General features: G+C 36.8%; 1 protein-coding gene across 1 annotated transcript; it reads left to right on the top strand.

Moving 5' to 3' along the window:
* Positions 1-14,395: 14,395 nt before the first annotated feature.
* On the top strand, positions 14,396-66,227 carry UFL1 (UFM1 specific ligase 1). The gene is made up of 19 exons (XM_082856035.1): positions 14,396-14,507; positions 15,653-15,798; positions 17,044-17,072; positions 28,984-29,081; positions 29,608-29,722; positions 31,816-31,946; positions 45,683-45,741; positions 47,820-47,966; positions 49,254-49,429; positions 50,070-50,249; positions 51,993-52,113; positions 54,104-54,220; positions 57,239-57,356; positions 58,498-58,661; positions 58,745-58,875; positions 60,896-60,976; positions 61,296-61,381; positions 61,908-62,088; positions 64,151-66,227. The coding sequence occupies exons 1-19, from the start codon at positions 14,431-14,433 to the stop codon at positions 64,367-64,369; spliced, it is 2,376 nt and encodes a 791-aa protein (XP_082712161.1). The 5' UTR covers positions 14,396-14,430; the 3' UTR covers positions 64,370-66,227.
* The last annotated feature ends 5,862 nt before the right edge of the window (positions 66,228-72,089 follow it).

Here is a 72,089-nt window from a genome sequence, read left to right as displayed (position 1 = left end):
CGACACCAGGGAGGCCCGAAAGTTCTTAATTTTAATGTATTTTGATTTGTCTTTTTTTGCTTTGTGGTTAAGATCTTGGGGGGTAATGTATAAAGAATTTGCCTATTTCAAAGACGTGTAACCATTATTTGATGTTTTCTCTTACAAACCAACATGTTTAAAGGATTTCTCTGGCTGCTATGTAGTCTTAGATAAATGTAACGATTAGGAGATTGCTAGTATAAACTCCATTACTCAAAGATATCGGTGCCAAAGTCTCAGTAATTCTCCCAAATTTACTTTGTGGACTCAGTGGCTGCTGAAATTCTCGCTACCACGTCCACATTACAGGCATTAAAATGCAGGAAGAGGCAAGAGAAACGTGTTCTTCCCAGATTTATCAGCTTCACAGAGCTTCTTCCAAAGCTTCCCCCAGGACAGCTCTGGCATCTCCTCACCCCCTTCATTTGCAATAAATGTGAGGAATAGAAATTTTTTAATCTAGATACTTTGTCACTCTAATATAGTTAGGATATAATCTTTAACAAAAGAGGAGAGAACGGATCTTTGGGAAATAATTAGCAATATTTACTGAGAGGGGAAGAGTAGAAGCAGGAAAGAAAATGTTAAACCTTGGACTAATTTGGAGAAATAAAAATAGTGGAATAGAGTTTAAAAATCATATAGGTGGAAAAATTAGAGTTTTCTAAAGTCATATTATTCAAGAGGAGAGCAGATAAAGGTTGTTAGAGCAAAAATAAGGGAGAAACTTACTTTGCCAGGGATGAAAAAGAAGGGAAGGTGTATTTCAGAAAGGTAAACTGTCATGTGCAAATATGCAGAGCCTTGCAGGAATCCTGCAGGTTTTGAGAAAGCTAACAATGTGGCACTTGCCTGGATCCCAGCCTTCCCGAAGGGTGCTGAGGAAGATTAGGCTGCAGCTGGGGCAAGCACTTGGGCATAGATTGTCTAGGGTTATTTCAGGAGATTTTTACGAGTCTATACTTCATTTCTTTGACCAATGAAGAGCTATTAAATGTTTTAAAAAAGCACAAGTGGCATGACAAGCTATGCTTTTAATACAATTATGTTTTAAATATAAATATGTTGTGGAAATGTAAACTGAAATCAACAAAACAGTTCAGCAACTATTGTAAAAATCAAGCATAAGGTGACAATTTAATATTTCACCTTAAGGCACCGTGCTATGTATATCTGTTTAGTACAAAAATAAATGACTATGTCCCTAGACTCAGGTAATTTACAAGACAGGTTGCTGGTGGTTGTAGAGAGAATTGAAAGGAAGTGAAGGATATCAGAGATCAGAGGCAAAGAACTTTCCGGGTTCATGAAGTACCAGAAAATGCTTCTAGTGGTTGGTTTTTCTGCACCTCCATTCCCCCTCCCCAATACCCACGCACAGACAGTGTCCCTTTCCATTGTTTGGCTTGTGTGTTGTTGAATAAATGTCACCAGGAAGAGAAAACACTTTTGGGTTTAGAATATTATTTCATTCTGTATGTTTAAATTAGAGCATTTCTTATTTGTTCAAGATGGCAGCATATTGAATTTCTGAAAGCCCACAAATAATTAATAATACGTTACAGACTTGTAAACATGTTTCTTTTTCATATTGCTTTTCTCTGCCAAATTACCCAGAAGAAAGCTATCATAGACAGAATTAAAATGTGTGAAGCCTCCATATGGTATTGTGGCTTTTCATGGTATAGCTATAGTGTTGAATCTCAGTTCTGCCTCTAGTGTTAGAATCAGTTTCAAGTAGAACTACTGAATCTTTTTCTCTCCCGTATCCCTATCTATTCTAGTGTGTATCGTTTGCTTGAAAGATGAATGTCTCATATTGCAAGGAGCACAGATGTGCCTCTCTTTCTCAGCTATAATGATGAAAAACTCCAATAAGCAATTATTTCATGAATGGGTTTCACAGAATGCCAACTCATGCTGCAGAACTAATTCATCCTTCTGTTAACAACAAACATTCACCCAAATGTTCCCCCACCTGCCACAATAAATATGCTAACAAATACAAGATTTTAGAAAAACAATGTATCTACCAAGTTCTAAAGCAGTGTTCAATCGTAATATTATGGATTTTTATGGGGAAAAATCATTAGATTTTAACATATTGCAGTATATCACAGTCTAGAACATTGTACTTAACAGTATTTCAAAGAAGCGATCTTGTTAACGAAAAGTTCTTTCAACCTCAGGAAAAGCAGTTGGAAATTTCTAGCGTAACTTATAAAACATACACACCTTGAGGAGTTGGGTATTTCATTACTGACCCTTTGTTTACTCTCTGGTGTTTTATTTATAACTGAAGACTTGAAGAAGTGAATTAAGAAGCTTTACTGTTGGTATTAAAAGGTTTTTTTCGAAAGGAAACCTCAATGCTTTCCATAATATTTGGGGTTCAGTCTAAACTCTGGGTTTTCTACCTAATAAGCAAATCAGAAAAGTTCTTGAGGCTCATTATTTACCAAATGGACAGTCTCTAATTACTTCAACTACCGCATCACCACCACCTCCAAGATAATCAGTGTGTAACCATCCTTACGTTTGTATCTCAGGTCTAAAGGGAAGAAATGGCCCCTCTGATCTCCAGCTTAGCCCCTCTTTGGTTTCCTGTGGCTGTTGTAACAAATCGCCACAAACTTGAACAACAGAAGTCTATTCTCTCCTTGACTCTTCCAGCTTCTGGGAGCTCCAGGTGTCCCCAGGCTGCAGGCTGCATCACTTTACCTGCTGCTCTTCTGTGTGTCTGTCTTGAAATTCTCTCTGCCCGTCTCTCACAAGGATACATGTGATTATGTTTAGGGCCTACCCAGGGAATCCAAGATAAACGTCTCCTCTCAAGAGCCTTAACTTTATCACACCTTTCGTCATATAATGTTCACAGATTCCAGGGAACTGACACGGATATCTTTTTCAACCGACCACACCATCTATCTGTGGTTTTATCCCATACTTTCCTGCTTCTGCTGAGATATTCTCCCTCTGATTCCCACCCTTCCCCTTGCCTCCTCTTCCCTCCCCCTCATATCTTTGATTCCTTGCCTTCAATGGTTTCTTCCCTTCATCATATAATCTCAACGTATTAGTCTTTTAGGGATGCCATAACAAGTACCACAGATTGGGTGACTTAAATAACAGAAATTTATTTTCTCACAATTCTGGAAGCTAAAAGTCTAAGATCAAGGTGTTGTTAGGATCGATTTTTTTGAGACCTCTCTCCTTGGCTTATAGAAGCCCATCTTCTCTCTCTCCTCACATGGTCTTCACTCTGTATATTTGTCTCCTAATTTCCTCTCCTTATAAGGACACCAGTCATAATGGATTAAGGGCCACCCTAATGACTTCATTTTAATGTAATAACCTAAAGACCCTATCTCCAAATACAGTCGTATTCCGAGGTGCTGGGGGTTAGGACTTCAACCTATAAATTTGGGGAGAGCAAGATTCAGCCCATAACACAAACCATTCTTTCCCATTCTGGAAAACAGCAACAGTGGCAACAACAAAAACTTCCCTTCTAAAGAACTATTCCCTCAAAGTTCCATCTGTATCAGACATTTACTTCCCATCAAATATCCGGTGCTCCTTCACATTTACTGGCCCTCTTGCTGTAAGTCAGAGCCTTGGGACTAATTTTCAGTAGGCAGTATGCAGTTCTAATGGACCAGTAGGGGCTTGTACTATGAAAATGTGAATATAAAAAGGAAAAGTAATTTCCTTTTAGAGTCACGGTCTCATAAGACTGGCAACAAATGGATTATAATGTTCGTTTCACAAAAAGCGTTTTCTGTGATATTCTCAGTTGCATTTTGTTCTCATGCTGTCAGCATTCATCAATGGAGGCTATAAGAAATAGATTTATGAAGTCCATCATGACATTTCTGTAGGAAAACTATTTAGTACATCTCCAAAAACCTTTGCTTCCCCAGAGAAGCCCTTTTTACCTTTGTCAATGATAATCTTTTAATTGCCATATTTGTTTGTTTGGTTTTGGTTTTTGGTTTTGCTTAAAGTCATATTTGAGATACAAGTTATATAATTAGAATGTAAGCTCAATAAGGGTAACAACTTGGGCTGTCTTAGTCATTCACTCATCCCCTATGCCTAATACTGGTGCACAATAAGCATTTTTTAAATAAATGAACAAGCAGCTTTAAAGGGTTATATGGCCTGACTATCTGCATTGTCACTTTTTTCTCCAGATCTTGACTTTCTATGTTTACTTGTATTTCCCTACATCTGATTATATTTTATTTATCCTTATTGAAATAATTATTTCTGTATCAATAATTTTGGAGTATACTTTCTCTAAATTATGAATGAACATACTGCAAAAGTTATGAAAATATCTTCAGTAAACATTTAATTGAATGAATTATTTCAGTTGACCTATATTGTTTCCACAGGCTTGATACTTTTTGAATGGTAAAATGACAAGGACAGCCCTACCAAGAGACTTTCTGCACTCATTTTACATCAAGTCAGCAGTCATCACAGAATGGGTTAAGGCAGCAGATCTGAAAATATAAGTCAAGAGCCTCTGGTGTCCCCAGAATCTTTCGGGGGGGTGGTCTGTGAGGTCAAAACTATTTTTGAAAAAATACTAAGACATTATTTGTCTTTTTTGCACTTATTTTATCATGAGTGTATGGTGAAGTTTTCCAGAGACTACATAATGTGTGATAGCATAACAAATTGAATTAAGAAGCTAGCTACCTTCTATTAAGCCTGTTAAAAAGAAACCAAAACGGAGGGCACAGTTTGAATATACCTATAGGCCAAACACAGATAGTCATGTAACCAAAATTTAAAGACGTCTCAATTTCCCTATAACGCTGACTCTGACCTTAAACAAAACTTAAGCTTTCCTCATATCAGCATCACCTCAGTTTCCTAGCCAATCAAGTGAACATATACACAAACAAGTCAGATAATAAAATGCTATTACCCTAAAAAGAATGTAACTTTCTAGTTACTGATCACTATAAGAAACAATGTACTTCCTAATTCATGCTTTATAAATTTTATTTATAAACTTTTATTTACAAATTTTATAAAGTTTATTTAAACTTTATGAACTGAGCTATAACTGCTGAAAGCCAACCTTTTACTACTCTGAGTTCTGAAGTCTCCCTGTTCATGAATAATTTGTTTCTCGATCAATAAAATATATCAAGTAAAGTTCTCTGAATTTTCTTTTGGCAAGCCAAATGTTAAAGAGATTTACAAAAACATGAAACAATGCCACTCTTCTCACTATTTATTTTGTTCTAGAAGACCAGATAATTTTACCACAAATATGTATGTTAACAGGCATATACTGCAGTCATTTTCAATAATTATTTTATTTTTGTTTTAATTTTTAACATAGTAAATATTGTTATATAGGACCCACATACAAAAGCTCTTTGGGAGATCCTCAAAGTGGTTAAGACCACAAAATTTTCCTGAGACTAAAAAGTGAGAAACTCTAGGTTACTAGAAGGAGCTCCTTCCTCTATGTAGTAGGAGAACAAAACCAAAAACAAATGTTTTCTCTTTCATCCTCCTTTGGACAGCTAGTCCCAAGGAACACCTATGATGTCACAACTGGCACCATCTTAGAACACACAAACACACACACAAACGCTCAATAGAATGAGAAGAATCTGAGTGATGGCTACACAGATAGACATATACAGATCTAGAGATGTAGCCCCAAAGTTTGTTTTCTCTTTTCACTTCCATCTGACATTTACTCCAAGTCCAAGCCAGAATTACCTTCCCTCAGTTCCCAGCTCCTGAGAAATTAGGATCTCTATCTGATTTTCTTAGCACAATTCCCCAATCAGAGAGATTTCTGTAATCCTCAATCGGTATTTCTGATGGCACTGCCCACAGATCTTTTTACATGAGGCTATTTCTCAGAGGTATGGCCTTGCTCTGGAATGACATATATATTTCATAGCAAGTGCCAACTCTGATATATTGTCAGCGGTTGGCTGGAACATTGTTTGAGAAGAAATCTGAGGCATTTCCAGGCTTAGCAAGACAAATGCCATCATTGATTAGTGGTCTGCCCTGGGTGCTAGAAGGAAGTGTTAGCTTGTGTGCTGTGTATTTGCTGTCCCTATAAAATTGATTAGAATCACTGTTGTCAAACAAATGTAGAGCAAGACAATAAATGTTTAGTCCACGTAAAAATTACACAGAAATATAGTTACTATGGTAAGTAATAACAGATATCAGCAATATCTCCCTCATAAACAAACTCGATCTGCTTAAAATATAAGCATATATTTTAAGATTCAGAGAAACAAATTCAATTAAAAGAGCATAAGAATTGCCTTAAAGGTTTGCATTCACATAGCCAGTATATCTATATATCTGAAGACACTTTTACCTTTCACATGAGCTAGGATAGATGCCAATTACCCTTGATTTTGGCACTTTAGGAGCTTGGCCAGAACTTACTTTCAGAAACAATCTCCTCGGAATTGAATTTAGGAAGGTGAATTTTAGGGGTGCCAGCTGTGGCTCTTGACAACTTCCAGATGTTGTCACTGTTGCCGCTATAGTGTGGCATCTGCTGCAAGTCCAATTTCTTTACAACATGTCATCTTGTTGGTGTAATTAATAATTAACGCCTAGAGAAGGAAGAAGAGAAGGAAGAAATTGAGAGAGAAGAAGAAGCAAGAGAGAAAGAAGAAAGGAAACAGACAGAGAAAGACAAATACTGTATGGTATCACTTATATGTGGAACCTAAAAAAGAACAAAAAAAATTTTTTTAACTCATAGATACAGATTCCAAACAGATCAGTAGTTGCCAGAGGTGAAGTGTTGGGACTGGGTGAAATGGGTGAAAGTGGTCAAAAGGTACAAAAGAAGAAAAAAAAAGGAGAAGGAGAAGAAGGAAAGGAGGAGAAGAAAGACACAGTTGTTCCTGGAGTTTTGAGCCAGTCTAACTTTTCCCTTGCTTGGCAGGAAGCACAGATACTATGTATTTCTTTAAAATGTGTTCCTATGACTATTAACTCTGCCTACCACTGCCTTAGCACTGATACAAGCTGGCAATATATCCCTTTAAATCATATTTTGTTGGTGAAACAGAAGAATTTGCAGCTCCTTTGAGAGCAAAGCCCAAGCACTGACAAGAGCACTAATTTGTTCCTTTGAGAATTTGCCTTTTTGTCATTTTGCCTGGGAGTTACAGTTGGAAAGAAAGTGATGCCTGGAACTAATAAATCTGACTCTAAATACAGCATTGTGAAGGAATTGGGGGGGAAAAGCAAAACCAGAAAAGACTAATATAGTATTTGTTCCCTTGGAAACAAGAGAATACTTAGTGCTTTGGAATAAATATATATATTTGCAGCACAATTTTCAAAAAAGTGTGGCTCTAAAATGAAATTCTGCCAATATAATCACAAACAACACTAGTGAGGAATAAATAGGGGGCATAAATATACAGAGAATTTTATAGTTTACAAAATATTGACATGCATTTGACTCCGTAGGTCAGACTACAAAGATTATGTACCAAAGATAAAGTGATGGGAACCAGAATCGATGCTGGTTATTGCTTTACTGATGAAGGTAAACGGTCAGAATGAGCAGAAACTTGCTCCCTCACCTCCCAACAAAACCTACAAATAACAAAAGGGAGTTTTAAACCTCATTTTGGAATAAAAAGGAAAAGAAAAATATACGAAAGCATGACATATTCTAAGATAAATCATTAAATAAATGGCTTTGCAGGATTTAAATTTTAAAAAATGATGATCAGTAGAAAACAGTATGAGTTCCTTAAGAGTAAATCTGGAAAAATTTACTCCTCCTAAGATTAATAAATTTGAATTATGAAATTCCATAAACAAGGTGGCATTCCATGATCTTCCCCTTAAACAAAAGAAGTATGGCATTTAGGACAATCATACCCAAAGGCACATCTTAATCTCTTTTATAAAATAAATGAACCACACTGTTTGATGTTCCTAAAGTCCCCTCTGGCTCTAAAATTTTTAGAATCTAGGGTCCTATTGTATGAGTGTCACCAGTCATCACAGGTATATGTCCTTGATTCTCTCTTAATCAATTTTGTTATTAAGTTGAATAAAGACTTAATCATATTTATCAAATTTATAGATGACAAGTGATGGCAGAAATAACAATGTTGAATGACACAGATAATTTTTGGAATAGCCTTAACCATTTAGAACAGTTTGCTCTTCTTGGTATCCCCAGGGCATACCACAAAGCCTGGCATATAGTAGACCTCAAACACTATTTGTTGAAAGAATTAATGAATGAATGGGTCAAAAATAACAAGGTGAAAGTTATCAAATAAAATTAATTTGTTCAGGTGCAGAATAGACTAAACCTGGTTTGATAGCAAGTTAGATGAATACCAGTCAGATACAGTTCATTACCAGCTCAATTTAAGCCAAGAGTCCAATTAACAGAAGTATAATATCTAGGGAAATTAATCTCACTGTCATCACTCTAGTCAGACTATGTGTAAAATATTAAATTCCTTCTGGGCATCACTTTCTAAAGTTGACATTGGCAAACTAGAATTTAACAAGAGAGGGTAGCCAGGATATTCAGAAGTCTGGAAATCTTGTCATGAGGTATAATTGAATTATCTGAGATGTTTAACTTGGAAAAAGAAAACAGGAGGGACATGCTTTGAATATCTGGAGAGTTGTCATGGGAAAGATATATTAGAGCCATCCTGTGAATCACCCAAGGAAAGAATATGGAAGCTACAGAGAAATAGATCTTGCTTTAGTATAAGGAAGGAATTTCTCACAGATCTGTCCTAAACTGAATTACTCTACCCTGCAAAGAAGGGAACACTTCATCACTTCAAATGTTCAAGCAAAAAGTACATAATCTATCAGAGACTCACAAATTATTACTGTGGATGGATATTAGCATGGATGATCTGAAGAGCCTTTCCTGCCCTGATATCCTCTGATTCTGTGACCCCTGAGTGATTTGCTGCGTACCTCTTCAACGTCATCACAATCTCTCTTTTCATTGACTTATCTTCTTTTCATTTAATATCTGATAAGTTCTCTTTGTTCTTTCTCCCATCATTCTCATTTGCTCATGAAGTAGTCCTACAATCTGACTTCAATTGCAACCACTGAAGGGGAAAAAGTGGCCTCTGAAAAGTCACAACCTCTTTACCTTAAAAGCCAGTGGGGTTGCATTTATTTACATTCCCTTTGATCATGCAGAGGTATTGTTAACTGTTCGATCCCCTATACCTTCTCGCTTCCCTTATTTCTATCTCTTCAATTTCATCCTCTTGCTTACTGACCTTTTCTCTCTTCTTCCACCCATGAATCACAGTAGTTTCCTAAGGCATTGATGCTTTCTATGTACAAGATTATACTGCCATTTTTGATGATGAGGTTAAGGTAACTGTTATATCCCTAACTACAATAAGATAATGTCAGCTATGTAATTAACACTGTCTATGTCTTTGTAATTTCTCTACAACAACAAATGAATACTGACTTGCTTGAAAGTACCCGTTTTGCAGTTGTTTAGTTTTATTTCGCTGGTTAAGTTAGAGAAAGTTTATCTTGGAGGAATTTTACAGGATCACAGCTCATATCAAATCGGTGAAACCATCAATCCACATTACAGATATTAGAATATTTCATTAGCCTTTGAAATTAAGATGACTCTAAGGATGGTGTCACAATCATGTACCTAGTGTAGCCGAGAAGACCTTGAATCCTTCCCACATAATGTACACGTCAAAATCTGACTTAAGTTTGTAGACACAAATTGTTAGAAAATAGTCTAGAAAATTGAAGCTCTATGTTTCAAGTCTACACAAAGATTGTTCTTAAAAGGAATCTCTCATCTCTTATTCAGTAGTCACTAGTGCCTACCATTATTCTATCAGGTAATGTATCAGATGTTGGCTAACACTGAAATAATTCCCATTCAAATTTTTATACCCCATTCAAAATAACGGAAACTGTAGTTGGGATATATGGTTGCTAGGTGGAGGTGGTTGCTTTGAGTCTCATGAGCTTAGAGTCTGAACAAATCTGTGTCCTTATCAAAGGTCTAAACCAGAGCTGTCCAACAGAACTTTTGGTGAAGATAAAATTGGTTTTCTATACTGTCCCATAAGATAGCCATGAGCCACATGTGGCTATTGAGTGGCTTTTGTGACTAAAGTACTGACATTAAATGATACATATATTTTTAAAGACTTTATTTTTTAGAGCAGTTTTAGCTTCACAGCAAAACTGTGAGGAAAGTGCAGAAAGTTCCCATATACCCCGTTCCCCCACATACGTACAGCCTCTCCATTATCAACATCCCCCACCAGAGGGGTACATTTGTTACAACTGATACACTTACATTAACACGTCAGAAGCACCCAAAGTCCGTAGTTACATAATGGCTCACTCTTGGTGTTGTACATTCTACTGATGTGAACAAATGTGTAATGACAAGTATCCATCATTATAGTATCATACAGAGCATTCTCACCACCCTAAAAAGCCTCTGTGTTTTACCTGTTCATCCCTCTTCCCTTCCCAAACACTGGCAACCACTGATCTTTTTACTGCCTTCATAGTTTTGCTTTTTCCATAATGTCATGTAGTTGGAATCATACAGTATGTAGACTTTTCAGATTGACTTCTTTCACTTAGTAATATGTGTTTGTTTTCTCCATGTCTTTTCATGACTTGATAACTCATTTCATTTTGGTGCTGAATAATATTCCATTGTCTGGATTTACCACAGTTCATTTATCCATTCACCCTTTGAAAGAAATCTTAGTTGCTTCCAAGTTTGGGCAATTATGAATAAAGATGCTATAAACATCTGTGTGCAGGTTTTATGTGGACATAATTTTTCAGCTTCTTTAGGTAAATACCAAGGTGTGTGATTGCTAAATCATGTTAAGAGTATGTTTAGTTTTGTAAGAAAGTGCCAAACTGTCTCCAAGGCAGCTGTACCAATTTGCATTCCCATCAACGAATGAGGATTCCTGTTGCTCCACATCCTAGTCAGCATTCGGTGTTGTCAGCGTTCCAGATTTTGGCCATTCTGATAGGTGTGTAGCGGTATCTTGCTTTAAATTTACATTTCTTTGATGACATATGATATGAAGCAACTTTTCATATGCTGCTTTGTCATCTGTATATCTACTTTGGTGAGGTGTCTGTTAAAGCCTTTGGCCCATTTTTCCACCTGGTTGTTTATTTTCTTATTGTTGAATGTTAAGACCTCTTTCTATCTTTTGGAAAATAGTCTTTTATCATATGTGTCTTTTGTAAATATTTACTCTCATCCTGCGGCTTGCCTTCTGTTCTCTTGATATGGACTTTTGCAGAGCAGTTTTAAATTTAATGAAGTCCAGCTTATCAATTATTTCTTTTATGCATTGTGCCTTTGGTGTTGTATCTAAAAAGTTATTGACATACCAGAAGTCATCTAAATTTTCTCCTGTTATTTCCTAGGAGTTTTATAGTTGCATTCTACATTTAGGTCTGTGATCCATTTTCAGTTAATTTTTATGAAGAGTGTAAGGTCTATGTCTAGATTAATTTTTTTTGCATGTGAATGTCTAGTTGTTCCAGTACTATTTTTTGAAAAGACTGTATTTGCTCCATCATATTACATTTTGTTCCTTTGTGGAAGATTAGCTGACTATACTTATGTCGGTTTATTTCTGGGATCTCTGTTCTGTTTCATTGATCTGTTTGTCTATTCTTTCACCCATGCCACACTGTCTTGATTACTGTAGCTTTGTAATAAGTCTTAAATTCAGGTAGTGTCAGTCCTTCAAATTTGTTTTTCTCCTTCAATACCATGTTGACTATTCTGGGTCTTTTGACTCTCCATATAAACTTCAGAAACAGCTTGTTGATACCCACAAGGTTACTTGCTGGGATTTTGATTGGGATTGCATTGCATCTACAGATCTAGTTGGGAAGAATTGACATCTTGATGATACTGAGTGTTCCTATCCACGAATATGGACTATCTCTCCCTTTATTTAGTTCTTCTTTGATTTCATTCATTAGAGTTTGTAGTTTTCCTCACGTAGATCTTATACATATTTTGTTAGATTTATACCTAAGTATTTCATTTGGGGGCTTGCTAATGAAAATGATATTGTGTTTTCAATTTCAAGTTCCACTTGTTCATTGCTGGTATAATCTTAATTTTAATTAACTTAAATTTAAATAGCTTCATCTGTCTGGTGGCTATCCTTTTAGTCAGCACAAGCCATCTCTACAAAGTACAATCATGAATTCTTCCTTTTTTAGGAATTATTCCCTTTTTAGGAATAAATGTAAATGTTACTACTGTACCAAAATGTAGTGCTGCACCAAAACATTTACACTGACTTACTCATTTAACATTTATGGAATATACCAGGCACTATGTACCAGTTGTCATCCTAAATGCTAAAGAGCATCTAGGAGCTCACTGAAGAGCTCAGACTACTGAGAGATGTAGTGAGTAAAAATTACAATATATTTTTGCTTGCTGCTAGAGACATCTGAATAGAGAATTGTGGGGACACAGCATATGAAACAATTGCAGGAATTTAAAAAGTTTCATTGAAGAGTTTTGTTTAAGCTGGGACGTCATGGAAGAATAAGTTAAAAAATAAATGTGGGTAGAGGAGAGTGAAGAAGAGGACAGGCATTCCAGAAGAGACATGAAGTCCTGAAAAGGCTTGGTGTAGGGAGGACACAGTGTGCTACTCCACATGTGGTATGCAGCCGCAGAGGATGCTGCTGGAAAGTAGACTCCATGCTGATCGTGAGTCTTACATGATCAGTAAGAAGTCTGGATATCAAGTAGTCACATAGTTCATTATACTTCCCCTATTGTTATAAATTTCATACTTTATATTAAATGCCTTTTTAAAAATCTGCTTCCTTAGATTTTCAAGTTGTTTATGGCAAGATCACGTCTGCCTTATCCACCACTGTACTCCATGGCATCTGGTAATCAATAAGTATTTGTTACATGAATGAATGTTTCTGCTTGTTCTGAAACTTGATGCCCTTTGGGACCACATCACCTACTCTATTCCAAGTTACCTCTTTAATGTCCGGTGTTCCACCTCTCAGTTTGCAACCACATTGCCCAACAGTTTGCCTGTTTGGTGGCAGTACTTAGTGACAGGTTTTATTACTGTTTTCTGCATTTTAAATAAAGCTGGGTACTTTACTAGACAAGAACATTTGTGGCATTGGCTTTGAGTGACCCAGAATGAGATACTGAGATGGGAAAGTAACTGAAATAACTCCCCTCCACCAACGCTATAGGGCATATAGTTAAAAGGAATTATATATGTATAGTATATATATTTTTTTAAAAATGAAGAGTGAGGTATAAAAGTAAAACGGATCAACAAAGGTACTCCAGAGTAACTACTTTTTACCGATTTCAATGTAGGGGTAAGCAAAACAAACGTGCTCCTTGTTTCTTCCATTCCATCCATAGCCATATACATTTACTACCTTATGTTTATATTTCTTCATTATTTGATGGAGCTAATCCTCCGCGTAAGAGAAATCGGAAAGGCTCTAGACTACATGAAAGCAGTTCCCAACATTTATGGTACCCAAATTATTCATATTTGTGCAAAAAAACCCAAAAAAGTAACTATCCAACAGGTTCAAAGCTTTGAGTCCAAGTAAAAATAAGCATGATGGGGCTTCCCTGGTGGCGCGGTGGTTGGGAGTCCGCTTGCCGATGCAGGGGACACGGGTTCGTGCCCCGGTCCGGGAGTATCCCACATGCTGCGGAGCGGCTGGGCCGGCGAGCCATGGCCAATGAGCTTGCGCGTCCGGAGCCTGTGCTCCGCAACGGGAGAGGCCACAACAGTGAGAGGCCCGCGTACCGCCAAAAAAAATTTTAAAAAATAAATAAATAAGCATGATTCCCTATACAAATGGGATTGCCCTTCCTTAATAGCTAGAGAAGAGGGGATGCTAACTGCAGGTCCCGGCACATCTCTTCCTCACCCCCCCTCCCAAAAATAAAACAAAGGGGAGGCAGAAAAAAAAAGAAGAGTGGTTAATTTGATTATCACTGCGCCAAACACATTAGGGATAATGCAAACAAAGACCTAAAGTAACACTTTATTAACTTGGCTTTCCTGCAACCCATCCGCGGCCGGTCAGAGACCTCGCGGCCTAGCTCTCAGCAGTCCCCGCCAGGCTTCCATAGCCGAGGACAAACCTCCCGCGCGGGGTGGGCGGGACTGAGGCCTTTCGGGCCCCGCCCATGCCTGCGCCGGCCGCACGCGTTTCGTAGCTGCGTCGGGGAGGAGTCTCTTGTCCCTCTGCGCGGCCCGTTCCGCCCCGGCTCCCGTGGCTTTTCGGCTGACGTGTCTACTGTTGGCCGGCTGCTTGGCGAGTAGGGCCGAGATGGCGGACGCTTGGGAAGAGATTAGGCGGTTGGCGGCAGACTTCCAGCGGGCGCAGTTCACAGAGGCCACGCAGAGGTGCTTGACCCTCCCTCTCCATTGTGGAGTCCAAAATAGCCCCAGGGCGGCCACGCCAAGATCTGAGGCCGCAAACCCCAGGCCTTGGACCCCGGACCTTCCCAGCCGCTGTCTTCGTTCCCGCCCCCTCCCCCGCTCCCAAAGCCTAGATTGCGGCTGCCAGTATAATTCCCGGCGCGGGGAGACCGAGAACATCCCCCCACCCTTTAAGCCCCAGCCAGGTGCAGGCGCGGCCTCCCCCCACGACAGCTGGGGCTGGTGACTTGGAGCTGTCTTAAGAACGTCTCTCTAACCCTTAACCGTCAGCAAGTCATTGCCTGTTATACACTTCCTGACTTAGAGCTTGAAAGGAGAGGCTAACCCCAAAGTACAGTACTTTGAAAATACTCTGTTGACCCCTTAAACATTTTGCCTTTTTATTCACCAGAACAGATGTCCTAGGCCAGAGCCAGGGTCTTATCTGTCATTTTTAGGGACTCCGGACACTGATATTTCCTACAAACCCACTAACCTTTGCGGGGGAGTGTCCTGAAAAGCACCCTAACTCTGCTTTTTACCATTACCGAGCACGTAAAAAGCTAGTAGAACCCTTTTTTATCCGTTGACTATTCCATGTCTTGTTTCTTCTGGGGCTGGAGACTTTAATCCCTTGATGCTGTGTTTTGTATCAGTGCGAGCAAACTAGGACACTTAACGTGTTTTCCTATCTCCTACCTACAGATGAGTTGTATGAATGAGACAATAATGCATTCAATAAAAGAAAATTTTGTTTTTTTTTAACTGAAGCTAAAGTGAAAATTGAAATAAAAGTAGGGCAGTTTTTTCCCTTATGTAAATTACGTGTCCTAATTTTTCAGATTTGGAGATTAGAAGCAGGCCTAGAAGAGAGAGCAAACTTGAAATCTGTAATAGAAAGATTTGTAACAATGAACTACATGATTTAAGTTCGTGTAAACCTGTTTACTCCCTAGAACTTTTTTAATTTATTGAATTAGTATTATACTAATAAAAGATACAGATTTTGTAATATAGAACCTAATGACTACCCAAACCTTTTTAAAAGCCCATTTTCATACGTTTTCTTAATCATATTATGCACTGAATGTATCAAATGCATTTTTAAAAGTTAACTTTGTTTCCCTCAGGTTGTCAGAGCGGAATTGCATTGAGATCGTGAATAAATTGATTGCTCAGAAACAGCTAGAAGTAGTTCACACACTTGATGGGAAGGAATATATTACTCCAGCCCAAATTAGTAAAGAAATGAGAGATGAGTTACATGTTCGAGGTGGTAAGTAATTCCTTAGTTTTTTTCTTCTGGTTCTTTGAAAGGGGGGAAAACCCTTAAAACTATACATCATAAGTGATTTGGAGGTTATAGGACACCCTTTCAATTGTTAATATGGTAATCAGCCTTAATATTTTTAATAGGTTTAGGTAAACCTGATCGTATAATTTAAATGAAGTCAAATATTGTCACTTTAAAAATAGCATTTTTGGGCTTCCCTGGTGGCGCAGTGGGACACGGGTTTGTGCCCCGGTCTGGGAAGATCCCACATGCCGCGGAGCGGCTGGGCCCGTGAGCCATGGCCGCTGAGCCTGCACGTCCGGAGCCTGTGCTCCGCAATGGGAGAGGCCACAACAGTGAGAGGCCCGCGTACCGGAAAAAAAAAAAAAAAGCATTTTTTATTATTTTGAGTTATGTGTTCTGTATGTGACTTAATCAGCTGTTTCTTTTCACAGTTCATGAATTTATTGGGTGACTCAGGGGTGGATACTTAGCTGCCTCTTACCAGGTGATAATTATGAAGAGGAAATAGAGATTTTAAAGTATAGATTGTTGAAAATCAAGGTTGTACTACCATGCTCTTTTTTAAACTTTATTTGCAAATTAGGAATCAATGTAATAGCGTGCTACATCTGTTTGTAGGAAATGCTATTATAAGCATACAAAAAAGTTTTTGTTTCCTTTGTCTTTTTGAAATTTGAACAAATTACTGAGCAAATTTGAACACTTTGATTAGATTAGATGCATCTGTGAAAACAACTCATTAGATGTCGTTAGATATATCCTTGGTGTTTGTTTTTTATCTTCCTGCATAGTCCTAATAAAATATTAGCTATAATTTGGAATACTTAACAGATATTCTTTAGCTAATAAGTGGTAACCTACCAGTTTCAAATAATTGAAAAAAGTTTTCCTGAATTTAGTTGTATCTCTTTGGTCACAGTAGATAAAATTGCAAAGGGAGGTAAATAACCCCTGTATATCTGGCTAAACCGTGTATCAGCTGATTCTCTAATTGGCCTGATATGACAGATGGAACTTTGAAAATAAACTATTATCTGTACCTTAAGTCATGAAAATTTATTCAGCTACTGGTTTGCGTTTGAAGACATTAATTACCGCAGCCCTGTGTCCTTTGTAGAAGGAGGACGTTGATGGTCCAAAACATAAATCTGTTGGAATTTACAGTTTTTGGCTGGTATGTACTTAACACATAATGTAAAATAAATGAATGTCTTTTCTTTAAAGGTCGAGTAAACATTGTTGATCTGCAACAGGTAAATTTCAACTTTATAATAGTTTTTACTTTGATTCCTCAACATTAATTTTTTCAGTGCCCTAAGTATTCCTTGGTACTGGTATCATGTTTTGTGTTTGTGAAGACATAATTACATAACCCTCACTGACATATATTGAATCAGTTTAATAAGTTCTTCTTTCTCAGTTGACTTGCTTATTCTTTATTCTTTATGAAATAAACTCATAGTTGTCATTTTATGTAATTACAGAATTTATGTAATTTTGGGAGAAAAATCACCGGTTTCCTGTTTATTTGTTTTTAATATGTGGAAGTAAAAGAAATGTAGATATTTTTAGAAAATACAGGTATACATGTCATCAGTAAGGTACACTACAGTATATACAAGAAACTGGCAAATTTTGTGTGAAATGGTATATCTTTTAATTTTTATTTTATACTGGAGTATAGTTGATTTATAGTTTTTTTTTCAGATTATTTTCCTGTATAGGTTATTACAGAATATTGAGTACCATTCCCTGACAGTAGATCCTTGTTGATTATCTATTTTATGTATAGTAATGTGTATATGTTAATCCCAAACTCCTAATTTATTCCTCCTACTGACTTTTCCCCTTTGGTAACCATAAGTTTGTTTTCAAAGGCTCTGAGTCTGTTTCTGTTTTGTAAATAACTTCATTTGTATCATTTTTTTTTAGATTCCTCATATAAGTGATATCATATGATAATTGACTTTCTCTGTCTGACATACTCCACTTAATGTGATAATCTCTAGGTCTGTCCATGTTGCTGCAGATGGCATTATTTCATTCTTTTTTATGACTGAGTACTATTCCATTGTATATATGTAGCACATCTTTATCCATTTCTCTGTTGATGGACATTTAGGTGGTTTCCAACCTAATTGGAAGCAATTTACCTATTGTACATAGTGCTGCAATGAACATTGCTGTGCATGTATCTTTTTGAAGTATAGTATTCTCCGGATGTATGCCTAGGAGTGGGATTGCTGGATCATATGGCAACTCTATTTTTAGTTTTTTAAGGAACCTCCGTACGGTTCTGCATAGTAGTTGTACCAATATACATTCCCACCAACAGTGTAGGAGGGTTCCCTTTTCTCCATAGCCTCTCCAGCATATATTGTTTGTAGACTTTTTGATGATGGCCATTCTGACCAGTGTTAGGTGATACCTGATTGTAGTTTTGATTTGCATTCTCTAATAATTAGTGATGTTGAGCATATTTTCATGTTGTTTTGGCCACCTGTATGTTGATGGAGAAATGTCTGTTTAGATCTTCTGCCCATTTTTTGATTGGGTTGTTTTTTTGATATTGAGTTACATGAGCTGTTTGTATATTTTGGAGATTAATCCCTTGTCACCCACTTCGTTTGCAAATATTTTCTCCCATTCTGTCGATTGCCTTTTCATTTTGTTTATGGTTTCCTTTGCTGTGCAAAACTTTTAAGTTTAGTTAGGTGCCATATGTCTATTTTTGTTTTTATTTTCATTACTCTAGGAGGTAGATCCATAAAGATATTGCTGGGAGGGAGACGCAAGAGGGAGGGGATATATGTATATGTATAGCTGACTCACTTTGTTATATAGCAGAAACTAACACAACATTGTAAAGCAATTATACTCCAATAAAGACGTTAAAAGAAAATATTGCTGCGATTTACGTCAAAGAGTGTTCTGCCTATGTTTTCCTCTAAGAGTTTTATAGTATCCAGTCTTACATTGAGGTCTTTAATCCATTTTGTGTTTATTTTTGTGTATGATGTTAGAGAGTGTTCTAATTTCATTCTTTTACATGTAGCTGTCCAGTTTTCCCAGCATCACTTACTGAAGAGATAGTCTTTTCTCCATTGTATATTCTTGCCTCCTTTGTCGTAGGTGAATTGACCATAAGTGTGTGGGTTTATTTCTGGGCTTTCTGTACTATTCTGTTGATCTATATTTCTGTTTTTTGTGCCAGTGCCATACTGTTTTGATGACTGTAACCTGTAGTATAGTCTGAAGTCAAGGAGCCTGATTCCTCCAGCTCTCTTTTTCTTTCTCTGGATTGCTTTGGCTATTTGGAGTCTTTTGTATTTCCATACAAATTGTAAAACTTTTTGTTCTAGTTTTGTGAAAAATGCCATTGGTAATTTGATAGGAATTGCATTGAATTTGTAGATTGCCTTGGGTAGTATAGTCATTTTGACGATACTGATTCTTCCAATCCAAGAGCATGATATATCTTTCCATCTGTTTGTGTCATCTTTGATTTCTTTCATCAGTATCTTACAGTTTTCAGAGTACAGGTCTGTTGCCTCCTTAGGTAGGTTTATTCCTAGGTATTTTATTCTTTTTGATGCAATGGTAAATGGCATTGTACCCTTAATTTCTCCTTCTGATCTTTCGTTGTCAGTGTATAGAAAAGCAAGAGATTTCTGTATGTTAATTTTGTATCCTGTGACTTTACCAATTTCCTTGATGAGCTTTACTTATCTGGTAGCATCTTTAGGATTTTCTGTGTATAGTGTCATTTCATCCTCAAACAGTGACAGTTTTACTTCCTTTCCAATTTGGATTCCTTTTATTTCTCTTTTTTCTCTGATTGCCATGGCTAGGACTTCCAAAACGATGTTGAATAAAAGTGGCGAGAGTGGACATCCTTATCTTGTTTCTGATCTCAGAGGAAATGCTTTCAGCTTTTCCCCATTGAGTATGATGCTAGCTGTAGGTTTGTTGTATATGGCCTTTATTATGTTGAGGTGTGTTCCCTCTATGCCCAACTTTCTGGCGAGTTTTTATCATAGATGGGTGTTGAATTTTGTCAAAAGCTTTTTCTGCATCTATTGAGATTATCATACGGTTTTTATTCTTCAGTTTGATCAGTATGTGTCTTGGCTTGTTCCTCCTTGGGTTTATCCTGTAAGGGACTCTGTGCTTCCTGGTCTTGAGTGAGTGTTTCCTTTCTCATGTTAGGGGAGTTTTCGGCTGTTACCGCTTCAAATATTTTCTCATGCCCTTTCTCTCTCTCCTCCTTCTGGGACCCCTATAATGTGAATGTTGGCACATTTAATGTTGTCCCAGAGGTGTCTTAGGTTGTCCTCATTTCTTTTCATTCTTTTTTCTTTATTCTTTTCCACAGCAGTGATTTCCACCAATCTATCTTCCAGCTCACTTATGTGTTCTTCTGCCTCATTTATTCTGCTGTTGATTGCTTCTAGTGTATTTTTCATCACAGTTATTGTATTGTTCATCTCTGTTTGTTCTTTAAATCTTCTAGCTCTTGTTTAACATTTCTTGTATCTTCCCAGTCTGTGCCTTCATTCTTTTTCCAAGATCTTGGATCATCTTTGCTATCATTATTCTGAGTTCTTTTTCAGGCAGATTGCCCATTTCCACTTCACTTAGTTGTCCTTCTGGGGCTTCATCTTATTCCTTTATCTGGAACATATTTCTCTACCATGTCATTTTATTTAACTTTCTGTGTTTGAGGTTTCCATTCCACAGGCTTCAGGATTGTAGTTCTCCTTGCTTCTGGTGTTTGCCTCCTGGTGGGTGAGGTTGGTTCAGGGGCTTGTGCAGTCTTCCTGGTGGGAGGGACTGGTGCCTGCCCCCTGGTGGGTGGAGCTGGGTCCTGCCCTTCTGGGGGACAGGACCATGTCAAGGGGTGTGTCTAGAGGTGGTTGTGGGCTCAGGACGTTAGGTAGCCTTTCTGTTGATGAATGGGGCATGGTCCCACCCTGTTGGTTGTTTGGCCTGAGGTGTCCCAACACTGGAGCCTGCAGGCTGTTGGGTGGGGCCAGATCTTGGTGCCAAAATGGCGACCTCCAAAAGAGCTCATGCTGAGGAGTATTCCCTGGGGCCTCTGCCACCAGTGTCCTTGTCCCCGCAGTGGGCCACAGCAGACCCCTACCTTCCTAGGAGACCCTCCAGGACCCTCAGGTAGGTCTGGCCCAGGCTACTGTGGAGTCACTGCTTTGCTCTGGGTCCCAGTGAATATGAAACCTTGTGTGTGCCCTCCAAGTGTGGAGTCTCTATTTCCCCTAGTGCTGTGGAGCTCCTGCACTCAAGCCCACCGGCCTTCAAAGCCAAATGCTCTGGGGGCTCTTCCTCCTGATGCCAGACCCCTAGGCTGGGGAGCCTGACGTGGGGATCAGAACTCTCACTTCTGTGGGAGAAACTCTAACAGAGGATCCAGTTTGTGGATTATTCACCTGGCGGGTACGGGGTTTGATTATATTGAGAAAGCGCCCCTCCTGGCATCTCCTCCTGGCTCCTTCTTTGTCTTTGGATGTGGAATACCCTTTTTGATAGATTCCAGTGTTTTTTGTTGATAGTTGTTCAGCAGTTAGTTGTGATTTTGGTGTTTTCTTGAGAAGAGGTGAGCTCACGTCTTTCAACTCCACCACCTTGTTTCCCTACCTTCCAAAAATGAGCAGAACTGATGTCGTTAGGTTAGAGGACCTTGGTCCTTGTCTTTTTTGGAGAGAGAATTCCACTGTAAAGCAGGCACAGAGTTTATCGGAAGCACAGTATGTGCAAAGAGAACAAAGAAGCAATTTATTTAGAGCAAAGCAGAAATACACACCCAGAGAAGAGTGTGGACGTTCTCCCTGATGAGGAGCACACCAGAGAGGTGATTTAAATCACTTATATGGAGGCAGTTTTTCCGGGCCTTTGTTTTCCTTTGGCCAGTCATCTTGCTTCGTTTCCCACCTCTGACCAGACCCAGGGCCCTTCCTGATATGCGTGTGCATCTTTTTGCCAAGGTGGATTCCAGCACAGAGGCCTATGGAAGATTGACAGCACATTTTATGGGGCAGCGCCCCTTCCTTTTTGACCCCCAAGGAGTCTTTCTGCACATGTGCAGTCAGGGAGGTTTCCTTGACCTCAGGAGTGATAGATGCAGTCATCTTATCTAATTACTTCAGCAGAGCTCAGCTCCTGCCATTAACTTTGTCCTTGAAGTGTCTAGGGCATACAAACCTCCAATTACTCTGCCTGACAAACTCTAGCTCTTCAGCCTAGGGGCCTGTCTACCTTCTACCTCAAATCCCCCCGAGAGATGTGAACCCCAAGAAATCTTTATTGGGAGGATGAACAGCAACAGTCTTTCCTCTATAGATTCTTTAGGCTGGCATGGGGCTCATAGACCCTACCTACTTGGGGTCATGGAGCCCTCACCAGGTTTCATTAAGGGGCCCCAGGGTGACTTCTGTTATTATTCTGGCAAGATCCGTTTCAAGGAATGGCTGGAATCTCTGGATCACCATCATCTTGTCTGGGAAACTGTTGCAGAGAACAAACTGAAGAAGTAGATTAAAAGAAGGCAAGGGCCAAAGATCAGTAAAAGAATTATTGTAACCAGAGGCCCAAGCAGGAGTAAGAACCAGGTTACATTTGGTAACAGTTTTGGTACGGGTCCAGATAGAGTCAGTACTTGGCTTATCCTGTCCAAAGAATGGAACCATTTGGCCTGATCATATATTTTTGATGTCCTTTTCTGTTAACCCAGTGTGATTGTTGTAGGTGTTACAGTCCCAGTTAGAAGGAGTTGGAGGATTGACAACCTGAACATTAATAGACAAAACAGATCTCATTTTTTTTTCCAGGAGAATAAGCCTGAGACCCAATATGGACCTGGTGCTTCGGGGAGACTTGTAGCCACGTAGCCAGTTGTCTAGTTTTATCTAAGTAGGTTTTAACCTTTGATGTGTTATTAAAACATAAATAACAGGAGCTGTTGGTCACTACACATGTCCCTTCTTTCTGTTAATGTATGATCTAAAGCAATTTTATTATTTAAAAATGTAGTAGTTACAAAAGGAGACCTTGAAAACGTAAGGTTGTAGCTACCAGCTGTCAGCTGGTATTGTCCTGAGAACGGCTGGTGGCGTCAAGTTTGACACAGCTCATAAAACTTAAGTTCTCAGCAATACAAATTCTTTTCTGAAATCACACCCATAGTGTCACCTAGTATTACCTTGAATGGCTGAACTACAGCTCCTTCATTTTGACTTTTAACTGTAATTTTTCCCTTAATAGCCAAAGCAGATGTTACTGTTAATGATTTTAATGTTTTTCTAGGTATGAGAAGAGGCAAGAATTAGGGATCAAAAATATCCTTACCTGAAAATATCTAACTATCTGAAGGCCTGTTCTGTCACTTTTTCCCAGAGCACAGAGTGCCTCATTTCTGATTTCCATTCCGAACTCTTTTCATGGGATGTTGAAGGTCAGCAGCTGAAGCAGCTCATGATTTAATCCTTGTAGAGGTAGATGGCGAGTGCCAGTTTCCAGTTGGCAGGGCCCTTTATAATCATAAATTTGAACATGGTTTGGGTGGCATTTTATGACCATTTTGTACCATGGTGCTAGGAATGTTCATTCCCAGGTCTGGTGAAGATTTTGCTGACAGGCCACTCGCTGTGCTATTTATTACTGGACGAGGCCTTGTTATCAGTAGCCAAAAGTCTCTGGACCACCTGTCTTACTAGTCTCTTATGATCCAGGAAAATATTCCCTTTTGTTGCTTCCTCCCATATCTAGAGTTACACTAACAGTCACTGATTTCGTATGAGACTATATATATCATCATTTTATCAGAGATCAGTCATACATTTGGTAATGTAAGAAATAACAATTTTGTAAAACAGGCAATAAAAAATAATATAGCTAGCAGTATTAGTAAGGTCAGAAGTAAGGGTTTAAGTCAAGAACTTACATTAGGTGCAGCCTAGTACATCCCCAAGTTGTCTGTCTTAGTCTGTTTTGTACCACTTCGTATCTTTAAGGGAAATTATATACATTGGCATTGTCCATAAGACGTTCAGCCTAATTTCCTAATGTTACTAGGCTGGTTATCCTTAGTATAGTCTAATTGTTCCTTTAAACTTAAATGATCATAGCCTGGTGTTAATCTCCAGGTTGTAGATCATGGAGTATGTGACCTTTATCCAAAGGTTGATTATGAAGTTAGGCTTCAGAAAGAAACTTAGAATGTCCCTTTAATAATTTAATTAAATTTTGTAACAATATAATGTTAACAGCAAGGAACTATCTGGGAAGTGAGTCTTAGTAGACACAGGCCTTAATTAACAAAACTAGAATTTAATATTTAGTGAAACATAATCCTTTTTCTAAAATTGCCCTCATTTCCACCAAACACAGCCAAGATCAATTTGTTTTCAAAATAAGTTTGGTCCATTGACCGCATAGGCTCCTCCATACTGACTCTGGTGTAACTCCTCAGGAGTCTCAGACTAAATTCACAAAAGGCCTCTCAAGGCCAAGAAAGCCATGCCAAAGGCCTGCCATCAGATTTTGCTTAGGTGGATTTCTGTCTTCTAGAGGTCCCTAAAGTATTTTGAGACTCCTTTACATGTCAGGAGGCAGTCTTTTTTATTTACCTGATAAGGCTGTTCATAACCCAAGGATCTCCAATTTCTGGAGGGACCAGGCAAAGAGAAAAATGTTTTAATTTTATCCTCAGGTGTAAATTACCAAATTGTTGTAAGCCATAAGTAGCTTGAGGAGAAGGGCTTTTCTGTATCTGAAAAACAAAGATTAGAAGTTGGTAATATGTCAAAGTCATAAAAATTAATCATATTTACCAGTTCATTTAATCCCATGTAATTAATTTTTGTTCTGTTTGAGTCCACTTTTTCCATTAGTTTTGTTGACCTTGCCTGATGATTGAGGATGATAGTTACAGTGATAATTTCAAGAAGTTTGTGTTAAGGCTTATATGATTTGTCTAGTGAAGTGGGTGTCTCGATCACTGGAGGTTGAAGAAAGTATACCCCAAGTGGAAAACACATTTTTTAACCATTTCCTTTTCATTGTGAGGGCATCAGCCCTGTAGCCAGGGAAGGCTTTAACCCATCAAGTAAAAATGGAGTTTGCCAGGGAGCTGGGAAAAGCCAGGTGGCCATCTTGGATTTCCCATAACCCTGTTTAATTTACAGCTATTGTTTACCCATTTTAAGTTCCCTGATTTAGGAGTAGACCATTGCCATGTTACAAGGACATCAGGATGGCAGAGTCTGACAGTCAGGGGTTAATCTTTGTAGAAGCAGAGTGAACATTATCTACATGTGTCATGATCTTTACAGATTCTGTCGTTGTTACCTTTTATTTGACAATGTTCCTCCTGTAATTTAATCTGTCAAATAATCCCAGTTAGTGTAATATTTTTCTGAGATGCCTCAGGGGCCCTGTAAAGTGCCTTGAAGTTAGCTGGAGGTCAGAAGAACTTTAATTAGAATTTGACACTTGGGAAGTTTGTTAAAAAATATCAAAAAAATATCAAAAAGTTTTAAAACAGTCAAATAGAATCATAGATCATTGTGAAATAATACTTATTTACTCAACCAAAGTAACAAAAGATTTCAAAAGCAAATACAAATCACCTAAAGACAAAGAAATTCACATAGTCTCTTATCAAAAGCAGCATTCCAAGAAAACTTTGTTCTCTTAACAGAGAGAGAAAACTAAATTCCAGTCTTCATATCTTCTATCACCGACAACATATATTCTACTTGCTTCACACAGTGAAATGCTTCCCTTATCATTTTAGTAGCTTTAATTACGTATTATACTTGTTAACCCTTAAAAACCTTAACCTCTAGTGAAAACCAAGAAGAAAGCAATTGTGAACTGTTTGTCGTATTGGTATTTCCTGATTAGCAAACTTAATATATTCCATAACCTCTAAAAACATGCATTTTCCCAAAGCACAGTTTCTTTTCTCAATGTAATACAAGGCACGTGTCTGATAAACCCAAACATCTTTAGTTTCCCTCTTGCGAGAAGACAAAAGTAGGTGAATTTAGATTTGTTCAGCAATCAATATTTCAGTATTTTATCTTAAAAATGATTTGGACGTTTAATGACTTTTTATCATTTGACTTGATTTAGCAAAACTAAAGTTTCAAGGTACCAAAAATCTGGAAAAACTAAAACATAATTATTCCCACACTGTTTACGCAAAAGCTTTTATCCCATACCAAGTTAATTCTCTTGTTGACAAATGTAACAGATACAGTGTGAACTTAATGACTTTCAGTAAACCTAGGTAAAACAAAGGTATTATACTTAATATTGATGACTCTAAAGACATGTCTGTATTAATAAACTTAAACTAACTTTAATATCAGATATCAATTCAATACTGAATATTTCCCAGATCATGTAAACCTGAAATTTGTTTAGCTTAGTTTCTCTTATATATAGAATTGTTTGATTTATAAGCACTTACTTTTCTTTCAGCCAATTAAATAGAGTTCATTTACGAATTAGCCTGAGCAATATTATCCACAGACAGAGACACATACTGAGATATACATAAATCCAGACAGACAGAGATCTCACAGTTTCTGCTTGAGGTTTAAAATGCCTCTTTGCTTTTTTTTTCCCTTGGCTTGAAGTTCTACTAATTAACCCAAGGCTGAAGTCTCAGGCAAAGTGGGTTGTGTTTGTCTCTCAAGGACATGATAAGAGTTAACTTCAGGCTTTCTCCTAGGCGTATTTTTGTTCTCTCAGGATCAGAATTCTGAAAAAAAGTATTTTAACAAGCTAGCTTTCTCTAATTGCATATGCAGAAAGAACCAGTTTTGCAATTTCAAAAGGGTTTTATCTTAACCAGTTTTTTCTGGAGTCTAAAGAGTATTGTGGCCACACAGTGGCCACACAGTGTCAAAAAAAATCATCTTTTTCTGTATTCATAGTTTCATAGCTAGAATTTAGACCAAAGAGTGCTCAAATTGGCCCTAATGACAGAGGCAGACTGGCTGATACATTGTTGTCCCAGGTATACCTTCCATGGTGTTTATGACTAAAAGTGGACAGAAAGAACAAAAAGAACTTAGTGCCCTGGGAGCGTTTCTGAGGGGTGGTTTTTTTTTTGGTTTAGAAGGAGATCCTCCCATGTTGAATAACCTGCAACTGAGAACAGTGCTCCTAGAAATGAAGTCCAGCATCCTGGAAACATTACTAGGAGACACCTGGAGGAGATTCAGAGTGTCCTCTGAATGTCTTTCGATCTTAATGCTGATGGGCTTTGGAGCATCCTGTACTCCCCCACTGATTTCTAACCAGACATCTCTGGTCAGCTTTGGTTTCTTGCACAGGGTACCCTCCCTTCTTACCTGGGGTGGACATTTGAACCAGTGCAGAGTGGTTGCCGGTTTTCCCTTAAGCTTTATAGACATCAGATCTCCCCTACGTCCTATAACAAGATTTCCTACTGGGATGTACTCCTCGGGGTTGAGCATTTGTAAAATTTATGACATTATCTGCTGGGAATTGGCCAGCCCAATAGGCTGTCCATAGCAGTGTAAGGGCTGCCAAAGCTTGAGGGGTTGGGGGGTCCGAGAGGTAAAAGGAGGAACTCTTGGAAGAATTGGAGTTGGGAAACATAATTATTTCCAAAGTCATATGCCCTGGTGTTTTTTGTAACAAAGATAAGACCTCAGGGAGCCTGTGCACTCAGCCTGACAAAGACAGCATTGGCAGTTTAGAAATAAAAAGTGAAAGATCTTCTCCCAGGAGGGTGTGAAAATATGTAGTGAAAAACAGACCCTTATGTGCAAGAAAAGTAGGAAAGAAAGGTACAGGCCAAAGGAGAAGCTAAGGAAGATAGTGCAAGCAGAGGTCTCTAGCCATAGTTGAGCAAGACGTGCAAGTTACCTTGGAAGCAATCCAAGTCATGGCACCAGATGACGTCGGCAGGTGAGAGGACCTTGGTCCTTGTCTTCTTGAGAGAAAAATTCACAAAAAGACATTGTAAAGCAGGCACAAGATTTATTGGAAGCACAGTATGTGCAAAGAGAACAAAGAACCAGTTTATTTAGAGCAAAGCAAAAATATGCACCCAGAGAAGAGTGCAGGCATCCTCCCTAATGAGGAGCACACCAGAGAGGTGATTTAAATCACTTATATGGAGGGAGTTTTTCCAGATGTTTGTTTTTCTCTGGCCAGTCATCTTGCTTCGTTTCCAACCTCTGACCTGACCCAGGGTGCTTCTCCATATGCAGGTGCATCTTTTTGCCAAGATGGATTCCAGCGCAGCAGCCTATGGGACATTGACGGCACCTATTATGGGGTAGCGCGCCTCCCTTTTTGACCCCCGAGGAGTCTTTCTGCACATGTGCAGTCAGGGAGGTCTCCTTGACCTCAGGAGTGATAGATGTGGTCATCTTATCTCTATTCTGGCAGAGCTCAGCTCCTGCCATTAGCTTTGTCCTTGAAGTGTCTAGGGAACACAAAGCTCCAATATACTCTGCCTGACAAACTTTAACTGTTCAGCCCAGGGGCCCATCTACATCTACCTCCCAGCTCAGAACCACCAGCCAGGATCTGCCGAGAAGCCTTGTTCACGAAGCCGACAGCAGGTTTGGCTGACGTCTTAGCAAGCCTGAGAACCACAGCAGGGGCTGAGATGCATGGGCTAACTTGATCCCCTGAATTCTGGCCTGCAGAGCCTCTCCTGAGCGAGAGAGCCAGGGCTGGGTTGATCCTTGGGCCAAGTGGCTGCCTGTGGGGTGGCAGTCTGGCGACTGCTCCGAGGCAATGGGTGGTTTGGGTCGCAGACTCACCAACTCACTGTGTGATCTCTGGCAGGTTGGGACTTGCCTGTTGCGCCCCACGAGACTCCCCAGGCTCCAGGAGGGACTCTGGAGGAGAAAAGACCCCTGAAATGGTGTAACTTCTTAATACGAACTTTCTTAGCAAGTGAAAATGTACTTGTTCAGAAATCAAAGTAAATAAGCAACAAGCCTCTAATTTTTTATTTGAGACTTGTTATAATATTTCATATCAATTTGAAATTCACCTAAGGATAAGTAAGTTTTTTTTTAAAGTTCTAAATATGTAATTTCAAACTTAAACAGTATGAACTTATCACTAATAGAATTTGTACTTATTTTCCAGGCGATTAATGTGGATCTGACTCATATTGAAAATAGAATTGGTGACATTGTTAAATCAGAAAGACATGTTCAGCTAGTGTTGGGACAACTGATAGATGAGTATGTACGATATTTAAGGACACTTTTTTGTTTTCTTTTTTTGTAAGTAAATTTATACTTAAATTTAGAACAGTTGTGGCCACTTCAGCATTTTGTTTAGAACTCTTAGTGCTGATTTTCATTGTAAGGATCATTGTACTTAAAAAGTAAGTGCTTACTTGTGTGGAGTACTTGGAAATAATATAACTTTTATTTTTTTCTGTTGTTTTAAAGCGACACAAAACATAATTTTTATCATCTTTCCTGTATGAGTTTAACTCTGAAAGCAGAATTGTTCCAAAAATATTAATGAAAATGATTGCAGAATTTTAATTGTTGAAAACAATTTCAGCATTTATTATTTGATTAACCTTACATTTAGTTAAATTGATAAGAAAATTTTCAGAATATGAGTAATGAATGGTGTTTACCTAAACATATTCATTACTTTTGAGGCATACCTTATTGCAACAGGAATTAGACATAATAGATAGAGGAAAATTATTATTCCTAATTGGGTTTTTTCTTTTTTTTTTTAAACTATTAGGAACTATTTGGATCGGTTAGCAGAAGAGGTAAATGATAAATTACAGGAAAGTGGTCAGGTAACCATATCCGAACTGTGTAAAACCTATGATCTTCCCGGAAACTTTCTGACACAGGTATTTTTTTCTTAATACTATAATATGTCTTTTCAGATAAATAAAAGAATTTTAATGGGAGGGAAGAAACTATACCTTCTTACCATTGATTGATTTTTTGCAAGTGTTTGACTACTGATGTTCTAACAATATATTTGGGGAATACTTAAACATTGATGGCTCTGATGAGATTGTTTAGACGTGATTGTAATCTTCCTGAACCCAGAGACACCCTAAACTTAAGTAGACTTAAGTTCTAGGCCTGCTTTGATGCAGTAGCAGGTATACCATAAGCATATAGGTTTATTTAATGTTCTGATAACAACTGTACAGAAACTTTAACCAGGGTATCATCAGTTCTGATTGCCTAGTTATATTTTAAGAAATATTTTAAGAAATAACTGATGAAGACTATAATTTAGAAGGGGTGCTACTGGCATCTTGTGTGGTAAAGGTCAAGGCTGATGCTAAACATCCTGCAGTGCACAGAACATCCCTTCCCAACAAAGAATTTTCTTGCCCAAAATGTAAGTAGTACCAACATATTTTGATGTCACCTTTTTTCCTCTAAACTGTCAGTGTGACAGGAAGAAGAACCAAGGAATCACTTATATTCTCTTCATTTTTGGTACTTGTGTCAATACTCAAATCAGATATCTTGATTTATAGTGTAATAACAATGCTACCTGAAAATAGAGGCTAGTTCCCTGTTTGTTTTTTCTTAAAATGGTTTGACATTTTAGAATTATAGAAGTCCATTTGGTACAGTGGAAAGTGCATGGGCTTTGGAGTTAAACAGACCTTGATTTGAATTCTGGCTATGCCACTGCTTAGTTATTCAGTGTCAGGAAAATTATTTCATGTCTTTTGTGCTTCCAGTTACATATCTGAAAATGGGAATAATTGTCTCTTTCATAGATCTCAGTGAGGCTATATTCATGATATATCTACTGAAATGGCTGGCACAGTAGAAGTACTCAATAAATGATGGTTTTGTTTTGTATTTACTGCAACAAATCAGGGAAAAGCCAAATCTCTTTTTAGGTATACTTTAACTTAACAAACCATAATTGCATGAGATTAATTTATAATACAACAGATTTACTCACTCATTTTAGCTGAGTGATTTCTTCTAATTGCATCTAAAATACCATTTAGGGCATAGATCTGTTTTACAAAGCATTTCAGGAGCCTAAGCTCCTGAGCAAATGTATGTAAATCACAGAAGATAAAATCGGCAAATATATGTAAATCACAGAAGGTAAAAAAAAAAAAATTTTAGACACTTAAATAAAAGTATCAGAACAGATTCAAATGATTTCTTATAAAATTGTGCTACTGATACATTTTAGAAATATATATAGTTTCTTAATAGTTTCCAGTTTTAATTTTTCTCAGAATCACAGGCAGTATTCTAAAAGCTCATTAAGAAGTTGTTTGGAAAGCATTTTTCTGTACCATAAAAGTATCAGCCAGCTGACTTGAGTAGATTTAACTTGTCCTGGGAAGGCAAATATATCCAGGCTTATTTTATATGTACCTGATCCCAGTCATAGTGTAGCTGTGGAAAAATACTCTCTTGAGATTACCAAGAAATCAGGTTGTCTGTCAGTATAGATTTCTGGACACAGTTTGTTAATATTTGCATCACAGAAGATAACTTTTCAGGTCTTATGTTTCCCTAGGTCGCAGAATCTTGGAATAACATTTATTTCTGTCTGTTAGTGTTAGAAGCTCCATATAGGATCCTCTCCAAGACCCATGTATATGTCTTGGCTGTCTATGTGTCAGACTGCCTGTATCTAGAAAATTGGTTAATCAATCTCTTTTATTTTACCATAGAAATAGGCCTTATTTTAGCATGTAGCTGAGCCTTTTAACATTCAACTATTTGATTTATTCGATTCTTGTCTCTGCCATAAGATTATGAAGTTTCCTAGATCCTAAGTCTTCATTTTACCTTATATATCTTGTTAATTCATGCTTGCTGAAATTATTCAGTCATATGATTAATACAGCATCAGCATGCAACATAATGCTAGTAAGACTGTACAAATGTAAATGTGTAATTTTCTTTCAAATTAATAAGAATTTTCATCCATCTTTACCCTCAGGTGCTAACTCAGCGACTAGGTAGAATTATTAACGGACACATTGATCTTGATAACAGAGGAGTAATATTTACTGAAGCTTTTGTAGCTAGACATAAAGCACGCATCCGTGGGTTGTTCAGTGCTATTACCCGGTAAGCATATTTTAAATTATGTATATTTTTACATTTGTTTGATTATTGTTTGCTTTTTTTTTTTTAAAGCAGAATCTCATTCAGGCCCCTAGTTTATTAAATAGACAGAGGGCAGCTTCTGTGAAATAGGAATGGGGATTCCAGAGCCCTAGAATGTGGCCACACTCTCTCCAACGCACATCTCCTTTACCTGCCTACCTTCACCATCCTTATGACCCCAGATGTACTTCTGCAGAACACCCAGATCATATATAAAGTCACCCTGGGATCATGGAAAGAGTATGCAGTCAGAAGTCCTTGGGTCATATCCCTATCACATAGTAACCTTGTGACCTTGAGTAGATAAGTCAGTCAGTCACCTAACTTCTTTGGGCCGCAGACGAGGCTGGATGACTTTAGAACTTTTTTTTTTTTACTAAATAACATTCTAGAATTCTAATGAATAACAATTTTACTTTCAAAATCACTTGAACTTAATGTTTGGGCCCTGTGTAACAAACTCCAGTGTGGAATTAAGAAAAACTACATTCTCAATTGTCTCTTTTCTCCTGTGTCATTTAGTTTATCTCAGTGGTTTTTGGGTCCCACCAGCATTTAAATGTCCAGATTTCTCCATTTTAAAACAATCAAACCTCTCTCAACCCCATCCACTCCCTTTACCATCTTGTTTATTCCTTTCCTTAAAGTGAACCTTCTCGAATTGATGTCTACAGTTACTATCTCAGTTTTCTTACCTTTATTCACTTCTCAACTCACCCACCTGGCTTCTACAACTTACGTAGCAATGATGTCAGTATCATTAAATTTAATGGGTATTTCCTGTCCTTGTTTTACTTTATAGCACCATTTAACCCCAATTACGGCTTCCTTCTTGAAATGTTCTCATCTGTCTTGTTTTTTTTTTCTTAACACTATACTTTCCTGGTTTCTTTTTACCTCTTTTGGCTGTACCTTATTAGGCTGTACCTTTTCTGGCTCTTCCTCCTTTCACGAGCCTTGAAAGTTTTGTTTCAGGCCATCTTTTCTTCTCAGTCCTGTACTGTCTGCCTAGGTGCTTTTACCTTTCTTCTAAGTTTCAGACTCATACTATCTGTACAGCATCTCTGTTGAAGTGTTTTATATAAGTGCCTCAAATTCAGCATATTTAAAATAACTCACTACTGTCCCACTTTCCACCTCTGAATTTATTCTTCTACTGGTGTTTCTATTACCAGTAAATATCATCATCAGGTTGGTTTTGCCAGAAAACTGGGAGTCCTTCTTTATGCCATCCTTTCTCTTACCTCCCTTTCCATAACACAACATCTTTTGAATTCATATTTTAAATATTTATGTAATCTTTACTTCTCTGACATCACCATTCTTACCACTTCAGTCCATTTTTTACCTAGACTGTTTCAGGAGCTTTCTAACAAGTCCCCCTTCTTCTACTCTTATTACTTTTCAGGACATTTTTTCGTGGCAGCCACAGTGATTTCTTTTTGTCATTCAACAAATCAAAAGCACTCATTGAACACCTAATACATTCAGGGCCCTGGTGGAACAAAAGACTAAAAGGATAGAAGAGAGAGCTTGCAATCTAATGCAACAGTTTTCTTTCTCTCTTTCTTCCTTTTTTTATCTCACACTTACAGAAAAGTTGCTAGAGAACCTTTTTGTTTTTTAATTCTGTCACATTTGAGAGAAAGTGGCTGACATGATGTCCCATAATCACACTTTAGTCTGTATTTCCTACAAACAAGGGCAACGTCCTATAGAACTACAATACAAACATCAAAATCAGAAAATTGACCGTGATCCATTACTACCATCCAGTCCTTGGATCCCATTCATGTTTTACCAGTTGTTCCAATAATATTCTTTATACAAAAAGGATCCAGTTCAGAATCACATAGTGCATTTAATTGTCATGTCATGTCTCCTTAGTCACTGGAACACTTACCTTACTTTCATGACCTTGACACTTGAAGATCACAGGCCAGTTATTTCATAGAATATTAAATCTTTTCTTTCTGCTACTTTGTCATATTTATATTCAGGTTATGCATCTTTGGCAGGAATATCACAAAAGTGATTATATGTTCTTGTCATTGAACCCTATCAGGTGGCATACAATTTAGATTTTTCCAGTTACTGATGAGGTGCACTGTGACTTCTTAATAAGGAGATACCTGCTAGGCTTCTCATAAAGATTCTTGTTTCCCTTTATATTTAAGTATTTATGGGGAGGGCAGTTTGAGATCATGTGAGTTACCCTGTTTTTTCATCAAATTTTCAGTTTATTCATTTATTAAATCACTGTGGACTTATGGTTTTCTGTATTATTCATTGGATTATAATCTATTGTTACCATTATTTAGATTTTCAAATTGGCTCTGATTTAGCTAGTGGAAGGCCTTTCAAGCTGGCTTCTGTGTCCTTTTGACGTGTCCCCATCATTCTTCCAACACTTCTTTCTGGCGCAACAAGAAGTTCCAGGCTCAGTTCATACTTTACCTGTTCCAACCTTGGAATCAGCCATTTCTCCAACGAGCCCTGGTTCCTTTTAGTAGAGTATAGTATTTAGAAACCAAGATCTGGACACTAGATTGTCTATTGCTGTTTGGTTGTTCCTACTCCCAGGCCCTCTCAGCAGACAAGCTAAGGTATACACGTTACACAATTGTATACACCCCCCTATATATCTATATTTTTGTATTTTTGTGTATTAGGAACCATGAGTTCACACTGATACCTCCAACACTCTAAGTCTTGTTCTAGTTTTCTCCTTTTCCATAATTGTAACTCCCTTCTCTGTCCATGAGAAACCTAGCTCCCATTATCCTTAATGTATTTACTTATTTGATTAATTCCCCTTTATGTGACTGATCTCCCATTTGCTGCTACAGCTCTCTTCCCTATGTGGATGTCTGCTTTACATAGGCTCTGACAGATTCCACCAGATCACCCTTCTAACACAAGAACAGTAGTTTTTTCCAGGAGAGGAACTGAGTAGCTGAGTGATAGGAATGGAGGGGGACTCCGTTTTGTAACTTTTTTGTACCCTGAACGTTTATCACTTAGTCAAAAAAACAAAAATAAACTAAAAGTGTATTTTTCCTATTAACAAATATTTATCCTTTTTCTTTGACTAGTTTTTGTGGTGAGTGTAGTTATCATCTGGTTCAGCAAATAATATTTTCCTGACTCATAGTAGCCCTGAGTTTCTCTGTATGGAGGTATTATCAAACCATGAGAGCAAAAACAAATTTTGAGCCACAAAAGATGTTGCTAGGCTGTGTGGCTTCTAGATAGTTCCATTTAAGGTAATGTATCTTCATATTTGCCTCTTAAATACAAGGAACCAACTCAGTTTTCTGGTCTAACTTCAGAGAGAAGACCTGCATCTCTGATTGAAAAGGGTTTATATTTATTGTTACTATAGGTAGCCAGAAAGAAAGAGCAGGAAGTAGTTAGTGAGAAGAATACTAAGCTACATTGTATTCCAGATTGAAATAATTCAGCAGCTAAGTTTCATTGTACAAAAAAAGCTAGAAATTTTGTGCAATCCAATTAAACTTTTATTGAACACCCACAGTAAGTTATGCACCCAGCAGTTTTAAGATAAAGTTCTTCAAGATGCCCTCTGCATTTTTGTAGGAATGTGTTCAGGTAGAAAGGAACAGAAAACAAAAAACATGAGAAGGTTGTAATAAGATAAACAGGAGAGCAAACTTCACGTAATTGGACCTAATTGGTCCGGGGTGGGGGTGGGGGCTCTAGATAATTCAACTGAAAATTTTAGGTAAAATAATTTAATACAAACCAAATTGATCTATATAGGAATTTGGTAAAAATAATAGTTTAGTCAAAAATCCCCAAACACAGCGGTTTTAAGTATTAATTCATATTTAGACAACTGTTTCTGCTCTCCCAGGTTTGTCATAGGGAAAATTTATAACATTTCAAATAATCAACAAGAGAGAATCAAGTAGTTAGAATAACTTAAAAGTCTTTTAGTTATATGTGTAAGAATAAAAACACAGACTAAACCTAAACCAGAGAACTGGTATAATTGGCTTAAAATGAATAGGGATGAAAAAATTGGAGTCAGAAAAAGTCTAGACCTTTTTTTCAATAGTTTTCTTTACTTAAAATAAATTGTAATTATTATAAAAGAAAAGCATTCACAGGGATCTATCCAAAAGAAATGAAAACATATCTCTGCACAAAGGCATGAAACAAATCTTCATAGCAGCATTATTCATAATAGCCCCAAACTGGAAATAATCCAGGTGTCCATCAACTGACAAATGGATACAAACAACAAAATATGGTATATCCATACACCAGTATGCTATTCAGCAACAAAAAGGAGTGAATACTGATCTGTGCTTTATTATGCATGAACCTCAAAGACATGCTAAGTAAAAGAAGCTGGACACAAGAGACCACATACTGATTCCATTTATAAGAAATCTCTAGAAAAGCACACTTGTAGAGGCAGAAAGCAGATCAGTGGTTCCCTAGGTCTACAGGTGGCAACAGGAATTAACTGCAAATATCTGGGAAGGAACTTTTTGGGTGATGGAAACCTTCTAAAACTGGATTGTGGTGTTGGTTGCTCAGTTCTGTTAATTTATTGAGATTGTTGAATTGTATACTTAGAATTGGTTAGATTTATATGTAAATTTTGTATATCTCATTAAAGCTGTTCAAAAAAAAAAAGAAATGGGGCTTCCCTGGTGGCACAGTGGTTGAGAGTCCGCCTGCCAATGCAGGGGACACGGGTTTGTGCCCTGGTCCAGGAAGATCCCACATGCCATGGAGCGGCTGGGCCCATGAGCCATGGCCACTGAGCCTGCGTGTCCAGAGCCTGTGCTCCGCAACAGGAGAGGCCACAACAGTGAGAGGCCTGCATACTGCAAAAACAAAACAAACAAACAAAGAAATGTATAATCATTATAGAAAAGACTGATAAGCAAAAGAGAAATTAAAGTGGATTTCTCCCAGTCATACACCCTAACTGGAATACAGCATTCAGTTTCCTTTCAGTATGTTCGTGATCTCATTTTTCTTCAGAAATGGAATCATATAACATTCAGTGACTTCCCAGGTGAGGGGAGCCTCACAGACAGAAAAAATAGAATGAACAAGAAATTAACATACAATAAAGGGCAAGACAGATAGTCAAGAGTCACCAAATTTGAGGTGAAATTTTGGTGGGAAAGCAAATTGATCACAGAATGGGAAGACAGATCAATTACCTGGTATTTCAATAGCATAATTCTGCTTAAGGATGTAAAATTTGGTACAGTTTTTTTTTTTTTTAGTTGATTTACAGTGTTGTGGTGGTTTCTGGTGTTCAGCAAGCAATTCAGTTATACATATATATGTGTATATATATTTTTCTTCATGTTCTTTTCCATTATACTTTATTACAGGATACTGAATATAGTTCCCTGTACTATACAGTAGGACCTTCTTGTTTATCTGTTTTATATATAGTAGTTTGTATCTGCTAATCCCAAACTTCTGATTTATCCCTCCCCCACCCCTTTTCCCCTTTGATAACCATAAGTTTTCTATGTCTGAGTCTTTCTGTTTTGTAAATAAGATCATTTGTATCATAGTTTAGATTCCATATGTAAGTGATGTCATATGGCATTTGTCTTTCTCTGACTTCACGTTGTATGATAATCTCTAGGTCCATCCATGTTGCTGCAAATGGCAACATTTGATTCTTTTTTATGGCTGAGTAATATTCTATTGTGTGTGTGTGTGTATATATATATATCACATCTTCTTTATCCATTCATCTGTTGATGGACACTTAGATTGCTTTCACATCTTGGCTATTATTAATAGTGCTGCTATGAACATTGGGGTGTGTGTATCTTTTAAAATTAGAGTTTTTGTCTTTTCTGGATATATGCCCAGGAGTGAGATTGCTGGATCAAAAGGTAGCTCTATTTTTAGTTTTTTAAGGAACCTCCATACTGTTTTCCACAGTGGCTGCACCAGTTTACATTCCCACCAACAGTGTAGGAGGGTTCCCTTTTCTCCACACCCTTTCCAGCATTTATTATTTGTAGACTTTTTGATGATGGCTATTCTGACCCATGTGAGGTGATACCTCATTGTAGTTTTGATTTGCATTTCTCTAATAATTAGTGATGTTGACCATCTTTTCGTGTGCCTATTGGCCATCTTTATGTCGTCTTTGGAGAAATGTCTATTTAGGTCTTCTGTCCATTTTTGATTGGGTTGTTTGGTGTTTTTTGTTTTTTTTTTAAATTGAGCTATATAAACTGTATATTTTGGAAATAACTCCTTGTTGGTCACATTGCTTGCAGACATTTTCTCCCAGTACGTAGGTTGTCTTTTCATTTTGTTTATGGTTTCCTTTGCTGTGCCAAAGCTTATCAGTTTGATTTGGTCCCATTTGGTTATTTTTGCTTTTATTTCTGTTACCTTGGGAGGCTGATCTAAGAAAACATTGCTACAATTTATGTCAGATAATGTTTTGCCAATGTTCTCTTCTAGGTGTTTTATGGTGTCATGTCTTATATTTAAGTCTTTAAGCCATTTTTGAGTTTATTTTTTGTATGGTATGAGGGAGTGTTCTACCTTCATTGATCTACATGTGGCTGCCCAGCTTTCCCAGCCCACTTGCTGAAGAGACTGTCTTTTCCCCATTGTATATTCTTGCCTCCTTTGTTGAAGATTAATTGACCATAGGGGTGTGTGGGTTTATTTCTGGGCTCTCTTTGTCTTCTGTTACTGTTGTTTTTGGCCATGTGGCTTGCGGGATCTTAGTTCCCTGACCGAGGATTGAACCTGTGCCCTTGTCAGTGAAAGCACAGAGTCCTAACCACTGGACCACCAGGGAATTCCCTGGGCTGTCTTTTCTGTTGTATTGATCCATGTGTCTGTTTTTGTGCCAATACCATGCTGTTTTGATTACTGTAGCTTTGTAGTATTGTCTGAAGTCAAGGAGGGTTATGCTTCCTGCTTTGTTCTTTTTCCTCAGGATCGCTTTGGCAATTCTAGGTCTTTTGTAGTTCCATATAAATTTTAGGATTATTTGTTCTAGTTTTGTGGAAAATGTCATGGGTAATTTGATAGGGATTCCATTAAATCTGTAGATTGCTTTGGGTAGTATTAATATTTTAACAATATTAATTCTTCCAATCCAAAAGCATGAGATATCTTTCCATTTCTTTGAATCATCTTCAGTTTCCTTTGTTAATGGTTTGTAGTTCTTAGCATATAAGTCTCTCACCTCCTTGATGAGGTTTATTCCTAAGTATATCTTTTTTTGATGCAGTTTTTAAAGGGAATTTTTTTTTACTTTGCCTTTCTGATATTTCATTGTTAGTATAAAGAAATGCAACAGATTTCTGTATGATAATCTTGTATCCTGCTACCTTGCTGAATTCATTTATCAGTTCTAGTTTTTGTGTGGCGTCTTTAGGATTTTCCGTATATGGTATTATGTCATCTGCTTATAATGATAATTTTACCTTTTCCCTTCCAATTTGTGTACCTTTTATTGCTTTTTATTGTCTGATTGCTGTGGCTAGGACTTCTGATACTGTGTTGAACAGAAGTGGTGACAGTGGGCATCCTTGTAGTAAATTTCAGCGGGAATGCGTTCAGCTTTTCACCGTTGAGTATTATGTTGGCTGTGGGTTTGTCATAAATAGCTTTTATTATGTTGAGATATGTTCCCTCTGTACCCACTTTGGTAAGAGTTGTTATCATGAGTGGATGTTGAATTTTGTCAAATGCTTTTTCTGCAGCTATCGAGATGATCATGTGGTTTTTGTCTGTTCTTTTGTTTATGTAGTGTATCCCATTGATTTGCTATGTTGAACTATCCTTGTGAACTTGGGATGAATCCCAATTGGTCATGGTGTATGATCTTTTTTATGTGTTATCGGATTCGGTTTGCTAATGTTTTGTTGAGATTTTCTGCATCTACATTTGTCAGAGACACTGGTAATTTTCTTTTTTGGTGGTATTTTTGTTTGGTTTTGGTATCGGGATGATGGTGACTTCATAGAATGTCTTTGGGAGTGTTCCCTCCTCTTCAGTCTTTTGGAAGAGTTTGAAAAGGATCGGTATAAATTCTTTGTATGGTTGGTAGAATTAATTCCCCAGTGTAGCAATCCCGTCCTGGACTTCTATTTGCAGGGAGTTTTTTTAATTACAGATTCTGTTTCACTTCTAGTGATCATTCTGTTCAAATTAGTTTGTTTCTTAATTCAGTTTTGGAGGACTGTATGTTTCTAGAAACTTGTCCATTTCTTCTGGGTTGTCCAGTTTGATGGCATATAATTGTTCATAGTATTCTCTTATGGTTTTTGTATTTCTGTGGTATCAGTTGTTATCTCTCCTCTTTCATTTCTTATTTTATTTAGTTCTCTCTTTTCTTCTTGGTGAGCCTCGCCAGAGGTCTGTAGGTTTTGTTTACCCTTTGAAAGAACCAGCTCTTGATTTTATTGATTTCTTTTTTTTTAATTGCAGTATAGATTTACAGTGGTGTGTTTCAGGTATACAGCAAAGTGATTCAGTTACATGTATGTATATGTATATGTGTGTATATATATATTGTTTTTCAGATTCTTTTCCGTTATAGATTATTACAAAATATTGAGTATAGTTCCCTGTGGTATACAGTATGTCCTTGTTGTTTATCTATTGATATTTTATGTATAGTAGTATGTATATGTTAATTCCAAGTTCCTCATTTATCCCTCCCTCCTACCTTTCCGCTTTGGTGACTATAAGTTTGTTTTCTATGCCTGTGGGTCTATTTCTGTTTTGTAAATAAGTTTATTTGTATCTTTTTTTTTTTTTTAGATTCCACATATAAGCAATATCGTATGATATTTGTCTTTTTTGGCTTATTTCACTTAGTATGATAATCTCTAGTTCCATCCATGTTGCTGCAAATGGCATTATTTCATTTTTCTTATGGCTGAGTAATATCCCATTGCGTGTGTGTGGGTGTGTATGTATATCTGTCACATCTTCTTTATCCATTCATCTATCAATGGACATTTAGGTGGCTTCCATATCTTGTGTATTGTAAATAGTGCTGCAATGAACATTGGGATGCATGTATCTTTTTGAATTATAGGTATGTCCAGTTATATGCCCAGGAGTGGGATTACAGGATCATATGGTAGCTCTAGTTTTAGTTTTTTTAAGGAACCTCCATATTGTTCTCCATAGTGCCTGTACAGATTTACATTCTCACCAACAGTGTAGGAGGGTTCCTTTTTCTCCATACCCTCTTCAGCATTGTTGGTAGACGTTTTTGATGATGGTCATTCTGACTGGTGTCAGGTGATACCTCATGGTAATTTTGATTTGCATTTTTCTAATAATTGGCATTGTTGAGGGTTTTTTTCATCTGTATTGGCCATCTGTATGTCTTTGGAGAAGTATCTGTTTAGATCTTCTACCTGCTTTTTGATTGGGTTGTTTGTTTCTATTTTTTTAAATCTCTTTTATTTATTCCCTCTCTGACCTTCATTATTTCCTTTCTTTTTCTGACTTTATGTTTTGTTTTTTTCTTTTAATTCTTTTAGGTGGTAGGTTAGGTTGTTTATTTGAGATTTTTCTTATTTTTTGAGGAAGGCCTGTATTGCTGTGAACTTCCCTCTAAGGACTGCTTTTGCTGCATGCCATAGATTTTGTATGGTTGTGTTTTCATTGTCAGTTGTCTCAAGGTATTTTTAAATTTCCTCTTTGATTTCATCTTGACCCATTGTTTTTTTAGTAGCAGTTGTTTAGTCTCCATGTAATCGTTTTTTTTCTTGTTTTTCTTTCTGTGGTTGATTTCTAGTTTCATGCTGTTGTGGTCAGAAAAGATACTTGAAATAATTTCTATCCTCTTCAATTTGTTGAGGTGTGTTTTGTGTCCTTGTATGTGGTCAGTCCTAGAGAATGTTCCATGTGCCCTTGAAAACAGTGTGTATTCTGGTTTTATTGGATGTAATGCCCTGAAAATATCAATTAAGTCTAACTATTCTAATGTGTCATTTAGGATCTCTGTTGCATTATTGATTTTCTGTCTGGAAGATCTATCCATTGATGTGAGTCTGGTGTTAAAGTCTCCTACTATTAGTATTTGTTTTATGTATTCAGATGCTCCTATATTGGGTGCATATATGTTAAAGAGTATAATATTGGGCTTCCTTAGTGGCGCAGTGGTTGAGAGTCCGCCTGCCGATGCAGGGGACACAGGTTCGTGCCCCGGTCCGGGAAGATCCCACATGCCGCGGAGCGGCTGGGCCCGTGAGCCATGGCCTCTGAGCCTGCGCGTCCAGAGCCTGTGCTCCGCAATGGGAGAGGCCACAACAGTGAGAGGCCCGCGTACCGCAAAAAAAAAAAAAAAAGAGTATAATATCTTCTCCTTGTATTGATCCTTTTATCATTATTCAGTGCCCTTGTTTATCTTTTTTTATGGTCTTTGCTTCAAAGTCTGTTTTCTCTGATATGAGTATTGCTACCCCCACCTTCTTGTCACTTCCATTTGCATGATACATCTTTTTCTATCCCTTCACTTTCAATCTATGTGTGTCATTTGCCCTAAAGTGGGTCTTTTGTAGACAGCATGTTGTAGGCTCTTGTTTTTTTATCCAATCTGCCACTCTTTGACTTTTGATTGGAGCATTTAGTCTATTGACATTTAAGGTAATTATTGATAGATATGTATTTGTTGCCATTTTAAACCTTGTTTTCCAGCTGATTTTGTATTTATTTGTTCCCTTCTTTTTCTTTTTGTCTTCCTATTGTGGTTTGATGGTTTTCTTTTGTATTATGCTTTTGTTCTCTTCTTTTTGTTTTTTGTGAATCTATTGTATGTTTTTGATTTGTGATTACGCTGTTTTTCAAGTATGTTAACCCATTCCTGTATCTACTTGCTACAAACTGGTAGTCATATAGGCTCAAACACATTCTAAAAAAAAAAAATCTGTATTTTCTTACTTTTCTCCCCCGTATTTTTTGATTTCGATGTCCTCTTTTGCACCTTCATGTTTATCCTTTTGCTGTTCATTGTAGTTAATATCGCTTTCACAATAATTTTTTAAAAATCTGTGTACTGGCTTATTTAAGTGATTTACTTTCCAGTTGTGATATTCTTTTTCTTTCCTACAGATTCTTGCTTCTTTTCTATTGAGAGAAGACCTTTCAATATTTCTTTTAGGATAGATTTAGTATTGCTATATTCTTTCAGTTTTTGCTTGTCGGAGACATTCTTTCTGTCTCCTAAATGATAATCTTGCTAGGTAGAGTTTCCTAAGTTGTAGGTTTTTCCCTTTCAGGACATCGAATATATCTTGTCACTCCCTTCTGGCCTGAAACGTTTTTGTAGAGAAATCAGCTGATAGGCTTAAGTAGGTTCCCTTTGTAACTAATTCTTTTGTTTTCTCTTGCTGCCTAGAAACCTCTCTTTATCTTTTAACTTTTGTCATTTTAATTATAATATGTCCTGTTGTGGGTTTGTTTGGGTTCATCCTTTTGGGACCTTCTCTGCTTCCCATACCTGGATATCTGTTTCCTTCCTTAGGTTTGGGAAGTTTTCAGCCATAATGTCTTCCAGTACATTTTCGATCCCCTTTTCTCTTTCTTCTCCTTCTGGGATCCCTATGATGTGTAGATTGGCACACTTTATATTATCCCATAGGTCTTATATATTGCTTTCATTTTTTTCATTTGTCTTTCTGTCTGCTGTTCTTATTGGGTAATTTCCATTATTCTTTCTTCCTGATCATTTATTCATCTGCATCATTCAGTTTGCTATTTATTGCCTTTAGCTCAGCTTTCATCTCAGCAAATGAGTTTTCTGATTTTTCTTGGTTTCTCTTTATAGTTAGTAACTAGTTCCTTGTTACAGTGATCTGCATTTCTATTGATAGCCTTTCTTAATTCCTTCAGTAGTTTTATTACCTCCTTTTTGAACTCAGGGTCTAGTAGACTGGAGAGGTGTTTCATTTTTTGTTCTTTCAGGGGAGTTCTCTTGATCTTTCATTGCATTTGGCTCCTCTGCTTCATTTTACTTATATTTCTCTTACTGTAAGAGTTTAGGAGAAACAGTTATCTACTGTGGTCTTGGAGGGCTGTTTTTATGTCGGAGCATCCCCGTGTACCCTGCATGAATCTAATATTTTTGGTGTGAGAGCTGTTTTTAGTGTGGGGCCCTGCCACGTCTTTTCTCAGTATGTGCTGGCCATTATCCCATTGATGGGGGTGTGACTGGTGTTGTGGTGACCAGAGCCTGCATTGGATATTGAGCAGGGCATCCTCTTTGCTCTGTGGTTGTCACAGCCCTGTTGGGGACAGGGTCTGCTCACCAGTTGTTGGAGTAGAAGCCCCCAGATACATTTCTAAGCTACTGCAGTGTGAGATAGGCAAGACTGGAGTGCTCCCACTGGGAGAAAAGCCACTGCCTGTTCCTCTACAGGAGCTGTTTGCCGGGAGGGCATCTGTGATGTTGCCTGTCACTTGTGCAGTCTCACAAAGTATGCTTTTGTTGGCACTGCCCTGGCCCCTCCTCAATCATGGGAATGCAGGCAGTCGACCTGTGTGACCCTCGGGTGCTGTGCTCACAAAACCAGCAGCGCAGATCCACTGAAGTCAGGCACCTGAACTGTCATGGTCGCACACCTGGACCTGCCTGGGAGCTACAGAATCAGCCCAGACCCCAGCTCCACCTCCACGTATGCATGCCCACAAAGCTTGCAGCTGCTAATGCCAGACTTGCCCCAGCCACAGGATCGCCAGTAATCTGCTTGGATGTCCCACAGGTGCTGAGCTTACAAAGCCACCAGCAGCGGCATAAATCCACAGATTGATCAGCTGCTGGGACACAGCTCAGATTTCAGCCCCACCTCCAAGTGTGGGCAGCACTCCCGGGCTTGCATGCTCCCAGAGATCATAGAGGCAGAGCCACACCTGCTGTGAGCACGCAGAGATTGAGGCTGCTCTGTCGGGGCCTTGCCCCTCCCTTTGCTTGAGGGTCACCCCATTAACAGTGGGGCTTCTATGGCAGACCCAGGCTCAGTCCTGTGTACACCTCCTGTTGCAGCCCAAAGCATACTCCACCCCCTTCAGGCTGTCTCTGCACAGCGAATCCCAGTCCTCTCCCCAGGTCTGTCCCCTGAAGCCCAAGTTTCAGCACCTAGCCCCCATGCCCACTAGCAGACATGCGTCTGGCTGGGGAGTACAGCAAGGTGGTCAGGACCATCTGTGCCAGCCTCTGTTCTGCCTGTGGCAGGCTGGTTGCTGCATTCTCCTCTGAGCCTCTGAAGCTGTCTTGCTGGCCTGGCTGATGTTCCAGTCAGTGAAGGGAGTTCCCAGTGTGAGGGAACCTTCCCTCTTTCACAGGTACCTCCCAGGGACGTAGATCCTGTCCCAATTCCTTTTTTTTTTTTCCTACCCAGTTAAATGGTGATCTTTCTTGCAACTTTGGTTGTATGAGATTTGCCAACATTCAGTAGATATCCTGTGAGAATTATTTCACATGTAGATGTATTTTTGATACATTTATGGGAGGAGGTGAGCTCCACGTCCTTCTATCCCGCCGTCTTGATCTGTGGTGCAATTTTTGCCTTCATTTTTTTCTTCTAAATTAATTTGTTTTTCATAAACTAATCATCCTAGTTTTTTTTAAATTCATAAGTATGTGTAACTCTATGATGAGTAAAATGTTTTTTTAATTTTTTTTCCTTTCCATAAAGGCCTACAGCAGTGAATTCTTTGATTTCAAAATATGGATTTCAGGAGCAGCTTCTTTACTGTGAGTTTGCTTTAAAATATATATCACTTAATTAGCTGTTGAATAGACTAAATGTAAAACTTAACTAATCTTAATGTTTTTGCCTCTTTTAATCTTAAAACTATGTAACTAAAATATTTCTAGGGGGCTTCCCTGGTGGTACAGTGGTTGAGAATCTGCCTGCCAATGCAGGGGACACGGGTTCGATCCCTGGTCTGGGAAGATCCCACGTGCCACAGAGCAACTGAGCCCCGTGCCCTAAAACTACTGAGCTTGTGCTCTAGAGCCTGCAAGCCACAACTACTGAGCCCGTGTGTTGCAACTACTGAAGCCCGCGTGCCTAGGGCCTGGGCTCTGCAACAAGAGAAGCCACTGCAATGAGAAAGAAGCCGGCACACCACAATGAAGAACAGCCCCCACTCGTGGCAACTAGAGAAACCCCGCGTGCAGCAACAAAGACCCGACACAGCCAAAAATAATTAAATAAATTTATTAAAAAATATATATTTCTGGTTGGGAAGTTTCTCTATACCAATTTTCATATACGTGTCTTGTTATACCCACCAAACATTTAGTGTTGGGTACCTCAAGGGGAGTGGAATAAAAAATAATTGTGTATGTATAAAATACTGTTATGCATACGCATATAGAGATTTAAAATTTTGGGATTAAGAATAATTTTTACTTTGTTTCTTACAGATTTTTACTACATTTTCTTATGAAAGTAGTGTTTGGCTAAAAAAATTTTTACAAAAGGCTTATAGACATTAAAAATAAATTCTTAGCATTCAAACAGTACAGTAATAGCTTCAAAATAATTTTGGTCCATTGACTATTTTGTGTTTTTGTGAAACTCTTATGAGATTTCGAAGGTTTTTTTTAAAGCTTGGCTGGAGTAATTTTTAAAAGCAGCGACAATCTTTCAACTCAGGTATCTGCAAATATAAAATTAAAATGAATAATGGAAAAGAAATTTAAATACAGAACCAAAAATTAATTTTTGTTCACTATATTTTTCAGAATATGGAGTTCAATTTAAATTTTTAAAGACAAATTTAAAATTAAAATGTGACGTATTTCTGAATTTCCATAATCGGAGTTGGTGAAATTTCATTATAATGTAAAGTTCTTCAAGTAATAACTGATAAATTGATAACTTTGTCTGAATTTAGCTTGGGTTTGTGTTGTACAATCACACAAAATTTAAAATTATGTGCTGCAGTCAATTGTGAAATCTAGACCTTTCTGATGTACTCTAATTTACTTAGCATTGGAATTCTGAAATTCATATGTAAACTAATTTTTATTTCTGTTAAAAGCTAACTTTCCTGAATCATTCTTTGTGCCAGACATCTTTTGACTGTTCTTGTTGGTTCACTTAGGAATAACTCCTTTCTATCTGCTTTGTCTCTTTTTAGGGGATTTTGATATTTAAAACAACAAAGTGTGTAGTCGAATGTTATGGTTTAAATAAAAATCATAAATTTGGTATTAATGGCAGGCACTAGTAGGTGGCAGAGTTGAGGTTTGGACTTAGGCTATCTGGGTCCGTATCCATCCTCTTAACCATGGCATTATATTTCTGTTATGGGTAGGATTAAAATGTGTTCCTTCAATTTAAACAGTGGAAAAGTAATTAATTTATACAGATTTTCATGGCTTTATTTCACACTGTTGATTCTAATAGGATGCAGGTGTCTTGATTTTTCTAAATATGAGGAAATTGAACTTGGTAACACTAGTGATTGTGTATTATCTATTCTCAGAATGTGTAATTGTCTACTTTTAATCATGAGATAAATATTGGCTTTTTTTTCCCAAAATTAGACTAAAAAATTCAACATTAATATTAATTAGTTTGTATTACAGTTCAGCATCTTTAGCTAGTTACCAAAATTTCCTGAATTTGTGACCTGAGTATTCTCATAAATGGCAGGAAAGTTTTGTCTAAAATATAATGTCTTTATTTAGTATGAAATTTAAATTTTAAATTGCTTTTTTAAAGGGTAAGAATAACTAAATTGTGAAATTTTAGTGTTTTACTTTTTGAGATTTTTACCTGCTCTGATTTTTTTCTGTTTGTTTGCTTTTCTTTTAAGCTGTTCTTGAGGAACTTGTTAATAGTGGACGCTTACGAGGCACTGTGGTTGGTGGGAGACAGGATAAAGCAGTGTTTGTCCCTGACATTTACTCCAGAACACAAAATACTTGGGTGGATTCTTTTCTCAGGCAGAATGGCTATCTGGGTAACTTTTTTTCTTTTTAACTAAAAATCATTTCTAATATTAAACACATTCTTAGAAAGATTGTACTAGCCCTGGGAGTACACATGTACTTTACTGTTGGCCAGCAGACATAATGGTTCTTTTTGAGTATAAAAGTAGTCATCACACTGTAGGTTTTTGTGGGTCATGTTAACTGAGTTTAATTCCATAGTTATTGAACAGTTGTAATGTAGAAAGGCCAGAAGCCGGTATTGATTGTTACCAGCCTTCTAGTAATGTGATACTATATGTGATACTTCAGGTTCTTTTTAATTCATAAAAAGTAATTATATTTATTATATCTTGTAACTTATGAAGTTGCTTGGTTTTTTAGTTACATAATCTTAGAAATATTTTATTGCTGTCAGTTTTACAGTGTTCATTTTTATTAGTTATCCAGTACTTCAGAAACATAGAAGTTACTCTAAATTTTGTTTCTGAGGTTCCATCATTTGGATAAAGTAGACTAATTGAATTTAATCATTAAAACAAGTAGCATATATATATAAAACTCAGTTTGATCAATTTCATAACCCAAGTCAAACTATGTAAGGGATCAGTTACCTATAAATAAGTCATTAGTGTTCAGTTTAAATGTGTGCTAGAATGAATACTGGCTTGGCTTATGTTTTCTTGACTTTCTACAATGTGCCTTCTCAAGTTTCTTCAGCCAAGGACTTGGATTAGAATTTTGTTGTAATTAATTTCCTTAAATATTATTATTTGAGGACAGAGGGTGCATGGTAGATATCTCTTAATAACTTTAATGGCTGCAAATTTAAGTCTTAAATTTTTTACTTTTGTTTTATATGCTAAATCTTTTACTAGTGTAAATTAGACTAGAGATTGCTTTGTCCTCAGTTGTCTAATGAAACATTTGAAAAATAAGTTCCATTCCTTTAGTTAACTATAATCAAAATTCCAGTTTTTGTTTCTCTACTTAAATCATTACATTCCGTTATCCTCATTTCTACTTTTATTGCTCTTTAGTCCTCATGTTTCCCTTTGACCCCTCAATTGGAGAGACATAAAGCTGAATTAATGAAGTACTTGAACCAATTTTTCTACAAATATGTTCAGTAATAAAAATTTGGGAAGGTAACATAACCAGGGAATAGGCTATGGTACACTTCCATGTTTTATTCTTAAAAAACTCTATTAGTATACAGTGCATTCACAAAGAATAGATTTTGGTAGAACTTAACTTTTTCTGAGGTTTCTAAAAGGTGTGAATGATGATTCTATTCCAACCTCGTGATGTATTTCTAGAATTTGATGCTTTGTCCAGACTTGGAATCCCAGATGCTGTGAGCTACATAAAGAAAAGATATAAGACTACACAACTCTTATTTTTGAAAGCAGCTTGTGTTGGTCAAGAACTTGTGGATCAGGTGGAAGCATCAGTAGAGGAAGCCATCAGCTCTGGAACATGGGTTGATATTGCAGTATGTTTTATCTTTTTCTTCTTAATTTTCCTTTAAACCAGTGACAACTGATACTTCACTAGTATATGGCCATTTTAAGAATTAGGATGTATGTAGCTTTCAGGAAGGATACTTTCATGGTTGGTGGGGGGAGGAGGGGTATTAATGAAAATGTTAATTTCAGATAGTAGAAAGAGCTAAGAAGAAATGTATTTTGGAGGCAAAGTTATCAGGACTTGAAGTTGGAATGTTTGTGAGTTTTTGAGAGGAACTCAGTGTGACTTATAGGTTTGGGGCCTGATCAACTGAATGGAGAGTGGTTCCATTAATTGAGATGGGGGAGCAATGGGGAAGAGAAGATGGGAGCTGGGAGTCTGGGGGCAGGAGGCGCAAACCACATTGTTTTGAACAGGACATGTTAAAATATGAGATACCTGTTAGGTATATGAGTTGGGGGAGGTTAGGGAAGCAGTAGGATATGTGATTTCAGAGTTCGGAGTGAGGATAAAGTAGAAATACAATTTGGGAGGTTGTCAGCATATAGAGGGTTTTGAAACCATTGGACTTAACAAGATCACTTAGGGAGAGAATACATATAACAAATGGTTTATCTGTATTATATTGCATTTATACTTTGTTTTCATTTTGTTTGTAATTCTAGCCTCTGCTACCCAGTTCCTTATCAGTGGAAGATGCTGCAATATTGCTTCAACATGTGATGAGGGCACTCAGCAAACAGGCTTTAGCTGTAGTCTTTAGCGATACTATTGTAGTCAGTGAAAAATTTATAAATGATTGTACAGAACTGTTCAGTGACCTGATGCACCAAAAAGCTGAAAAGGTATGCCAAATTTCCTTTCACCTAATAATTTTAACAGTACTTTCACATTAGAATCATCTGATGACTTTTGAAAAATGAGGTAAGCAGTATACCCAAAACTGAACACTGTGTTGTTTCATACGTTATTTTCCTTCAATGCATCATTCCTTTTTATTTCCTCTCCTGGATTTGTTTTTCTCCTTCTTCATTCCCATCAGAACATAGAAGTTAGAACTTAGGAAGCTGCTTTTATAAATTGAAATCTTACAAATGAAATTATATATTTCACACTTAAGTCACCTGAGGGTATTGGTCCAACATTAAAATCCATAAAAATGATACCTGTGGATTATATGCATAAATGTATAGTATATTTATCAATCAGTATACATTATATTTACTAAATCTAGCAAAGCCTCATAATTTGACCTATTTGGGATATACCAACGGGATAACTTATTGAGGAAAGAAATTGTTACTATTAAAATTGATTAGTTCCTCAGAGCAACTGCTATGGAAGGAAGTGTTTAGAAGCAGAGGTCATGCCAGGTCTGCTTTAATGACTGTTCATGTTTCTGGTTAGCAGCACCCTCATTATAAAGCTTGCTCACAAAATAGGTAGAAAAAGCCCATTTATATCTCAGACTGTTAATAAATTCATGAGGGCTTATTAAATATATAAATTATATTTATCTATATTCCTTTTAAGCTCCTTAATAGTCTTAAAAATGATATAACTTTTCTACCTTTGGCCTGCAAAGCATCAGAGAGGAGTAAAAAGTACACAGGATTGATATCAGTAAACCTGAGTTCTAATTTCAACTTGTTTACTCTGTTTGCCTTTGACAAATAGACTTCCAGTTTCCTCATCTTCAGAGAAAAGGATGGTGATGCCCACTCTCACAAGGATAAATATAAATTAAGGAGCAATGTAAATAAAATGTTTAGTACATGTTAGCTGCCAGTTACTAAATGACTACATTATTATTTTCATTTGAGACCCTTTACTAAAATAAAAATTTAACACAATCATTGATTTTTTTTTTTTTTTCTTGTGCTCCTCTCTCCAACCACAAAAATAAATTCAGGAAAAAAAGTGATTTTTTTGTTTGAACTGTTAACATTCTTAACATTTCTTTGCAAAACTGAAAAGGAAATATTTTTAATGTGAAAATGTATGTTTGTCACTACAGATTTAGAACTCTTTCCCATGATAAAGAATCAGTTTCTGAAATTGGAAATAGTTCATTGTTCCTAACATAAATTTATAAAAAGCAAAGATCAAGAATGAGTCCAGAGGGGAAAAAAGTTCACATGCCTAAGTATGCAACTCATATGTGATCATATGGTGGGGTGGGGATGGAGATTTCATTATCTTTCTAGTAATCTCAGGTATCCAAGTGGCACTGGACCTTGGGAGTCTTAAAAAGAGAGGTAGCAAGGATCATCCGTTAAGCAGTGCTAAAATTAGCCAATAACAGTTGAAGAGGATTACATCTGATGCTGTGTGATCAGCTGTTCAGTGATAGGATAAGATTTCTCATTAGCTGGTAATATATACAAAAAGTCAAGAACAGCAAGGGAGGAGACTTATTTGGGGCCTGGAGAAACAATCTCAGAGTGGCAGCTGAGACAGAGCTCTATAGTTCTTAGCAATGAAACCAAACAAGAACAGTTAGGATGTGAGTATAAACAACTTTTATTTTATGCTTTTTGTAATGTTATATATTGTTGCCTACAAAAAATAAGCATGTTTTATTTCAGGAAATGAAAAATAATCCTGTTCATTTAATCACTGAAGAAGATCTGAAACAAGTCTCCATATTAGAAAGCGTTAATACAAGTAAAAAGGATAAAAAAGATGAACGAAGGAGGAAAGCAACAGGTAACAAATTATTATTAACAAGATTCAAGATGAGTTTATTTGTTGCAGTGAACTTTGCACTTACCAGACCTTTTGAAAGGCCTTTTATTTGGTTGATTCACCTTTAACTGTTAATATTAACCAAATCTTTTGTTAGTGAATTAACTTTTAATTATGAAAATACTGGTGATTATTTAGTTTCATAAGCTAATTTCATGATCTCCTGTTCTCATTCTTTATGTTCCTGCTCCAGTGGCTTTTCTTTTCTTTCTTGATTCTCAAATTTTGCAAGTCTGTGTTCACCTCAAGGCCTTTGCACAAGCTGTTCCCTCCCAAGCTTCAAGTAACTGTTTCCTTCTTGTCATTAAGAGCTCACCTTTAAATGTCAGTTCCTCACAGAGGCCTCCCTAACCACCCAGAATAGTATATACAGTCCCTCTCCATCGGATTATCCTCCCAGGTTTTTTTACAGCACTTTTACCACTGTGATGTCTTTTATCGTTTGGGAGTCTGCTCCATCTCATTTATTGTTTCCCTAGTACTCAGAGCACTCCTTGGCATATTTTAGGTGCTCCATAAATATTTATTGAGTGAATGAATTTCCCAAGGACTTTTAAAAATTCTTTTAATTTAGAGTCACTGGAAATAATCATGTATTTTCCATACTTTTTATAGTAGGAATAATTTTATTAGTGCTGTATCAGGGTTAAAGAAATTAGATATTCAACATATTTCATTACTAAATACAGCTATATTAAACACGTTATAAAAACTTCATTTGCTGTGGGAATTCACTATATCTTTGAGATTCCTTCCTCTTCAAAAACCTTTTTCTACAAAGTCTTTCAATAATATTTTGAAATTTCTGTTCTAGGAAAACTACATAGTAAATTACCGCAATAAATCAATAATATTCATAAGCATGCATATTTTGTTATTTTAAGATATAATTATAAATCCACCTTAATTAATTGATTGCACTTACTTCAGTAAAACTAGTCTGTTTTATATCCTTCTAAAAATTCAGGTTCATCTGGTGTTTTGTTCTGATAGTGCTGTTGTTTTATAATAGTTTAATTACAGTTCATGGAATAATGTCAAACAAGAACATCTTTCCCATAAGAAACTTATTACCAAATGTAAAAGATACATTCACTTTAAACTTGTGCTTTTGAAAGTTGTGTTTTTCTATCATGAAAGCAATAGAACTTATAGAATATGATGAAGTCTAAGGGAATTCTTAGAGTTTAGAAAAAGATCTTTGTTTATATAAATCATTTTATTGAAGAAATGAATCTTTTATGAAGAAATGTATTTTCAATATTTTTCAGTGTTACAGTTCCATTACTAAAGTATCCTATTTTGTTGAATAGATATTTTAAATGTAAATATATAATAGAGAAATACCTCGGTAACAATTTTACTTTTATTTACAGTGTTTTAGTTTCATAGTTTGTATTTTTTTAGTCTTCATTTAGCCAGTAGGTGATTGATAACTGTATTTTTCTACTTAATTTAATATTTATGGTCAGCATTTATTGAGCCCCTGTTGTGTGTCAAGCATCGCCTTAACCTCAAGTATGCAGACGTTAGTGAGATGTTCTCCCTACTGTCAAGAAGTTATCTTTTTGGGTGGCAGGAGAGTCAGGATGTCTCCTGTAAACCTGGGGAATTATCTTTAAATCAAAAAGACAAAACCAAATTTGTGAGGTACTGTAGTTGGGGATGTTAATGAGGCTGTGGTAACAGAGATAAGCAAATTAGGGCACTTTTGAAAAAGGTAGAAGAGGAGGTAAAGGAATGGGTTTGGCCAGGAAAAAGTCAAAGTTGCAGAAAATAGATGTGAGTTGCTCAAATTCAAGAGATTTCATATCTTATTAATTTTTACTGATTGAGTTTACAAAACTTGGCTTTATTTTTCTACTGTAAAGTTAAATACAACAATGTATTGTCATTATTTCTAAAAACAGTATTTAGTTAGGTAATACTAACTAATGTCGTTTTCCACCAGAGGGCAGTGGAAGTGTGAGAGGAGGAGGTGGCGGCAATGCCAGAGAGTACAGAATTAAAAAAATCAAGAAGAGAGGGAGAAAAGATGACAACAGTGATGATGAGTCATCGCACACAGGTGTGTAGCTTATTTCACTCTTCCTTTGTATGTGCATGATTTTTTTTAACATTTTCTTAAGATGCATACACTTAGGTGTCTATGCTTAAAGGAAGTCCTTGCTTTGCAGAGTTTCAGTGAGCACAGATTTCACAGTTAGTTAAATAACACCAGAATCCCAACAACACAGTTCATATTTCAGTTACCAGGGTATGTTAACTGTAATTGCATAAAGTACAAACTTTGTTGCTGGCTCCTTAGTCTACAGATCAGCACGTAAATAACAGATGTGCATCATGATCTGTCACAATCACATCACTTATTTCCAAGTTTTTCAGAGGCAGATCACTGTGCATCTCTTATTCACTTTATGCATAGAAAACACAGCATGTAGTTGTGTTGACTTCTTGTCCCCCAGTGATAAATCCATATGACATTTTACAAAAATGGATAATCAAAAGAGGGAATTGGGCCAATAAAGATAAATGTGCAGCAAAGGAAAAGTCATAACCCTGGAAATAAAATATGAATCAAGAATGGAGTTATAAAAGAAATGCCTGACCATGGGAATGTTGGCATTACCTCTGTTCAAGAGACTAGCTGTGCAGTCAGAGAAACTTGGTGAAGGCGGAAATAAATAAGGGAAATTGTTGTGACGAAAAGGATAAACATGTCTTAGAGGAGGTGAAGTTGGCAAAAAGCTTCACATTAAAGGAATTCTCAGAGATGTTTCACAACGCTGAAAGGGCAAAGGATAAAATGTTGGAAGCTGATTCAGAGTTTAAAAAGGAATATGACAACTTGCCCAGGCATAGAAAAGATGCTTCCTCTGTATTTTAAGTTACTGGATGAGAAGGCAAGCCCTGTTCATACTATTCTTGATGAGTGTTTTACAAAGAAATAAAACATTTTCATTCTCTAGGAAAACTACATAGTAAATTACCGCAATGTCATCTTTTCTCCCTCTCTTCTCTTCTTGATTGACTTGTAGATGTTTCTGATGTGCTAAATTACAGTGTACTAAACTAGAACTGTTAGTCTTTTTTTCATTTCCCTATACATTTATAACCAACAGTAAGAGCTTTGAATGTTTGCACAAACATTTTTAAAAGGTTACAGAACAATCGTAAATTTTCCCATTGTTTATTAAGAAAACTTTGCAGTTTTGGCTTGCACAGATTTTTATGGTCTCCCAACTTCCATGCAAAAGAAATTATAATATTTTATGAATAGTGAATTTCTGCAAAGTTAAGTAGAAAACATTAATTTCATGCCTGTTTAATTTTTATGGTAACACCTAATTGGTTGGTTGCTTCTGTCTAAGCAGGAGAATTAAGTATATGCATCTTTCTTTGTCTAGACTTGTTATTGTTTGGTATGGTTAAGTTAGCAAGAGACATCTTTGCTTTTCTAAATAAAATTATGATTTTTAATATGTTTCTGTTTTTTAAAAACTAATGAAACTGTGATACCTCCCGTCCTCCTTTTCCCCACCAAAAAAAAAAACCTTGAAATGATGATGATTTGACATTTTCTTTTACCTATTCCACAGAATTATGTATGGGCTTGGGAGATATGTGTCAAGGCTTCAGATATTAATGTGCTGCTACCTGTAACAGAAAAATTGCTTAAGATCTGTCTAAAGTAGTCTAAGATAGGTAACAATGGCTACTGTTAACATACATAAAGCAGTATTAATTAAAGGAAAAGTATCTTAGAAACTATGAGCTCTACCTTTATTTTAATTAGCATTAAGACTATTCTTTGTTTTACTTTTTCATTAATAAATGGATTTTCCTATTTTCCCAGATGTAACAAGGAGTGGGAGTGAAGTAGCATTTAAGAAAATACTTCTCTAAAATGTGTAGCCCTAAATAATTGTTAAATGAGGCATGTGATATTCTTTTTGTGTATGGTATAAGAGAGCAGCTATAAAAGAGTAAAACCATTCTCCCTATTAAAAAAAAGGTAATTTCAGTACTTTTGAAAAAGGGTTCTGTTGTCATCTCAGAAATGGAGGATGCAGTTAGGTTCTTAGCTAAAATATACAATCAACTCTGTGAAAGATTACTAGAAGGAAATACAATTTAATAACTAGTAAAATGCATGCAGGAAGCAGACGGAGAAATCAGATACTATTTGTTGTGAGAGATCAGGAATGAATAGCAGATCTCAGAAAAAAAGGATAGTACTTTTCCATCTATTCTAAAGCTATAATAAGTAGTTGTACTTAGATCTTGATGCATAGTGAAAATTGATTTTTGAGCTATTCTATTTTTATTTCTAAGGTTTTACTTATAGAGTCAATAACCTAATTTAGCTGGGAATAATCACTTTTTTATAGTTTTACAATTAGTAATGGAAATGTTAGCTTTCTTTGCAACTCATACTTTCCCAAGTAAGTGAGTAGGCATGACATTTCCACAGTTAACAATTATTTCCATTACATACAAATTTTCCTTGGTATAGAATTATTTTTATGAGAGCAAAAATAAATTATGGGTGTAAAATTTTAAGTTGTTTTTTCTTCCATGCCTTTCCAAAATAGACAATTTTTAGCTTAATTCTACTGGAGTTGTGGTTCACTTGATTATAAAGACCTTTTCTGAAAAGCTTGTGTAAATTATAAGGATGATTGGATTTTTATTAAATATTTTTATAAAGGACATTCTGCTCAGTATCCATTGTTCAACAGAAAAATTATCCTTTCCTAAAAGATTTTTTTTTTATCCACTAGTTTTGATTTCCAACTATTTGCATCATCCAAGTTTGGGAGGAAAAAACTGTCTATTTTTTGATTGACTTGTAGAAAACAAGTTAGAAAATTATTACTCAAAAGAAATGCCACTATATATCCTATTTTAACAGTGTTTTCATTGGTTATTGCTATTGGACATTGGCGATTTTGGTGACAAACTAACAATGGAGACTTTATGGTAGGCAATAAATGAATTACCATCTATTATATATATTAATGGAAACTTATTTGCTTGTAGGTTGCTTATTTTTGTTTTTTCCTATGGCTTATTTTTATTACAGGAAAGAAGAAGCCAGAGATCACTTTTATGTTCCAGGATGAGATTGAAGATTTTTTACAAAAACATTTACAAGATGCCCCTGAGGAGTTTATTTCTGAACTTGCTGAGTACTTAATAAAGCAAGTATAAGAACATATGTTTTCTGTTTTATAATAGAAATTTAGTGAGTTATTACTTAAAATTTTTACCAAGGTCATAGAAAACATAATTTAGGTGTTTTCTTTTCAAACCTTAAAATTTAACCTAGTCACCAAATTCCAGATTTGTTTGCTTACAGAAACAGTTCAACAAACATTTAAGTGCTTTGAGCAAGGCAGTTTCGTCGGAAATACAGGGCAGGAGTGTGGAGGTGGTCTCCTTCACTCATCTTAAGTTCTAATTGGGAGAAAAACACCAGCACTGATCACTGGCTGGTCTCTAACACTGCATGAAAATACATCTAAAATGAAGAAAAGAGTATTTTCTATTTGACAGAGATTAAACAGTGCACTTTTAGGGAGAAAATAAAGTAACACACTGCCCTCAAAGAGAATAAAATAGCACTACCTTATAAGTGAACCAGGCTAAATTTATCTTTATACAGAAATAAAAGAAATTGTATAACTTGACTACTGCTAGCTAACATGGTTTTCCCCCAAGTTAGTCTCTATGTGTAAGCTTCTCTAAATGCAATCCAGGAGCCTAGTGCATCTAAATTTTTGAATTAGAAGAACAGCTTTTGTAAGTGAGATTTTTTAAAAACTTAAGTGAACATTCTTGTGCGTGAATACATTACATAATTACATTTTTCGTATATAAAAAGATGAAATAGTTACTATTAATCATTTGCCATAACTTTTTAAAATAATCTATTCTGAGTTGGGCATAAAAAGATTTTTTTAAAATACATATCTTTTATAGTACATTAGAAATTGAGAATTTGTTATCATTCCTGAGGATGGGAAACAAATGTTTAGGCTACTGTTCTCCAAGTTAACTTTAAAAAGCTGCTCTGAATTGAATTTGAACTGAAGCTTTTGCTACTGTTTTTCTTATTGTCTTTCATGCAATAACTTTTAGTACTTTAAAACAGAGAAAAATAATTCATTGAAGTTAGAATTTCTGGAATTTGAGGGAAAATTCTTATTAACTATTCTCCAAATTAATCTTATTTGTTTAACAGGGATCTTTTTTAAAGCCTTATTTGCATAGCAGCAAAATTTCTTATCTACATAAACCCAGTACATTTTAATAAACTTAATGTATTTATCTCATGCACAGACCTCTAAATAAAACTTATCTCGAAGTGGTACGTTCAGTATTCATGTCTTCAACTTCTGCCTCTGGAACTGGCAGGAAGCACACGATCAAGGACTTGCAAGAAGAGGTTTCAAACCTTTATAATAATATTCGATTATTTGAAAAAGGGATGAAGTTCTTTACAGGTATTATACTTAACACTGTTTTTTCGTTGATTCTCATAATTGTCCTTGGACATTCATTTTAATGAAGCACTTTTATTTTCCAGATGATACCCAGGCTGCTCTTACGAAGCACTTGCTGAAGACAGTGTGTACTGATGTCACTAATCTCATTTTCAACTTCTTAGCTTCGGACTTAATGATGGCAGTAGACAACCCTGCAACCATTACAAGTGAAGTAAGTTAGTGATTTTCTTGCCACTCTTGATGTGTTTTGCTTTGAAATCCAAGCATGTTTTATTTTCTCACATCTAAAAGGAAAATAAAAGGAGTTTTTAGGAAGAAATCTGTCAGATTTTTAGTTCAAGTTTAGTACAATATATATACAGTTGCTACTAGGATTGGTAATATAACCAGTCTATTAACAGTAATAATAAAAGTAAGGAAATACTAGTCATTGTGTCTGGGAATGCCTGTAATAAATATAGCATGCGTGCTTGGCCTTCTACTTCCTATTATTGTACAGAAAGCAATAGGAAAACGTTGTATTATCTCTGAGTAAATAAGCTGAGTAGCCTACAAAATCTTTTTTTAAGCTCATCAGATGACTCAGATTGGATTTAATTTCACCAGGTAGCCTTGCAAAGAGGGTCACTATTCAAAGAGGGGTAGGAAAGAGAGACGGGACAAATGAACTGGCTTAATTTAGGCAGATCTTCAGGGAGAAGAGGTGTCCATTATAGAAGCTGGAAGTAAAGCAGCTGAAATTTTAACAGATTCTTAAAGGTCTAGGCTAGCATCACAGTTTAGAATCCCAGGAAGCACCCAGAACAAGGAAAAAAAAAAGGGTAATGATGCTTAGTTACTTTGGAATCAGCTATTTTATTTTTTCCTGATTATTGTTACATCACATCCCTTTTTCCTGCTGAGTTGCAAGTCCCTTATCAGTGTTTTGACTTTGCAGTCATTTTCATTTCGTGACACCATCTCATTTATTTAGACTAATTCCAGTTCATTTTCTTAAATTCTAATCTCAAATTCAAAGCTCATCTCTTCCCTTCTTGCAATGTAAGGTGGAGCTATGGCTCCCAGTTGCCTACAGGAGGAAAGGTATGGCCTATCCCTAGGACTCCTCCTCCTCTTCTTCCTCACCCTAGATCTACTTAAGGTTGGAGATTAGGAAGAATGAAAGAGACAGCAGTGCCTTCATAAGACTGACTGCTATCACTGGCCTTGATCTAGGTCAAACCAAATCAGTCTAATGCTTGTGGCTTCTCGTGATGTGGCCTTTGTTGCATAGGTGGGATAGATTGTTTTGTGGGGATGTTTTTAGTATCATGTGACTCCTCATAGCGAGGACTCCCCCTAAACCTCCAGATAAAGGTCCATTTATCTCTCCTACCCCAGCAAGATACTGTTTCCCTCCCATTCTTTGCGTTGAGCAGTGATTCTCAACTGCTTGGATAGTTCCATGTACCTGCCTGCATGCCAGCCTCTGCTGTGGGAAGTACCTGGGGTCCTTCCCATGCCCTTTAAGGGCCACAGGAGGATTGCTGTAGCATGGGGTAGGAGTCAATAGGTTGGTCCAATCTTCTAAGACATACTGTAATTTTCAGGGCCTGCTGGCCAAGCCATTCCAATAAGGCCTCCTCCAGAAATTTTGCACTAGAAGGAGCCCTAAGACTCTGGTCAAGAATGCCACTAAACTTCACAAAGCACAGCTCTGTGGAGAGGGTGCTGAAAAGGTTCCACACGCCAGACAGTATAACAAGCAGCCATCCTTCTGTGGTTCAGGTCCCCTCGCTTATAGGCATCCTGGATCTTTATGGCCTTCTGGATCTTTATGAGTAGGGCTCCCTCACTTGGTCTTAGAGAAAAACACTCTTCCCACCACAATAGAAAAAAGCAGGAGCAGCCTCTTACCCCAAATTATTTTTCTTGCACGATGAATGGTGCATATATGCTCATTCACTCATGCGCTCTCTGTTTATCATTCTTCTTCTTATACTGCTGGAGCAGATGGGAGGAGTAGCGGCTGCATCTAGCGTCTTTGACTGACTGTTGACTAGCATTCTGATTTTAGAGTGTTTTAGCATATTTTTATCCCTAGTTTGTGGTCTAAAATATAAGAACAAAGATAAATTTCACTCAGCATTCTGTTACAATAGTAAATACTCATTTTTTGTTTTACTTTGTTTAAACTTACATCCAGTACATGTCAAAGGCACAATTCCAAAGGAATTTCTTTTGCCCTATAGGTAAGAAAAAAAATTCTAAGTAAATTATCAGAAGAAACTAAAGTAGCTCTCACAAAACTCCATAGCTCTCTGAATGAAAAGGTAAGTGAAGTTTTATTCTATTTCGATATTTGGGCTAGAATTTGTGATCTTTGAATAGATAGATTTTTATCAGAATAACTGCAAACTAAATCTAAACCTATTATCCTGCACTCAGACACCTCTTTGGCAGGTGAAGGAAGAGACCAAGCTGGGGGCATTTTACCCTCTAGTCCTAAATCACAGCTTCAAACTTCATGACAAAATGACCTTTTTAAAAATTGTATCCAGGTTATAAAATTATAAAATGGTATTAAATGACTGCTTTTCTTTAGGCAACCTGTTTTATAAAAGTAAATCATGGTCTTAAATACCTTTTCAGAGCATAGAAGACTTTCTTTCGTGTCTGGATTCTGCAGCAGAAGCTTGTGATATTATGGTGAAAAGGGGAGACAAAAAAAGGGAAAGGTAACATTGAATTAATGTCTGAAATTTCGTATCTGAAATTGGAGTCTGTCTGAATCTTGCATAGAGAACTGTTGTGTCTAAATGGCTGCAGACCTTCAGTCATAGTTAGTCTTCATATCCTCTCTCTGACCCAATAGAATACGGTAGCAGAGTTGCTAATGCCATCGTTGATCAAGGCTGGGAACTTATTTAGCTTTAAGACCTTTATAGGAACACTTATTTAATCTAATGCACATCTGTTTGATCCCCAACAATTCAAAATAAAAAGCATACTTTGAGTATCCCTGCTCCATATATATATATATTTTATATATATATATATATGTTTTTCTGTCATTTTCTAGCATATTAGTTTGTCCATGCTGTTTAGGATTATGTGTGTCTGTATCCCCTAAAAAGTCCTTTAAAATTGTCATGGAACTAGATTAATTAAACTAGAGATGCTAAAAATGAAAACAGAATAGAAGAATTGAAGTTGGTGAGAACTTGTTAAAATATGATAATGTATTATTTTATTTTTGTTTAGGCAGATACTGTTCCAGCATCGACAAGCACTGGCTGAACAGCTAAAAGTCACAGAAGACCCTGCTCTTATTCTGCATCTCACATCGGTTCTGTTGTTTCAGTTCTCAACCCACAGCATGCTCCATGCACCTGGAAGATGTGTCCCACAGATCATTGCTTTTCTAAATAGTAAAATTCCAGAGGTATTACGTTTTCAGTACACTTGAAACTTTTATAGCTTTTAGATTCTGACTATTTTGAATGGATAGATGTGAATCATTGTGAACACTAAGACACAAAACATATTAACATCATCTTCCTGCTTCCAAGAATGGAAACAGTGAATAAGGAGGTTGATTTTTAAAACTCAGCATAGCTCAGGAACCTTTCAGGATCCTGTAAGATCCATGGTAAGGAATATTCTGAATCTGGAAATTAAGCTTTTGGAAGAGAAATAATAATGTTCAGTCTTCCATTTCAGTTTATGCAGGTTTAACCTGTCCTTTAAGGACCAGCTCAAAAATTCTTATCCTGCACAAATTCATCTGAGAAACTCTTCAGCTAAAGGTAAATTGGCTTCTTTGAACTTCCATATCACTTTGACAGTATCTTTGGTGACAGAAGCTAGCTCAGTCAACTTACATTAAAATGATCTGTTCATGTTTTATTTCCCCCAAACTGTAAATTCCTTGAGAGCAAAGACCTTGCCAGATTCAGCTTTCTAATTCTATGGCCAGTAATTTGTAAAGATGAAGACTGTCAATGTATTGGGTTGGCCAAAAAGTTCCTTTGGTTTTTTCCATAAGATGGCTCCAGTAGCGGTCAGTTGTCTTTAACTTTATTTGAAACAATATTGTTAGATTGTATTAAGACAGCTGTCATATCAGTGTGCTGTTAAAAAGAAAACATCAAAATTGGTGAATTTTTGTGTAGCCATTTTAATATTGAAGATGAAAAAAAAAAAGCAACATCTTCAGCATATTATGCTTTATTATTTCAAGAAAGGTAAAAACGGGCTTCCCTGGTGGCGCAGTGGTTGAGAGTCCGCCTGCCGATGCAGGGGACGCGGGTTTGTGCTCCGGTCCGGGAAGATCCCACATGCCGTGGAGGGCTAGGCCCGTGAGCCATGGCCGCTGAGCCTGCACGTCCGGAGCCTGAGCTCCGCAGCGGGAGAGGCCACAACAGTGAGAGGCCCGTGTACCGCAAAAAAAAAAAAAAAAAAAACTAAAAACACAACCAAAACACACAAAAAGATTTGTACAGTGTATGGAGAAGGTGCTGTGACTGATTGAACGTGTCAAAAGTGGTTTGTGAAGTTTTGTGCTGGGGATTTCTCGCTGGACAATGCTCCACAGTCGGTAGACCAGTTGAAGTTGATAGCAGTCAAACTGAGACATTAATTGAGAACAATCAACATTACACCATGCAGGAGATAGCCGACATACAATATCCAAATCAAGCGTTTTTCATCATTTGCACCAGCTTGGTTATGTTCATCGCTTTGATGTTTGGGTTCCACGTAAGTTAAGCGAAAAAAACCTTGACAGTATTTCCGCACGTGATTCTCTACCGAAAATGTTCCATTTTTAAAACAAATTATCATGAGCAATGAAAAGTGGTGTGGAACAGAAGAGATCATGGAGCAAGCGAAATGAACCACCATCAACCACACCAAAGGCAGGTCTTCATCCAAAGGTGATGTTGTGTGTATGGTGGGAAGGGAGTCCTCTATCATGAGCTTTTTCCAGAAAACCAAAAGACTAATTCCAACAAGTACTCCCAAAGAGACCAACTGAAAGCAGCACTAGACGAAAAGCACCCAGAATTAGTCAAGGGAAATCACATAACCTTCCATCAGGATAAGGCAAGACTGCATGTTTCTTTGATGACCAGGCAAAAGCTATTACAGCTTGGCTGGGAAGTTCTGATTCATCCGCTGTATTCACCAGATATCACACCTTCAGATTTCCATTTATTTCAGTCTTCACAAAATTCTCTTAATGGAAAAAACTTCAGTTCCCTGGAAGACTGTAAAAGGCACCTGGAACATTTGTGTTCAAAAAGAAAAAAAATTTGGGGGAAGGTGGAATTATGAAGCTGCCTGAAAAATGGCAGAAAGTAGTGGAACAAAACAATATGTTGTTCAATAAAGTTCCTGGTGAAAATGAATTTACTTTAAAAACTGAAGGAACCTTTTGGCCAACCCAATACTTTGTTCTACAGAAAATTAAATCATGTTTGTTAACTTTTCTCCTCTTTTCACAGGTTCAACATACTCTTTTAGTAAAGTATCAAGGTTTGGTTATAAAGCATTTAGTCAGTCAAAGTAAGAAGACTGGGCAGGGAGAAGATCCCTTGAGTGATGAATTAGACAAAGAACAAGAAGATATCATCAGTATGACTCGTAAAGAGCTTCAAGAACTTTCCTCATCCGTTAAAGACCTTGTTGTCAAATCCAGGAAATCATCAGTGACAGAAGAGTAATGATTTTAATTTACTTAATGTTGTCATACAGTAAACGTTTTTTCCCCAAAGTTAAAGGTGAGTGGTTACAAAAAGAAATATGCATTTCACAGTCCAGAATCCCCCACCCAATAGCACTTCCCACACTCACAGTTCAGTTAAAACAGTAGTGTTGTATTCATTGTAAATCTTACAAAGATGTGAATTTTTGTAAATTGGGTTCTCCATGGAAGATTTCTTTTTCACATTATTCTAAAAATTATACATTTCAGGTTTATTTTCTTTCTAGATGCTGAATGAAGAATAAATCTTCTGCTTTTATCTCTAGGAAAGGACTCATTTGTTGTGTTATTGGATTTCAAGTGACACGTGTAAATTTACACATATTAAGCAGAAACTTAAAATGCGGTCATGTTTTTTTTTGGTGTTGAAAATAGTGTTTTTACTTTAAAATTAATAGAGAATGGTTCAAACCTAAAATACAGAAACTTGCAAAATATTTTTTTATTACTAAGCCCTCACTATTATTTCTGGCAGATAGGTGGCTTCTCATCTCCCCCACAAGAGTGAACTTTTATGTGGCTGGGAGGTTCAGGGATGTGTTTACAGGTACAGAAGAACACCCGAGGAGCCCATGCACTGCTGTGCTCTATTCTAAAGTACAATGCTAACAAGAGTGAGAGAAAAAATATAATTTACTACTGATAGGTGTAAGTCACATTTTAACATTGTAATAACTAAAAATTTAATATAGTTTTTTTAACCCAGTTTGCATTTCTGAATTTCATTTTTTATATTAATAGTCACCATCACCTAATACTTTGTTGTAGGGGATCTATAAGTGCATTTAAATCATTAGAATTTTTTTTCAAAATAGAACGCTTATTAAAAAATAGGTGTTTTTGGGCTTCCCTGGTGGCGCAGTGGTTGAGAGTCCGCCTGCTGATGCAGGGGACATGGGTTAGTGCCCCGGTCCGGGAAGATCCCACATGCCGCAGAGCGGCTAGGCCCATGAGCCATGGCCGCTGAGCCTGCACGTCCAGAGCCTGTGTTCTGCAATGCGAGAGGCCACAACAGTGAGAGGCCCACGTACCGCAAAAAAAAAATAGGTGTTCTTGTTCTGTAAAGATTAGTAGTAGTTAAAAGACTAAAATAGTTCCTTGGAGTAATCATTTCAATCAGATGAGTTTCAAGCAACAATTTATTGTATATAAAAGAGGAACTTATTTAAAATAGTAAATTAAATCTCAAATTTTTTTTTAAATACTGTTTTATATAATACCTTACATGGCATTTAAAACTATTTTTGAAAATGTTTGAATACAAAGATTGGTCTACCTCTACACTAATTCTAGACAAAGTATTAATATTGAAAGAAATATAATTTGCTAAGCAAAGTTGATAGGAATGTAACAAACTAAAAAATATTTTCCATTGCTAATTTTCTATTAATATATTTTCATAAGGGCAAAGGAAGAAAAATGGCAAATCCTCTGTGAACACAAATTCCAATTCGTTTGTTGATTCAGCTTCCAAAATACTGAACACCCAACCTGATTTTTTATTCAGTCTTTAAGGACCTTACCATTTATGCTTCAAGAGATATCAAAGTAATCCACATTTGAGTCAAACTAGATCATAGACAATGAAGCAAATAAAAGCATTATGACTGTTAATTTGTGCAAATAAAAATAGAAGAGACAATGAAGCAAATAAAATATTATTTTGTTTGCATGAAATTTGTTTCATCAAAATGGTTATTTTTCCACAGTAAATAGCAGTTTTTATTTTTTTGTAAATAAAATTATTTAGCTGATTTCATATTAAAAATCTAATTTCATTAATAAAAGTTGTTCCATGTTTATCTACTATGATCTTAATGGGCAGATTTAAGAATGTTATTTAAAATAAAGTTGTCTGTTGTTTCTGTTAAATTTTATGTACTTTGAAGCTTGTTATTTTAATTACTAGGATTAATTGATACATATATGTATTTACATTTTAAAATTCTATTCTGAACATTTTTAAAGGATTTTGTTATACTTTTCTTACACAAAAATAATTCTAGTCCTTTCATTCCTTGAAAGTTTGCCATTTCATGAACCATTTCACCTGAGTAAATCATTTTCAGTTAGCTAGTTTTCAGCAAATGTATAGCTAAACTCTCATCTGCTACTTTCTACTGTTGCAGATAATGGTAGAGATATTTGAATAATGTGCTCAGGTATTCATATTCATGTGTTCCATCTCCAGACCATGTGTTTTTGAATAGTCAAAGGAAACTCACTTCTGACCATCAAGAAAGATTCAGTGAAGAGTGGTATATCTTACCAAAATTAGTATATTTTCCAAAAAGACCTTAATGCTAACTTAGAACAATAAATGTAGAAATTGCTTAACCTGAATGTAGAACCATCTTGAACTTTTTGGAGAATGTATTGATACTTTAGTCAGACCATGAAGCACCAAGGACGAGGTCAAAGTGCAACAGTGAGCTGAAGAAGAGTGTGTGAAGAAACGGTTCATTCCTTCCTCAGAAATGCCACTTGACCCATGGCCAAATGGGATTTTTTTTCTATCAAGAGCTAATTTATGTGAGTTGGATAGGGGGTGGGGACGATGGAAGGTTTGCTTTCTTTGACTAATACCAATGAAGTCTTTGACCCAGTGTACATGGGAGATGAAAGAAAAACACATTTATAAGCTCTGAGATGTACATTTTCCACAGAACCTAGGAGCACTATTAAAGTGGCTGTTAAAATGATCTACAGACTCACTCAAGTTGCTCCACTTTGAAGGCCACACCAAGCCAACAGGAGAATAAATAGAACCCAGGACTCTACAGCAATCAGAGAAGAAAAAGAATCCAAATTGGAAAGGAAGAAGTAAAACTGTCACTCTTTGCAGGTGACATGATATTATCCATAGAAAATCCTAAAGATGCTACCAGAAAACTACTAGAACTCATCAATGAATTCAGTAAAGTTGCAGGATACAAAACTAATATGCAGAGATCCATTACATTTCTAACAATGAAATATCAGAAAGAAATTAAGGAAACAATCCCATTTACCATTGCATTGAAAAGAATAACATACCTAGGAATAAACTTAACTGCAAAAGACCTGTGCTCTGAAAATTGTAAGACACTGATGAAAGAAACCGAAGCCGACACAAACAGATGGAAAGAGATACCATGTTCTTGGATTAGAAGAATCAATACTGTTAAAATGACCATACTACTACCCAAGGCATTTTACAGATTCAGTGTAATCCCCATCAAATTACCAATGGCATTTTTCACAGAACTGGAACAAAAAAAGTTTTAATTTGTACCGAAACACAAAGACCTCAAATAGCCAAAATAATCTTGGGAAAGAAGAACAGAGCTGGAGGAATCATGCTCCCTAACTTCAGACTATACTATAAAGCTACAGTAATCAGAAAAGTATGGTATTGGCACAAAAACAGACACATAGATCAATGGAACAGGATACAGAGCCCAGAAATAAACTCACATGTTTATGGTCAATTAATCTACAACAAAGGAGGCAAAATTATACAACAAAGAGAAGACAGTCTCTTCAATAAGTGGTGCTGGGAAAACTGGACAGCTACATGGGAAAGAATGAAATTAGAATGTTCTCTAACAGCATACACAAAAATAAGACTCCAAATGGATTAAAGACCTAAACATAAGACTGGATATAGTAAAACTTCTAGAGGAAAACATAGGCAGAACACTCTGACATAAATTGCAACAATATTTTTTTGGATCTGTCTCCTAGAGTAATGGAAACAAAGGCAAAAATTTAAAAATGGGACCTAATTAAAAGCTTTTGCACAGCAAAGGAAACCATAAACAAAATGAAAAGACAGCCTACTGAATGGAAGAAAATATTTGCAAACAATGCTACCAACAAGGGATTAATTTCCAAAATATACAGTTTATACAGCTCAATATCAAAAAAAACAACCCAATAAAAAAAACGAGAAGATCTAAATAGGCATTTCTCCTAAGAAGACATACAGATAGCCAACAGGTACATGAAAAGACGTTCAACATCACTATTAGAGAAATGCAAATCAAAACTACAATGAGAGGGCTTCCCTGGTGGCGCAGTGGTTGAGAGTCCGCCTGCCGATGCAGGGGACACGTGTTCGTGCCCCGGTCCGGGAGGATCCCGCATGCCGCGGAGCGGCTGGGCCTGTGAGCCATGGCCGCTGAGCCTGTGCGTCCGGAGCCTGTGCTCCGCAGCGGGAGAGGCCGCAACAGTGAGAGGCCCCAGTACCGCAAAAAAAAAAAAAAAAAAAAAAAAACTACGATGAGTTATCACCTCACACTGGTCAGAGTGGCCAGCGTCAAAGTCTACAAATAATAAATGCTGGAGAGGGTGTGGAGAAAAGGGAACCCTCCTACCCTGTTGGTGGGAACGTAAATCGGTGCAGCCACTATGGAGAACAGTATGGAGGTTTCTTTAAAAACTGAAAATAGAGTTGCCATATGATCCAGCAATCCAACTCCTGGGCACATATCCTGAAAAGATGAAAACTAATTCAAAAGGATACATGCATCCCAGTGTTCATAGCAGCACTGTTTACAATAACCGAAACATAGAAGAAACCTAAATGTCCATCAACAGATAAATGGATTAAAAAAATGTGGTATATATGTGCACACACTACTCAGCCATTAAAAAGAATGAAATACCATTTGCAGCAACATGGATGGACCTAGAGATTGTCATACAATCAGAGAGACATATAATTATCACTTATGTGGAATCTTAAAAAAATCTAAAAAATGATATAAATGAACTTATTTACAAAACAGAAATAGACTCACACACATAGAAAACAAACTTATGATTACTACCAGAGGGGATAGCAGGGGGTAGCGGGGAGATAAGTTAGTTTGGGATAAACATATACACACTACTATGCATAAAATAAACAACAAGGATCTACCATATAGCAGAGGGAACTATATTCAATATCTTGTAATAACCTATAATAGAAAAGAATCCAAAAAAAGTATTTTATATATATATGTAATTTATATATATATATATAATTTTATAGTTGATTTACCTTGACTTGGTAAATCAACTATAAAACTAATTAATTTAGAAAAATAGAACACAGGACAGACCTCTTCCAAACCACCTAAGAAAGCAAGCCTGACTTTTGGGCCTTCAGAAACAGTGTTTATTCCATTTACATCACACACAAAAAAAGAAGGAACAACTACTCTGAACAGGTTATTAAATTTTTATAAGTTCCCAGTGTTGTGTTTTATCTGTTTTACCAGGCTTGTCTCTATTTGCACCTCTGTGCCTCTTCAGTGATTAGTAGTAAGACCTAACCTGGATGTGTGTTTGAAGAGCAGGAAGGGATTGCATTGGGGTGTGATGGAAAAAAAGGAGGACATGGTGAATTTAAATCCTTGGCTCAGTAATCTCCTGGATCCTGTAAGACAGCTGAGTACAAAGAATATGAATGAAAATCTTAAAAATGTGCCTTGCTTTCAAGGAGATGGCAAGAATCAACAATCGTAGTTCCATACAGTGTTTTGAGAGAAGCAAGCAGAGGATGTTATGGGAGAAGAAAGTCAAACTGTCTTGCACTGCAGGGAGGGAAGCTGAACAGGCTGGGGGTGACCCCCTGAACTGAGTCCTGAAAGAAGAGTCGGGCTAGCCTGGTATGGGCATTTCTGGGCAGAGAAAAGGAGATTCTGGAGTACTAAGATAATATGAAATGAGACATTTGAGAATCCCTAAACTATAAAAATAAGAAAAATGGTTTGGGGAAGTAGTGTAAGATGAAGCTGGAGAGGTCAGAGGGGGATCACAAAATGCCTTACATGCTAAACGGAAAAGTTTAGCCATCCTCCGAAAAACAAGGGGTTGCTTTTAAAGATTAACCAGGGACGTGAGGTGATTAGATTTGTCTTCTAGAAAGATCATCCATTCTGAAAGGCAGTTTGACAATTTACCAAAATCCTTTAAAATGTATACATTATTTGTTTTGCATTTCTCTAATGATTAGTGATGTTGAGCATCCTTTCACGTTTGCTGGCAATCTGTATATCTTCTTTGGAGAAATGTCTATTTAGGTCTTCTGCCCATTTTTGGATTGGGTTGTTTGTTTTTTTGATATTGAACTGCATGAGCTGCTTTTACATTTTTGAGATTAATCCTTTGTCAGTTGCTTCGTTTGCAAATATTTTCTCCCATTCTGAGGGTTGTCTTTTCGTCTTGTTTATGGTTTCCTTTGCTATGCAAAAGCTTTTAAGTTTCATTAGGTCCCATTTGTTTATTTTTATTTTCATTTCTCTAGGAGGTGGGTCAAAAAGGATCTTGCTGTGACGTATGTCATAGAGTGTTCTACCTGTGTTTTCCTCTAAGAGTTTTATAGTGTCTGGGCTTACATTTAGGTCTTTAATCCATTTTGAGTTTATTTTTGTGTATGGTGTTAGGAAGTGTCCTAATTTCATTCTTTTACATGTAGCTGCCCAGTTTTCCCAGCACCACTTATTGAAGAGGCTGTCTTTTCCCCATTGTATATTCTTGCCTCCTTTATCAAAGATAAGGTGACCACATGTGTGTGGGTATATCTCTGGGTTTTCTATCCTGTTCCACTGATCTATATTTCTGTTTTTGTGCCAGTACCATACTGTCTTGATTACTGTAGCTTTGTTGTATAGTCTGAAATCAGGGAGCCTGATTCCTCCAGCTCCATTTTTCTTTCTCAGGATTGCTCTGGCTATTCGGGGTCTTTTGTGTTTCTATACAAATTGTGAAATTTTTTATTCTGGTTCTGTGAAAAATGCCATTGGTAGTTTGATAGAGATTGCATTGAATCTGTAGATTGCTTTGGGTAGTATAGTCATTGCAAATCAAAACTACAATGAGGTATCACCTCACACCAGTCAGAATGGCATCATCAAAAAATCTACAAACAATAAATGCTGGAGAGGGTGTGGAGAAAAGGGAACCCTCTTGCACTGTTGGTGGGAATGTAAACTGATACAGCCACTATGGAGAACAGTATGGAGGCTCCTTGCAAAACTAAAAATAGAACTACCATATGACCCAGCAATCCCACTACTGGGCATATACCCTGAAAAAAACATAATTCAAAAAGAGACATGTACCACAGTGTTCACTGCAGCACCATTTACAATAGTCAGGACATAGAACCAACCTAAATGTCCATCAACAGATGAATGGATAAAGATGTGGCACATATATACAATGGAATATTACTCAGCCATAAAAAGAAACGAAATTGAGTTATTTTGTAGTGAGGTGGATGGACCTAGAGTCTGTCATACAGAGTGAAGTAAGTCAGAAAAAGAAAACCAAATACCATATGCTAACACATATATATGGAATTAAAAAAAAAAGGTTCTGAAGAACCTAGGGGCAGGACAGGAATAAAGACACAGATGTAGATAGAGAATGGACTTGAGAAGACGGGGAGGGGGAAGGGTAAGCTGGGACGAAGTGAGAGAGTGGCACTGACATATATACACTACCAAATGTAAAACATAGCTAGTGGGAAGCAGCTGCATAGCCCAGGGAGATCAGCTCAGTGCTTTGTGACCACCTAGAGGCGTGGGTTAGGGAGGGTGGGAGGGAGACATGAGGGAGGGGATATGGGGATGTATGTATACATATAGCTGATTCACTTTGTTACACAGCAGAAAGTAACACAACACTGTAAAGCAATTATACTC

The sequence above is a fragment of the Leucopleurus acutus genome, assembly GCF_964270905.1.
Source record: "Leucopleurus acutus genome assembly, chromosome: 15".
In the NCBI taxonomy this organism is placed as follows: domain Eukaryota; kingdom Metazoa; phylum Chordata; class Mammalia; order Artiodactyla; family Delphinidae; genus Leucopleurus; species Leucopleurus acutus.
Note: the sequence above shows the minus strand (reverse complement) of the source record. Positions and strands in the feature narration are given on the sequence as shown.

What these genes read in the sequence shown, in the direction of transcription:
- UFL1 (XM_082856035.1), top strand. Translation starts at nt 14,431, where the DNA reads ATGGCGGACGCTTGGGAAGAGATTAGGCGGTTGGCGGCAGACTTCCAG. An exon ending in TTCACAGAGGCCACGCAGAG is followed by an intron (nt 14,508 to 15,652) that starts GTGCTTGACCCT and finishes TGTTTCCCTCAG; the next exon opens with GTTGTCAGAGCGGAATTGCA. An exon ending in TTGGGACAACTGATAGATGA is followed by an intron (nt 29,082 to 29,607) that starts GTATGTACGATA and finishes TTAAACTATTAG; the next exon opens with GAACTATTTGGATCGGTTAG.